The 68,511-nt window shown below is 45.2% G+C and overlaps 1 protein-coding gene across 4 annotated transcripts; it reads left to right on the top strand.

The window, feature by feature from the left end:
• The first annotated feature begins 8,318 nt into the window (after window positions 1-8,318).
• Window positions 8,319-39,535, top strand: BNIP3L (BCL2 interacting protein 3 like). Of its 4 annotated transcripts, none has more exons than XM_081093349.1 (6): window positions 8,319-8,522; window positions 20,518-20,701; window positions 26,026-26,098; window positions 34,574-34,677; window positions 34,797-34,946; window positions 36,831-39,535. In XM_081093349.1, exons 1-6 carry the CDS (start codon window positions 8,423-8,425, stop codon window positions 36,877-36,879), a joined length of 660 nt encoding a protein of 219 aa, XP_080949475.1. In that variant the 5' UTR covers window positions 8,319-8,422; the 3' UTR covers window positions 36,880-39,535. The 4 variants fall into 4 exon arrangements, with proteins under 4 accessions (XP_080949475.1, XP_080949476.1, XP_080949477.1 ...); XM_081093350.1 differs by having other exon boundaries at window positions 8,328-8,522; window positions 34,797-34,896; XM_081093351.1 differs by lacking the exon at window positions 8,319-8,522 and adding an exon at window positions 18,799-19,795.
• Window positions 39,536-68,511: the final 28,976 nt, after the last annotated feature.

Here is a 68,511-nt window from a genome sequence, read left to right as displayed (position 1 = left end):
TATATTTAAAAAAAAATGCGGAGACAAAGAAACAGGACGCAAATGTCAGAAATGGAAGATATAGAGCTCAAAACCACACTTTTAAGGTCTCTCAAGAACTGTCTACAAGCTGCCGATAAACTTAGTAAGGCCCTCGAAAAGACTGGTGAGACCTCCGATAAATGTAGTGAGATCCTCAAGAAGTCTAATGAGACCCTCGATGTTGTGATAAAGAACCAACCAGAAATTAAGCATACACTGACTGAAATAAAGAATATTATACAGACACCCAACAGCAGACCAGAGGAGCGCAAGAATCAAGTCAAAGATTTGTAACGTGAAGAAGCAAAAAACACCCAACTGGAAAAGCAAAATGAAAAAAGAATCCGAAAATACGAAGATAGAGTAAGGAGCCTCTGGGACAGCTTCAAGCGTACCAACATTAGAATTATAGGGGTGCCAGAAGATGAGAGAGAGCAAGATATTGAAAACCTATTTGAAGAAATAATGACAGAAAACTTCCCCCACCTGGTGAAAGAAATAGACTTACAGGTCCAGGAAGCGCAGAGAACCCCAAACAAAAGGAATCCAAAGAGGACCACACCAAGACACATCATAATTAAAATGCCAAGAGCAAAAGACAAAGAGAGAATCTTAAAAGCAGCAAGAGAAAGAAACTCAGTTACCTACAAGGGAATACCCATACGACTGTCAGCTGATTTCTCAACAGAAACTTTGCAGGCCAGAAGGGAGCGGCAAGAAATATTCAAAGTGATGAATACTAAGAACCTACAACCAAGATTACTTTATCCAGCAAAGCTATCATTCAGAAGTGAAGGTCAGATAAAGAGCTTCACAGATAAGGAAAAGCTAAAGGAGTTCATCACCACCAAACCAGTATTATATGAAATGCTGAAAGGTATCCTTTAAGAAGAGGAAGAAGAAGAAAAAGGTAAAGATACTAATTATGAACAACAAATATGCATCTATCAACAAGTGAATCTAAGAATCAAGTGAATAAATAATCTGGTGATCATAATAGAATCAGGGACATAGAAAGGGAATGGACTGACTATTCTTGGTGGGGAAAGGGGTGTGGGAGATGCAGGAAGAGACTGGACAAAAATCGTGCACCTATGGATGAGGACCGTGGGTGGGGAGTGAGGGTGGAGGGTGGGGCGGGAACTGGGAGGAGGGGAGTTATGGGGGGAAAAAAGAGGAACAAATGTAATAATCTGAACAATAAAGATTTAATAAAATAAATAAATAAATAAATATATATTTTTAATTGATTTTAGAGAGGAAGGGAGAGGGAGAGATAGAAACGTCAGTGAAAGAGAATCATTGATCGGTTGTCTCCTGCATGCCCCATACTGGGGATTGAGCCTGCAACCCAGGTACATTCCCTGACCAGGAATTGAACTGTGACCTCCTGGTTCATAGGTCAACACTCAACCACTGAGCCATGCTGGCCAGGCTGATATTGGCATTTTTAATGATGATGTAATATTTTGTAATACAGTCATTAAAGGAAATTTTCACTGCAAGTAAATTCTAGGTTGACTTTTATACTTTTAGCAATTGAGAGATACCAGTATTTTCTGTCTTCTATCGTTTCCAGTAAGAAGTCTGCTGTATTCTTATCTTTGCCTATAAATTACATTGTTTTTTGTTGTAGCCTTTGTTTTTCTCTATATCATTGTCACCCCTCTCCATTTGGCAATGATACATCTGATAAAGGGTTAATATCCAAAATATATAAGGAACTCATACATCTTAACAAAAGGAACACAGTCCAATAAAAAAATGGGCAAAGGACCTAAATAGACACTTCTCCAAAGTGGACATAGAGGCATATGAAAAAATGCTCAAAGTTACTGATCATCAGAGAGGTGCAAATTAAAATGACAATGAGGCATCACCTCACACCTGTCAGAATGGCTACCATCAACAAATCAACAAATGACAAGTGCTGGCGAGGATGTGGTGAAAAGGGAACCCTAGTACACTGCTGGTGGGAATGCAGACTGGTGCAGCCACTGTGGAAAACAGTATGGAGTTTCCTCAAAATATTAAATATGGATCTGCCATTTGATCCAGTGATCCCACTTCTAGGAATATATCCTAAAAAACCCTAAACACCAATAAGAAAAAATATATGCACCTCTATGTGCATTAGCAGCATTATTTATAATAGCTAAGATCTGGAAACAGCCCAAGTGCCCATCAGTAGATGAGTGGATAAAAAAGCTGTGGTACATCTACACAATGGAATACTATGCAGCAGTAAAAAAGAAGAATCTCTTACCCTTTGAGACAGCATGGAAGGCCCTGGAGAGTATTATGCTGATCAAAATAAGCCAGTGAGAGAAAGACAAGTATCACATGATCTCTCATATATGGAATCTAAGTAACAAAATAAACTGATGAACAGAAAGGATCCAGAGTCATGGAAGCATGAAACACAGTGTGGAATCTCGGAGAGAAGGTGGAGGAGGTTGGGTGGATGGGAGGTGATCAACCAAAGAACTTGTGTGTGTGTGTGTGTGTGTGTGTGTGTGTGCATAACCCATGGACACAGATCTGGGGCGGGGAGTTGGGGCAGACCTAAGGTAGGGGGTACAGGGGCTGGCTTGAGGAGGTTGATGGGGGAAAAAGTATATGTAATACTTTCAACAATATAGATATTAAAAAAAATCCCAAACAAGAGAATGACTACATACTTTAGTGGAAATTCTAGACAATGACAATAAAATTTGTAGTATGTTAACAACAGAATGTAAAGGAAGAAATATCTAATAAGAGGCATTAGTTCAAAAGTTGTAAACTCATTCATTTCTTATATCTAATCAATGTACCATTTTGATCTCTTAATTTAAAAGTAAATTATATTAAAGAAGGATATATAATAAATTCATCTTCTATTGCTTCCAAGCAAATCACCACAAACTTAGAGGGTTAAAAGAACACAAACTTATTATTTCACAGTTCTGTAGGTCAGAAGTCTAGTGGTCTTGGCTGGTTTCTCTCCTTCTAATTTCACAATGATGAAATCAAAATCATTGATCATCTGGGAAAGAAAGGGTGGGGCAAAAGGGAGAAATTAAAAAGGGCACTAGGGCCCTGACTGGTTTGGCTCAATGGATAGAGCGTCGGCCTGCAGACTCAAGGGTCCCAGGTTCGATTCTGGTCAAGGGCATGTACCTTGGTTGCGGGCACATCCCCCAGTAGGGAGTGTGCAGGAGGCAGCTGATCAATGTTTCTCTTTCATCAATGTTTCTAACTCTCTATATCCCTCTCCCTTCCTCTCTGTAAAAAAATCAATAAAATATATAAAAAGGGCACTAGGGAAATGTTGGTGATGATGGATATGTTCACTATCTTGATTGTGGTGGTGGTTTCACAATGTACACACATAGTCCAAGGTTGTCAAATTGTGTATTTAGAAATATGTGGTTTGTTGTATGTCAATTATTGTGGGGGGAAAGGATGTTTCAAGTAAAAATTCCACAGCCAACAGGCCAATCTTCCAACAGGCCAACCTTTTAGAAATGCATTATCTTAGGAATGCTATCCTCCGAAAAGTTCAGCTAGCCAGAATAATTGCATAAATTGTGGCAATGGGACCATAATGAGCAGTGAATATATAACTACAGAATTGAAACTAAAACAATGATGTAATGTTGTAGATTACTTTATTGTTCCCAATTTTTCATCCTCCCAGAATCTATTCTTTTTGCAAATTCACTTTGCAGGTGTCTATCTGACTTGCTTTGGCCAATAGAATGTGCATGAAATGATAGCTCAGAGCTGCATTTACTCATTCTTTTCAAGCTTCTTTCACCACAGTGAGAGGAACATGCTCTGATCAACCCATGGTCCAAACAGGATGACCGACAGTGGAGCAGAACTGGACCACCTTTCACTTTGAAACTAAATACATCTGAGCAAAGTCTATATTAACTATCCTTCAGATGCATGAGAGAGAATTAGTGTTTCTTGTTTAAGGCAATGAGTTGGGGTGGTTTGCTATGCAGCATGCTTGTGGCAATTGTTATAGGATACATACATTATGATATATAAACTCTAATAATGTTGAAATTAATAATTAACAAAAGTTGGTTATGGTGGGGAAAAGGGAGAAAAGAGACAGGGCAAGATATGCTATCTTATGTAAACTCATCAAATTTATCATATTAAGTTGATGAGTCAAGTGACAGATATACAACTCTATCTAAAACTACAAAAGTAAATATTGAGTATGATCAACTAAAAATTAGGTAGGTAGTTGTGGGAAAGGTGGAAGAAGAGGACTTATACTAATTTCATTATTGCTCCTTTCTGGGCATTAAAAGAAACTGTCTAAAGAAATACAGATCAGTCCTAGCCAGTTTTGCTCAGTGGATAGAGCGTCAGCCTATGGACTGAAGGGTCCCAGGTTCAATTCCAGTCAAGAGCATGTACCTGGGTTGCAGGCTCCATCCCTGGCCGTTGTTGGGGCACTTGCAGGAGGCAACCAGTCAATGTGTCTCTCTCACATCGATGTTTCTCTCTCTCTGTCTCTCCCCGTTCCTTCCACTCTCTTGAAAACTCAATGGAAAAATATCCTCGGGTGAGGATTAATAAAAAACAAAACAAAGAAATAGAAATTAGCCCTAACCAGTTTCTCAGTGGTTAGAACATAGTCCTGTGGACTGAAAGGTCCTGGGGTCGATTCTGGTCAAGAGCATGTACCTGAGGCCCTAGCTCAGTTGTCAGCAAACTCATTAGTCAACAGAGCCAAATATCAACAGTACAACAATTGAAATTTCTTTTGAGAGCCAATTTTTTTAAACTTAAACTATATAGGTAGGTACATTGTTATTAACTTAATTAGGGTACTCCTAAGGCTTAGGAAGAGCCACATTCAAGGGGCCAAAGAGCCTCATGTGGCTTGTGAGCCGCAGTTTGCCGACCATGGCCCTACCTGGTTTGGCTCAGTGGATAGAGTGTTGGCCTCTGGACTGAAGGGTCCCAGGTTCAATTCTGGTCAAGGACACATGCCCAGGTTGTGGGCTCAATCCCCAGTAGTGGGTGTGCAAGAGGCAGCTAGCTGATCAATGATTCTCTCTCATCATTGAAGTTTCTATCTCTCTCCCTCTCTCTTCCTCTCTGAAATCAATATATATCAAGCCTGATACCCTGAACATAGAAGCTATATACCTTCTTTTCAAATACTCTTGGCACATTCCCCCAAAGGAACCATATATTAGTCCTCAGAGAAAAAGTAAGAATCTCTAAACCAGAAATAATACAAAAATACAATATGGCCAGGGAAAATTCTTCCCCCCCCCCCCCAGGGAAAATTCTTAAATCCTATCTAATAAAGAGGGAATATGCTAATTGACCCTCATGCCATCACAAAGATGGTGGCGCCCACAGCCAATAGGAGGGAATATGCTAATTGGCTGCCCTTCAAAGATGGCAGCACCCACAGCCACAAGATGGCCGGCAGGGGAGGGCAGTTGGGGCAACCGGGTCGGCAGGGGAGCAGCTAGGCGTCGATCAGGCTGGCAGGGGAGTGGTTAGGGGACGATCAGGCAGGCAAGCAGAAGCAGTTAGGGGCAGGCAGGCAGGCGAGTGGTTGGGAGACAGCAGTCCCAGATTGTGAGAGGGATGTCCGGCAGGGATCGGGCCTAAACCTACAATTAGACATCCCCCAAGGGGTCCCAGATTGGAGAAGGTGCAGGCTGGGCTGAGGGATACCCCCCTCCCCCAGTGCATGATTTCATGCACTGGGCCTCTAGTGTCCAAATAATTAAAGAAAGAATGAAAAAAGCATCAAATATAAGAAGTTAGGAAAAGATGAGGAGTGACGGCTAATGAGAAAAGGGTTTATTTTTTGGGTGACAAAAGTGTTCCAAAATTAGATTGTGCTGATAGCTTAATGACTCTGAATATAATAAAAGCACTGAATTGTGATTAATTTTATAGTAGGTGAATTATATCTCAATGAAGCTGTTAAAAAGAGTTAAGAATAATACAGTTAGGAAGAAGCAATCAGATTTGAGTCAATATAATAGATAAACCATTAGGTAATATAATCAAGAAAAAAATGGAGGACAAATAACACAAAATAAGACATAAAGGTAACATCCTACAGAAACAAAACTAACCTCCCTAAAAACACTAGGTCTGTATGTTTCCTTAGGGGAACCAATCCTTAAAATGTAATTTTAATTTAACTTCATCTACTTAAGACTATAGAAAAGGAAACTTTCTAATATTTTTAATAAAGTGACCATAAGATTATACAAAACTCAAAAAAATCTAAGAAATGTTTTTGCCCCAGCTGGTTTGGCTCAGTGGATAGAGCACTGGCCTGTGGACTGTAGGGTCCCAGGTTCGATTCCAGGTCAGGGCACATACCTGGGTTTCCAGCTGGATCCCCAGTAGGGGGCGTGCAGGAGGCAGCCAATCAATGATTCTCTCTCATCATTGATGTTTCTATTGCTCTCTCCCTCTCCCTTCCTCTCTAAAATCAATAAAATATATTTTAAAAAAAGAAACGTTTAAGACATTTTTCAAAAAGCAACTTTTTAAAAAAATATATATTTTATTGATTTTTTACAGAGAGGAAGGGAGAGGGATAGAGAGTTAGAAACATCAATGGGAGAGAAACATCGATCAGTCGTCTCCTGCACATCTCCCACTGGGGATGTGCCTGCAACCCAGGTACATGCCCTTGACCGGAATCGACCTGGGACCCCTCAGTCCGCAGGCCGACGCTCTATCCACTGAGCCAAACCGGTTTCGGCTCAAAAAGCAACTTTTAAAAGAAAAACAGTAAAAGGATATCATAGTCTGAATGGGAAAACATCTTTGTAAATATGTCAGTTATTCCCCTGATTAATCTACTAATTGAAAACATTTCCAACCAAAATCTTAAAAGAATTTGCAATGAGATTTGACAAATCAGTCCTCTTTAAAAATGTTTTAGTATGACGTTTTTCAAATATATACAAAAATAGTAAGACTAGTTTAATATATTCATCACCTAGCTTCAATAATTACCAACATATGGTAAATCTTGGACAAGTCCATTTTAAAGTTGCAAAGTAATTAGGAAAATTTTCAAAAAGACAAATGAGAAGACACTTGCTCTAGTATTTATCTAACAAAACTATTGTAGAGAGTCCTTGAACAGACTCACATTTTTGTGGGAATTTAGAAGGCTATAAAACCCAATTTCATCGGTGTGGAAAAGGATGATTAAAAATTAATATTATTGGATCAACTGATTACTCAATTAGGAAGACTGAAGTTAATTTACAACACAACAAAAAAAAATTTCAAAATTGAGTTAAGGTCGAAGTAGAAAAATTAAACCTCTAAGAAAATTAGAAAAACGTACAAGCAATAAATTCACAATCTCGGTGTGAGGTTACTTCCAAGTCATATACAAATAATCGAGTTGATCACGTGAAGTTTTTAAACGCCTGCAGAGTAATACAAAGTAAAAAAGTGACCGCCGGAGAGGAACGCGAGCCACGCGTAAACCAGAGCGAGGGCAGGGCAGGCGCAGCGGCCGGCGACGGTGGGGGGCAGCGGGGTGAGGGTGGGGGGGAGGGGGGGGGAGGGTGGGAGGGTAGGGGGGAGGGGGGGGAGGGTAGGGGGGCAGGGGGGAGGGTGGGGGGCAGGGGGGAGGGGGGTGAGGGTGGGGGGCGCCTCATTTGCCCAGGGGAGCGGGCCCGCGCCCGGGGACAGGCTTTCCGTGTCAAGTCCCAGAAGTGAGTTTGGCGACGGGATCTGGGTGATTATTTTCTTCTCGATGTTTCCCTGAAATTTTCCATTTCTTTTTTCACAATGATCGCGTGTAAGGTTTGTAATTAAAACTGTTGAAACTCTTGAACAACTGCAAGTCTGGTCTGCCTGATGCTGCTCAGGTTTTACCAGCTTTATTTCAGGTTGATGACAGGGAGGCACTGGTCTTTTCTCCCTTTGTCAGGAGCATCAACTCTGACAGAAGTGAGGCCGCCGACGTGAACACGGAAATGAACGCTCACGGATGGATAAAACAATGTTGATCCGTGGGTGTGGGAGACGTGGGAGCCGGCACAGGAGCACCTCGCGCTTCCTCATTGCACGCTTCCACCGCATCCCGGTTCCAGCCGCGTAACTCACCGCCCGCCGCCGCCAGACTCGCAGGAACGCATTCCCGGTGCGCGCATCAGCGTGCCTCCGGGTCTCCACGTCCGCGTCCGCCGGGAACGCCCCGCGCCGCCCCGCCCCGCGCCGCCCCTGCTGGAGGTGTTGTCGTCACGTGGCCGGGCGGGCTCTGACGTCAAGGGCGGGGAGGGACTGCGCAGGAGCAGAAAAGGGGGCGGGGGACTCGGCTTGTTGTGTTGCTGTCCGAGAGCCGGAGGCAGTCCGCTGCGGCCACCGCTCCTCCAGCCGCCCGACAATGTCGTCTCATTTAGTAGAGCAGCCACCGCCCCTGCACAACAACAACAACAACTGCGAGGAAGGGGAGTCGCCTGTGCCCCCGCCAGCCGGCCTCAACAGTAAGCGCCGGGCGGGCGGGCTGCCTCAGGAGATGGGGGAGGAGGAGCCGCGCCGGCCCGCGGGGGGGTGGGGGGAGGCGGGAGGAGAAGGCAGCCCATTGGTCCAGGTCGAGCCAGTGCGGGTGACTGACAGCTCCCGTCACCTGTCAGGATGAGGGGCTGCTGCCTTCCTCTGGACCGGGTCTTCCCTTTTTCCTGGGTCTTGGGGTCGGGGGCTGCTGGGGTTCGCTGTTGGGGAGGACAAATGGGTGGGAAGAGTCGGGGGACGAGCCGGTTCCACCTGTGGTGGACCCTGAGCGGAGCCTGTCGGGGGGCATGGAGGGGCGGGCCTTGGGCGCCCGGCGGGTGGGCGGAGCGGGCGGCGGGGGGACGTGGGCCGGGATGGGGACGTGCGGCGGGGACGCCGGGGGATGGACGCGGGCCGCCGGCGGGGGGCGGAGGCGGCCGCGGGACGGTGGGAAGTCGGTGTGCTGCGGGCCTCGGCCGGGGGACCCCGCCTCGCTGGGGGGGACCCGCCTCGCTGGGGCGGCCTGCGTCCGGGGTTGGGAACGTGAGCCCTCCGGTTGCGTTCCTTTGTTACCACAGGCTGGTTAGGAAAATCATTTAGTAATTTAGTGGTTACTTGTATCACGTTGCGGGGGGAGGAAGCTATGCTACTTTTTTTTTTTTTTTAGATGTTTCAGAGTTGCTCAAGTGATACGTATTTTTTTAACGATAGGCTTGTGTGGCCTATAAACCTGTTTATGAACAGACACCCCCTTGAACCATACAGGATTGCACACATCACGGAGTCTGGGGCAATGAATTTTCAGAAACGGTTAAAAACAGATTGGCACACAGGGCGGTTGAAAGTTCATGGCAGATTGAATTGCGACCGGCGACAGTCGCTTCTCAGGACATCCTGGCGCTCAGGCAGCTGGTCCTGCGGCGATTCCCGGGTGCCTGTAAAGCTCGGGGTCTTGGGAGGTTTTGCCTCATCTTCCTGTAGTTCCTTTCCTAAAAGAGGCGGTCGGGACAGTTAGCATATGCCCGACGAAATGGTTTAGAAATCATTTGGATGCTCGAATGACATTTGAAAGCACTGCAGCATCTTTCATAAGAGGGCGGTGTACCCGTGTGGCCTGAAAATTATTTTAGGGAAGAGAGTTCCTGTCCTCCCAAGATGGGGACAGAACTTGAGTATTTTGAAATGTTTTCATTGCTTATTGCTGCTGCTTCATCTTTTTGTGGACAAATTCCTTAAATGTTGACTTTTAAAAACGTTTAACTGTCTTATGGTCTGGAATATAAGACATCATTTCCTACAGTAAATTAGTATTAATTTAAGAGTCCATAAGTGTTATTTGCTTTACATATTAATATGCATTTTAAAATTATTTACCCGTGTTTAGCATACTCTTAGAAGCATGGGATTTTAGAATGGGAAGAGGTTTTATTTTAAAATTTTTCTTTTTCTTTTTTTTATTTTTTATCTTTATTGTTGAAAGTATTACAGATGCCTCCCTTTCCCCCCCATTAACTCCCCCCCCCACCACCCCTTCATCACACTATTGTCTGTGTCCATGAATGCATGTAAGTTCTTTGGTTAATCTCTCCCCACCCAACTCCTAAAGTTTTATTTTTCAATTACAATTTACATTTAATATTATTTTGTATTAGTTCCAGGTTTACAGTATAGGAGTTAACAATCATATACTTTACGAAGTGTGGGAGGAAGCTTTAGAGATGACTGTCACTGTTATTTACTAGGAAAGAAATCCGTCTAGAGCAGTGTGTTGTCCCAGTTCACACCCGGCTAGGACCTAGAGCTGAAGTGTTTACTTTCATCCCATCTAGTGCTCGTTTCAGGACACTTCTTTTCAGTGGCCCAGATGGTATGCTTCTTATTCTCTCAGTACGTTATTCCATCTAATATAATGTACGGAGGTGACCTGACCATCTCGTCTCTCTTTAGTATCTGTTTTTAGTTGTACTCTGTTTTCCTATAATGGCTTTATTAGCTGTTTGGCTAGTATGTGTACATGATTTCACAGGAAGCAAAGGAATTGTAATTTTCCTTTGACCATTTAACAAAAATAAAAATTTAAAAAATGGGGTTGAGCTATATGTGATTGTTTATCCCTGTGTCGGACAGACCTATGAGATATTTGATGATGTTGGCCAAGCAGTTGCTGCTACGTTTATGTTAGCTGTTAAGAAATGGAAGAACACGCAGCCTGTGTTTGATATCAGAATGTTGCATTGGGAAAGCTGCTAGATAGAAAGCATTTTATTTGGGGTAGGGTGAGCTTTTAAATTACTGAAAAGCTTTTAGGCAGTGCCATATTTAATTACTCCCCTCTTGCCTTTTACTCTGTTTTTTAGCTCATTATACAATACTGAACGGAGCAAAACAAGAAGCCTTATTGAGTCCTTCAAATGATTTTGGGCACTGGGCAAAGCAACTTATCCAGACATCTAATATGTACTATCCAAATCGCTGATAAGTTGAAGTTCTTTGTCGGGTAAAGTTGCACAACTATGAAAAACAGGAGATGAACTCATGGTACAGATTATCTCTGGCTTGGGATTTTATCTTTAGTTCAGGGGGTCAAAGCAGAGTTTTAATAGCAAATTATTGAAATACCAGAGGCCCAGTGCACTGGTAGGGTCCCTAGTGGCTGCCGGCGGGGCCTCCCTCCCTTCCTCTGGCTGTCCCCACCCCTGGTCGAACTCCAGGACAACTCCCGGTCGAGGGGACAATTTGCGTACTACACTTTTATTATATAGGATTTGAAATAATGAAACATTTCTCTGATATATATTTTTTAGTTTACCACCATAGGAAGACTGTTCACTTTCACTACATATTAGTGGACAAATATCTGAACAGTTTTCAAAGTTAAAAGATTCTTTTCCCATTTCTAGTTGTTAGTTTTATTCTTAAGAAAACTACTAAGTTACTTAAGAATATTTGTATAGGGCATTTATGTCATAGAAATCAGGAGGTAATAAAAGGAAAATCAAGCCCAGGCCGGTTTGGGTCAGTGGATAGAGAATCAGCCTGTGGACTGAAGGGTCCCGGGTTCAATTCTGGTCAGGGGCACGTCCCTGGGTTGTGGGCTCGGTCCCCAGTAGGGGGCGTGCAGGAGGCAGCTGATCAGTGGTTCTCTCTCATCATTGATGTTTCTATCGCTCTTTCCCTCTCCCTTCCTCTCTGAAATCAATAACGATATATTTTTTTTTAAAAAAAGGAAACTTGAGATAGCAGTATAATTCTTATTGTTTAATGTAGGAAGTACAGCCCCCCCCCCTTTTTTTTTCTTTTTAAACATTTTCAGCCATAATGTTCTTCCTTCCCCAGTATTGCAAGAAAGCTTTGTGAAACTTCACTGCCTCGTAATACTGTTTTGAATACAAAAGTAACTAGTGTGTAAGTACCTCCTTACATACTAGTTACTGACTTTCTGTTTCATAAGAATATCAGTGATTATTCATGATCTGAATTCTAGCATCAGGTACTTGAAATAAAATAAAGGCTTTAAGGAAAGAGGATAAGACGTAATGAAATGGGTCACACCCCTGTTTAGGGTCAGGGTGGAGTCTTGAAAACTTGAGGGAAAATTTAGAAATAGTACTCTTCTTCCTTCTCTCTCCTCTCCCTCACCCCTAACTCTTCCACTTCCCTCTTGCTTGAGGATTGAACTGGTGATTATATATAAAAAGCTAATATGCTAAGTGTCCGTCCGACCGGTAGCTATGACGCGCACTGACCACCAGGGGGCAGACGCTCAATGCAGGAGCTGCCGTGGCACGCACTGGCCATTTACAGAGAAATGGCACTTGGACCTGGCGCCCATAAAGCAACACTCAGCTTACCCCAGGGGGATCACAGGTGCCACCACCACCATGGAGCAACACCCCACCAAATCTCAGCCGACGCTGCCGAGACCCCCAAATGTATGTGAAGCGTTTTCCCATGCCTCATCTCATCTGATCCTCACAGAAGTCCTGGAGTGGGTAGATAGGAGACTCAGTGGAATCCTATTTTTTTTGCATTAGCCGGAAAAGAGACTTAGAAAGCTTAGAAACTTGACTCGACTGAAAAGAAGTTAGAAATGGTGGACCTTGAAAATGACTTCAGGTTTTCTCACTGCACAGAATGTAGTCAGACACTGCTGCAGTTAAATATTTAACCCTTTGTTCTCCCTGCGTGATCTACAATAATAATCTGCTTTGTGTTGATATTTACTGCTATGTTGCTGACAATTACCTGAAAGAGAAGTTGGGGTACTTCACTGGGCTGGAAAAAGCTTAGCCAAATCAGAAAGCAGGTCTAATTAAGCAAGTTTATTCTATAACTATAAAAGGCTAAGTTGACTCGCCCATGTGTGATACATATAAAGCTCTCGCTGGTACCAGTCGCATGCGTGTGTTTCAGTCTGTCATTGTTGATTGTGAATTTGGTTGACATTTCTATTATAGAGAAAGGGTGAATAGTGACCTACTAGTCCTATCTAATAAAGAGGGAATCTGCTAATTGACCCTCACGCTGTCGCAAAGATGGCGGCGCCCACAGCCAATAAGGAGGGAATATGCTAATTGACTGCCTCACCCTCAAAGGTGGTGGTGCCCACAGCGACAAGATGGTGGTGCCCAGTCCCCTCAGCCCCAGTGGGGCAGCAGGCATGTGGCAAGGCTGGGCCCGCTCCCAGGTGGGCCCGGTCACTCTGTGTGCCTGCCTCCAGAGTCCCCCAGTCCCCTCAGCCTCCAGGGCTAGCCCGAGGGGTAGGCAAGCCTCGGATGGCGGCTGCCCAGCTGCCCAGGGCCACCCGAGGCTTAGGTAACCAGGCTGGCTGAGGCTTGCGCTGCCGGCAGTGGCAGCAGCAGAGGTGTGATGGGGCGTCGCCTTCCCCTGATCACCTGGTTGCCTCCCACCCCTGAGGGCTTCCGGACTGTGAGAGTGGGCAGGCCGGGTTGAGGGACCCACCCCCCCAGTGCATGAATTTTCATGTACCAGGCTTCTAGTCTATATTTATATATCTATCTATCTATATCTATCTATATCTATATATATAAAAGCCTAAGTGACTGTTACGACCAGTCAACCGAATGAACAGTTGACCAGTCGCTATGACATGCACTGACCACCAAGGGACAGACGCTTCTGCAGGAGCTGCCCTCTGGTGGTCAGTGTGCTTCCATAGCCAACCTCCTGCAGCTGGCCAACCTTCTGCAGTCCCTCTCTCCAGCCAGCCCTGATCGGCTGATCGCCGGCCAGGCCGAGGGACCCCACCCATGCACGAATTCGTGCACTGGGCCTCTAATATACAAATAAAGGTGTAATATGCAAATGAGGTTGGGACTCTGTAACGGTCACGATCAGCTCAGGAGGAGGGGCTGGGTGCGGCCCCGAGCCCAAGAGAACAACACGCAGGCGCGGCCTAGAGACTGAGAGAACAACACAGAGGGGCGCCTGCTCTGAGCCTCCGCAGCGCGGCTGGGGGCAGGCCCCCAGCAGACACACACACACAGGGTGCCTGCTCCGAGCCTCTGACGCAGCTGGGGGCAGGCCCCCAGTGGATGCACACACACACGGGGCGCCTGCTCTGAGCCTCCTCAGTGCAGCTGGGGGCAGGTCCCCAGCAGACTCACACACACACACACACTCACAGGGTGCCTGCTCCGAGCCTCCACAGCCAGACTGCGGCTTAGGCCCACAGGGAGCGGGCCTAAGCCGTCAGTACATCATCCCCTGAGTGCTCCCGGACTGTGAGAGGGGGCAGGCTGGGCTGAGGGACCCCACCTCCCAGTGCACGAATTTTGTGCACCGGGCCTCTAGTATATATATAAAAGGCTAATATGCAAAGTATCCCCTCGGGAGTTTGACCGGGAGTTCAGTCGCTTGCTATGATATGTGCTCACCACTGGGGGCGTGGCACGGAACGAAGGAAGGCCCCAGCCAGCAGCCAGGGAAGGAAGGCACCAGCTTGCAGCCGGGGAAGGAAGGCTCCTGCCAGCAGCCAGAAGGCTCTGATTGGCCCTGATCACCGGCCAGGCTTAGGTACCCTACCCATGCATGAATTTCGTGTACCGGCCCTCTAGTATTAATATATTTCTTCTAATTAATTTCCTTTCGATACGCATGAATTTGTGCAGCAGGCCACTAGTAAAACTATAAAGAGTATATACAGCATACAGTTGTGAATGTAATCACAATAACTGGACCAGCCTTCATGATGTACTGTATTAGAGAATGTAGAAGCATGCTTCTCTGAATTTCTTAGCCATTCTCAAGAACTTAAAATAGAAAAAATTCATTGTATTATGTATATGTACAATCTGGCATAAGAGAACAGTTTTCAATTTGTAAATAGGATTTTCATGTAACAGCCTGCAGTTTTTAAGTTTAAAGATTATTAGGAAGAGAATTCACTCAGATTTTTTTCTGCTTTCTATTGCTTGGACAGCACAGTCCTCATATCTTGCCTTGTTTCCTTTCTAGGTAAAAAGGGACTTAGTGAGGATTGGTAGAGTTAGAACATGAAGAAACTCTGAGCTGTAAATCAGAAATGAACCAGATGATGAGAAAAAGACGTGTAGTTCATCTGTTGAGAAAGATAAATTTGCTTTTTCCCCATTTTTCTCAAATGATGAAGCTGATATGTAGCCTCTTAATGAATATCTGTGTGCATAACTTTCTCTGCAGTACTGATTTTTTTTTTTCCATAGATGATATTTCTGGAAGAGAATTATTGAGTTAAAGATCATCTACCATTTTAAGGCCCTTAATATATATTGCCAGATTACCCTCCATGAAGCCTTGGTTTTAATAACAATATTGGAAACAATACTTTGGGTAATGGTTGACCATTGCCATTTAGAGAAGTATGGTGTATCTTTATGATGGGATGTAAAGCAGTTGTTTAAAAGAATGAAAGGTAATATACATTGACATTGAAAGACATCAGCAAGTTGTTAGGTAGCAAATGCTACTTTCAGAAAAATATGCATAGTATGATTCCATATATAAAATTCTGGAAGTTTACATAGGAATGTTTTAAAACTGGTTTCCTTTGGGATAGGGATGTGAGATCGGGATGAGAGGTATTAATTTTTACTTTATGTACTGATGTTTGCATTTTCAAAAAACATTTTGTAATAAATATTTTTTAAAAGATAAAGTATAATTATAATATTACTTAACACTTACTACGTACCAGTAACCTTTCCTATTTTTTAATGTATTTTATTCATTTCATCCCCCTAATGATATTATGAGGTAGATACAATTATTATCCCTGTTTTACAGATGAGAAAACTGGCAAGTGTTGGGTTTAACAGCTGTACTAGTAAGTGATAGAGTTGGAGTCTGGCTTCAGTCTGTGCTCTTAACCACTATATTAATATATGTCAAGGAAATATTGTGTTCCTTAAGTAGAAATGCTTTCAGTTATGCTGAGTGTTAAGGCAATTAGAGAGATTACTAAGTTTTTCTAGGTATGTCTCCCCAAGTTCCTAGATTATGATTGCTTACATATTTTTAATATAGGAAGTAGAATTTAGATATTGGTGTGGAAATCCTTCAAAAAAGTAAGGTCCAGAAAACCTGATATTGTTACACCGTTTTTTCTCTTTGATCAGCTACTTCAAATGAACATTAATTGTATTTTAGGGAACACTGGCTTCCACAGAGACCCATCTGGAACTCCTGGTTATTTAGTTTTGCCTCTGCCAGAGCAGCTCCGGCCTTTTATTTGTTTTTGTTAATTGTACACATTGGGATTCTGTACAAGAACTGATTCTAAAATAAGTTTGAAAATCCCAGAAAAAGTGAAAGCAGAAAAATAACAACACAAAAAACAACCAACAGTTTATCATATACCTCTCTCTTTCTCTGCCTCTCTTTCCAGTTAAAATATTTTGCCGAACTCTAAATTTAGTGATGCATTTGGCATATTTCTTAACTCCAGAGGCATTCCAAATATTTAGTTAAATATTTAGTTAAATATTCAGTGTTAAATCTGCCTTAGCTTTGCTAGTTGAATTTGTTAACCCATGTTGAGTTCTATCTAGTCTGTGTACATTTTTATGCACACATAGAATAAGACCATGGAGACGCCATGTAACTGTGTTGCTTGGCAATATAGTCCCAAAGAATTAGTAATAATTATGGAACTGTTACAACCCTAGGACTGCCTCAGAGGGAAAGGAAGGAAAAGATCACTTCTTTTATTTTTTTTTAACATATATTTTATTGATTTTTTTACAGAGAGGAAGGGAGAGGGATGGAGTTAGAAACATCAATGAGAAAGAAACATCGGTCAGCTGCCTCCTGCACGCCCCCTTCTGGGGATGTGCCTGCAACCAAGGTACATGCCCTTGACCGGAATCGAACCTGGGACCGCTCAATCCACAGGCCGATGCTCCATCCACTGAACCAAACCAGTTAGGGCAAGATCACTTCTTTTTTTATTTAGCAAACACTGTTCTAAGTAATTTACAAGTGTAAACTCTTCTTTATTGATTTCAGGTAGAGAGAGAGAAACATTGATATGTTGTTCCACTTATTTATGCATGCAATGGTTGATTCTTGTATGTGCCCTGACTAGGATTGAACCCATAATCTTGGTGTATAGGGATGACTGAGCTACCAGCCTAGGGACAAATATAAACTCTTTTAACTAGTGTGTAACTGAGCAGCTACTGTTTATTAGACACTTTACCTATCCTATCTAATAAAAGAGAAACATGGTAATTAGCGTACGACCGCTACCCTTCCCATTGGCTAATCAGGGCGATATGCAAATTAACTGCCAGCCAAGATGGTGGCCGGCAGCCAGGCAGCTTAAAGTGAACATGAGGCTTGCTTGCTTCAGTGACGGAGGACTCCAACGTTCCCTGCCTGTCGCTGCCAGCCTCTGAGCTGCAACTCTAAGAACTATGTTACAAATATAGAAGCTAAACAAAACCCCAGAAACCTGCTTTAGTCCATCAGGCTTCAGCCAGCAGGATCGCAACGTCATTTCAAATACAGAAGATAAACAAAGGCCAGAAACCTGCTTTCAGCAGCGGAGGCCTAAGAGCTGGAGCCAAGCCTCAAAGGTAAAGCTGGCCCCGAATAAAAAAAAAAAAAAAAGGAGCGGTTAGGAGCTTCAGTCACTCGCCAGCCTGAAAACAGCTCTCAGCCCCTCACCGAGACTGGCCAGGCACCCCAGTGGGGACCCCCACCCTGAAGGGTGTGTGACCAGCTGCAAACAGCCATCATCCACTCACCCAGGCTGGCCAGGCACCCCAGTGGGGACCCCCACTCTGATCCAGGACACCCTTCAGGGCAAACTAGCCGGCCCCAACCCGTGCACCAGGCCTCTATCCTATATAGTAAAAGGGTAATATGCCTCCCAGCACCGGGATCAGCGGAGCCGAGAGGCCTCCCGGCACCGGGATCAGTGTGACAGGGGGCAGCGCCCAAACCCCCCAATCGTCCTGTGGCTCTGTGTGTGACAGGGTTTGGGGCCACAACCTCCCTATCCCCTCTGCTCTGTTTGTGACAGGGGAAGGCGCCCCAACCCCCTGATCAGCCCTGCTCTGTGCCTGATAGGGGGAGCTCCCCAGCCCCCTGATCGCCCTGCAGCTCTGTGTGTGACAGGGTGCGGTCCCCCAACCCCCCAGTCGGCCCTACCCTGAGCGTGACTGAGGATGGCATCGCAACCTCCCAATCCGCCCTGCTCTGTGCATGACGGGGCGTTGCCCCAACTCCCCAATCGGCCCTGCTCTGAGCCTGACCAGGGGCTGCACCTAGGGATTGGGCCTGCCCTCTGCCACCCGGGAGCGGGCCTAAGCCAGCAGGTCGTTATCTCCCGATGGGGCCCAGACTGCAAGAGGGCACAGCCCGGGCTGAGGGACCCCTCCTCCCCCCCGAGTGCACAAATTTTTGTGCACCGGGCCTCTAGTCCTAATATATAAAAAGCCAGGGGCTGTTACAACCAGACTGATGACCGAACAGCAGGCTGCATGGACGACAAGGCCGGCAGGGGGGTTAGTGAGGGACGACCAAACGACTGAACAGCAGGCTGTGTGGGGTGACCAGGTTGGCAGGGGGAACAGTTGAGGGCGACCAGGCCAGCTGGGAGGCAGTTGGGGGCGACCAGGCCGGCGGGGGAGGGGGCAGTTGGGAGTGAACAGGCGGCAAGGGGAGGCAGTTAGGGGCAATCAGGCTGGCAGGCAGAGGCAGTTAGGGGTGATCAGGCTGGCAGGGGCAGCAGTTGGGGGTGATCAGGCAGGCAGATGAGTAGTTAGGAGCCAGTGATCCCACATCGTGAGAGGGATGTCCCGGATTGGAGAGGGTGCAGGCTAGGCTGAGGGGACCCCCCCCCCCATGCACGAATTTTGTGTACTGGGCCTCTAGTCTATAATAATAAAAGTGTAATATGCTAATTATACCGGACGACCTTCTGGACAAAGCTGGGATTGCGAGGGAAGCCCGGGTCCCGGGTGCCAGAGGGAAGCTGGTGCCGGCAGCTGGAGGAAGGAAGGCCTACTCTTGCATGAATTTCATGCATCGGGCCTCTAGTGTTTCTATATTTCATCATCACAGTAGCCCTGGGAGGTAGATACTATGTTATTATCATCTCTGTTTTACAAATGAGGAAATTTAAGGTCAGACAGTCAGATACTAGTAGATAGTAAGGGGTGGAGTCATATTTCTAATCAGGTATGCCTTTGAGCTTTCCCTTCACATCAGGATGATGTTGAGTGCACTTCTAGATCTGGAATAGTCTTCACCTCATTTAGAGTGCCTTTAGGGTTTGAACCTTATTTGGGTGATTATTCTGATTTGCTGATAGAATACTGTTTAGCCACAGAACTCTCTCTAATGCTTTTGCTGGGAGTTTAAAGCAATGGCCCCATCAACCTGCGTCGTGATGATTTCCAAAACAAAATTTATTGTAAGGAATGGAAATTACAGGAGAAAAAATACATTACTATCTCTTTTTTTGTGAAGTTAGCTTATTGGCTACTGTTGTCAATTCTTGTTAAAATTAAAACACCTTAATGTGTTCAGCAAACTGATTAAGCCAAGAAATATTTTTAGGCCTATCTACATTACCAAGGCCACGTATATCCCCTTTTCTGTGGCTCCGCCCCCTTCGACTGTTCCCCTGAGAAAACTTTTCAGTGTTGCCTGTAGCAGATGAACAGTTATTTCTCCCCCCTAACCAGTGAGGCTTAGTGAAAAATCTAGAAGGTAGTAACTCGTGCAAGAGAAGAGAGAAGAGACAAGTTCTTACAAGGTATGTTTAGTGCATAAAGGAGAAAGAATAGAAGGTATGAGATACAAAGGAAAAAAAGAAACTAATTTGTGGGATAGAGGGACAGCTTTTTTTCACATTTTGTTAGCACTATCGCCTGATTTAGTTAGAGCTAGCTGCATTAATTTTGTGCTCCCGATCTCTACACAAGCTGAGACTTTTATGATTGCATTTAAGTTGCTTCTCTAGGAGCTTCTCAATTGTTTGTGCTAATTAGGACATAGTTGTTAACTTATTTACTAGATGATCTTTATGAAACTGTCATATATTGATGTTATTTGTGGAGAGGATACAACTAAATAGCTGAGGTTGACTATGGAAAAGATGTAAACTAAAATATTAAAGGTAAATAGCCTGTCTAGATATAAAGTAGCTATTTTTTAAAAAAGCAACCTAAAAATTTCCAGTAGTGTTTATTGTATATAAACAGCTTTCACCAGAAAGAAAATTGGCTGAAGGACACATTTACTAGTTTTAGAGGTCAACTTTTCTAATTTGGTTGATTGCATGAGCTGCTTCAAGAACAAAACTATATAGATTTCTAAACTTTTATTGCTCCTTGTTTAGCTGTCTCAGAATATGTTTTGCGTTTGGTTTGAGGCAAATAAGACTTCTTATCTGAATTCAGCATATTCACATCTGTGTGCACATGACAGATTTCAGTTCTGCTTTGCTTAATTTAAGTTATCTGACTTGTCCAACAGGTTCTTGGGTGGAGTTACCCATGAACAGCAGCAATGGTAATGATAATGGCAATGGGAAAAATGGGGGACTGGAGCACGTCCCTTCCTCATCCTCTATCCACAATGGAGACATGGAGAAGATTCTTTTGGATGCACAACATGAATCAGGACAGAGTAGTTCAAGAGGCAGTTCTCACTGTGACAGGTAAGTGAGATCCTTGTTTTGGTAGAATTCAGAAAACAGATGGGTTACAAAGTTAATTCCCATTAGGAAAAAATAAATGGGAAAATATGACAGCCGATTTATTACAGCATGTGTATTTAAAATCAGACAGCTAATTGACAGGTGCCCACTGTTTTTCCCTATATTAAGGCAGTTCCTTATCAGACTGTATCATATTTAGATGATTATCATTTTAAAAGTCAGTGGCATACCCTGGCCGGTGTGGCTTAATTGGTTGGGCATCATCCCATGTACTGAGAGGTTGCCGGTTCGATTCCCGGTCAGGACACATGCCTGGGTTGTGGGCTTGATCCTTGGGGGTGGGGGTGGGGGGTGATGCAGGAGGTGGCCGATTGATGTTTCTCTCTCTCTCTCCCCCTTTCTTCTCTCTCTGGAAATTAGTTTAAAAAGTCTTTTTAAAAAAGTCAGTGGCATAAATGTTTACTTATAAAATTAATCTAACTTTCTCCCATTTTCTTTTATCTTTTGTGTCCCTGTCTCACAGATCACATTCTGCCTTGACTCTGGTTATCTCTGTGTATATCTGTCCTCCCTTCTAGATTGGAGGCTCCAGAGGCTGGGGTCGTGTTCCATCTCCTTTGTTCTTTCACAGTGACGGTGCTGGCGTGTAGCAGACACTTAGTAAAGGTTTGCGTCACAGGAACTGCAAGGTGGTTCAAGTTAGAACAGTATTTGCACGGTGGGAGCACCGGCCAAGTCTGTAAAGACAGTTAATTTTGAAGGCCATTCTGTTTATCTGAGGAAATTTTATTTTAGATCTCATTTTTCTCTAAGTTAGAGAAATTAATTCCACGGATTAAGGACTTTTTATGGTGAAACAAGAATATAGAGGAAGGTATATGTAGAATGAAACTGAGCTGTTAGTGTATTTTCAGTATAAGCATCTCTGTTTTTCAGAGGAACTAGATAATTCAGTGACACACTGGTATCATGTAACAGTTCTTAGATCAGTGACAGCCATACTTATAGCACTGTGGGGCACTGGATGATCTTCTGGTTAATGAACTGGTATCAGCAATGTAGAAAATGCAAATGCCCAGCAAAAGATTAAAGAACATTTAAAAATGTAAACAGTGGGCCCTAGGTAGGTAGTTCAGTTGGTTAGAACATTGTCCTTATACGCTCAGGTTGCAGGGTCAATCCCTAGTCAGGGCACATACAGGAATCACCAATGAATGCATAAATAGAACAAGTCGATGTTTCTCTCTCTCTCTCTCTCTCTCCCAGTCTCTCTCCAAAAAGAAAGAAATAAAAAATCTAAAAAATATATAAACAATGATTATCTTTAGGGGATGGAATTACAGATTTTTCTTCTTCTGAATATATTTGTACTTTGTAAAAATTGTGTGTCTAACAGGTATTATTACTTATTAAAAAAAGTATAAAAGGATTAATTGAGGTAAATCATGTTTTGAAGTTCCTGTGTGTCTTATGATCCACTGATGTTACCAAGGCAGCAGAGGATTGGTTTGCTGTCTCTGTGGCACAGTGTGCACCCCCACCACCCTGTCTCATCTCTGACTTGACCCTGTGCTTTTAAAGAGCCTGGGATGGCTCTAGTCAGGAAGCAACAGGAGAGCAGAGAGCTCTTTTCTGAGCAGCTTGCCTTTGATTCCAGTCGCGACAGCATTAGTGTGTCTTTCAGAATGAAGTTTATATTATACAGGCATACCTTAGAGCTATTGCAGGTTTGGTTCCAGATCATCGCAATAAAGCTAGTATCTCAATAAAGCCAGTCGTACTAGTAATTCTTTTGCTAGTGGAGGGTCTAGCACAAAAAATAAAATATAAATGTATTACATGCATCTCATGGAACTCCCTGATAGTTTCTGTAGTTCCTGCTTATTGTGGCCCTGTCGATAGGCTTTAGTATCTATCCATCAAGGGGGTGACCCTTGGTCATTGGCACCAGTGTGTCCCTTCATCTGTTGTTCACTGTGCTGTCATTGAGCAGAAAACAGGTCACCTGCTTGCCTCTCTGGTCATCTTATTTCATTTACTAGAGGCCCGGTGCATGAAATTCATGCATGAGTAGGGTCCCTAGGCCTGGCCAGTGATCAGGGCTGATCTGCAGGGCGACTGGTGGGGTGATTGGAAGGCCTCTGCTGGCACCCACCTTGGCTGGCCTGGCGCCCCCCATTTACATTTACCAGCCCTGCTCCCTGCCACCGACGCTGGGGGCAGCTCCTGCGTTGAGCATCTGCCCCCTGGTGGTCAGTACGCATCATAGCGACCGGTCATTCTGCCCATCATTCTGCTGATCAGTCGATTTGCATATTAGGCTTTTATTATATAGGATGATTGCAGTTATACTTGTGATTAAATATGAAGCCACCTTTGCATGATTGTGTTTCACTTGGGTTTCTAAACATGTGAAGTGAGGGGTGGCAAATGCTTTTTAACACTTTTCTGTCCCTCAGCTTATGTATCTACAGGCTCTGGGTTACTGGCCATCTTTCAGAGGAGGCCTGGAACTCTAGCTCAGTAATACTTTTGGGATATCTGACTAACACCCTTTAACATTTAAAAGAGTCTTCATAATTCATGTCATTTGAATTGTCATGCATCTCTCCATTTGAAGTTGTTAAGGAATATTTCTTTTTTTTCTTCTTTTTTTTAAATATATTTTATTGATTTTTTACAGAGAGGAAGGGAGAGAGATAGAGAGTTAGAAACATCGATGAGAGAGAAACATCGATCAGCTGCCTCCTGCACATCTCCTACTGGGGATGTGCCTGCAACCCAGGTACATGCCCTTGACCGGAATCGAACCTGGGACCTCTCAGTCTGCAGGCCGACGCTCCATCCATTGAGCCAAACCGGTTTCGGCAGGAATATTTCTTATAGGTGGGAAAGTTTTAGGATTTTTGGGTATTGGTACCAAAGCTAATTTATATATACTTTGAGTTTTAAAATGATTCCATAGATATGTTTTGTCACTGTGGTGGTTGTTAGAAGATAACCCCTATGTGTTTTGCTTTGTGTTCCACCCTGTTGTAGGAGTTTTCAACCTACATGCTAGATTCACCCAGGGAGCTTTTAAAAATACCAGTGCACAGACCTGGAGGTTCTCATCCTGTTGCCAGGGCAGGGATAGAAACATAAGAACGTTTTAAAGTCTCTCCAGCTAATCTTAACAGGAGCCAGGATTGAAGCTCTAATGCATTCCAAATTGTTAGGAGTGGTAAGCAGCTCGTCAGTGAAATGTTTAGTATTTTTTGAGTGAGATGGGGCCAACAGTAAAGAAGAGCATGGAAGTAGAGCAGGGCTTCTGTCGAATTCTCGACTGTCATGCGCTGCCTCGACCTAGTGATGGCTGTGTAAAGCTGGCCCTTAACTTGGCCTTTGGCTGTGAACCCAACAGAGTTATGAGCATTATGACAGTAACGGGAGACAACAAGAGCACCTTGCTGTCCTCGATTCCTGTGCAGTAGCTTGAGATTTCTACTTCAAGGCAAACATTTCTAAATACATTAATACGTTTGTTTGATACAGATGCAGCTTTTTTCTTATTTTCATTTAAGAATCTCCTGTGTCTAGGCTTAATCAGTCTGGTATATTTCTGGTGATCTTACTTATTTTTGAGTCAGTCTAACCAACAACTCTATATATTAACATTGTACACATGCTCATGACAACTTTAATAGTTAATATTTATTCCTTTGTGCAAGTTAAGCCCAGAGCATTTTTCATCCCTATGTGAATTTAGATTTGGGGACAAGGTATTGTAGTGAAAGACCGAGAGACTTGCTATGGAATTGCACAAGGGATCGTGGATAAAGCTAAGAATAGAACTTAGTACCTTATATTCACCCATTGTACGAGGTATAATTCATGATCACGTGTTTTTGTCTAAAAATTCATCTGTAAATTTTTGTAGTTCTGGGACTAAATTTTGTATTTTTCATTAAAGGTTATATATTCATATGTATACATATATATGACTACATATATGCTTATCTAATGAATATGCTTACCTAATTCACTGAACTATCTCAAAGCAAATATTTCTGAAATAAGTAGAATAGTAATTCTCCTTTTTAAAAATATATTTTTATTGATTTCAGAGAGGAAGGGAGATGGGGGCAGATAGAAAGAGAAATGATGAGAGGGAATTGTTGATCAGCTGCCTCCTGCATGCCCCCTCCTGGGGATCAAGCCAGCAGCCTGGACATGTGCCTGACTGGGAATTGAACCATGACCTCCAGGTTCATAGGTCGGACACTCAACCACTGAGTCACATCATTTGTCTCTGTGCTTCTTTACATTCATAAATATTATTAGGGACCTCAAAGCTTTTGTTTATGTGGGCATTATATTTTGGTATTTACTATATTAGAAATTAAAACTGAGAAAAAATGTATTCATTCAATAATAATAAACCATTATATTTTAACATAATTAACTTTTTAAAATGGAAAGTAACTATTTTCCATAAGCAAAAAAATTAGGACTAGTGGCACTGTTTTACATTTTTGCAAATCTCTCTAATACATGACTTAAAAGAAAGCAATTGGATTCTCATCTGCTTTTGCATTCTATCTGTTATAATATCACACACGAGGTCTTTGGAAAATTTCACTATACATTCATGAGAGAATGAGAATGAAAATGGCAAATTAATCTAATAGTATTATGAAAGCAGTTTTAACCTCAAATACCCTTTGAATAAGTCTTTGAAAACTGTTTTCACACTTTGAGAACTGCTGCTTATGAAATATTTAATGATGAAGGAACGTTGAGAAAAAGAATTCAAATGAGGTCTCTGAATTTAAAGATCATTTTACCTTTATTGGGAAAAAAGTAAAAATAAAATGTGACAGTCTTGTGTCTGTACGTAATTTCCTTTGCAAAGTTATCATTGTAAAGAAATGTATCACCACTGAAAAATTCCAGAACATTTTGGAAGTAAAAGTGCTCAATTTCATGTTTTCTTTTATGGGATTACTGGTAGTCCTGCGCACGAATCCATGCGCCAGCAGAATGCTTGCCTTGTTCTGGGAGTGACGACGCAAGCGTTCCTCCACCCCCCCCCCCCCACCCCCGGGGACTCCGGTGGGGCTGAGAGGACTGGGCGCTGCCATCATGTGGCTATGGGCACAACCATCTTTGTGACAGAGTGACTTAATTTGCATATTACCTTTTATTAGATAGGATTGTATACTCCTGATTTGCTGCTTTTCAAAGCCATACTACTGTAACTTTCAATTTTCTAATTTCCAGTAGAGGCTAATTTATTTGACAAAATGGAATGAAAACTAATGGCTCAATTCTTTTTCTTCTAGCCCTTCCCCACAAGAAGATGGGCAAATTATGTTTGATGTGGAAATGCACACCAGCAGGGACCATAGCTCTCAGGTGTGTATGTGTGTTTGTGTGGGTGTGATAATTTATTTTTATGATTTACAAGAAATAACTAGGGAAAATACAAGCCTCTAAATATGTTGAGCTAAAATATTTTAAAGAATAAGCAGACTTGCCCTAGCTGGTTTGGCTCAGTGGATAGAGCGTCGGCCTGTGGTCTGAAGGGTCCCGGGTTCAATTCCAGTCAAGGGTACATGCCCGAGTTGCGGGCTCGATTCCCAGTAGGCAGGAGGCAGCCAATCAATAATTCTGTCTCATCATTGATGTTTCTATCTCTCCCCTCTCTCCCTTCTTCTCTGAAATCAATAAAAATATATTTAAAAAAAAATAAGACTTTAAAAAAATAGTTTGAAGCTGTTTTAAGTTACTCAGTTTTCTGATTTTAGAATTCACTGAAGATGATAAAGACCTTGTTGTGCTCCTTTACAACTGAAACTTTGGGGACAACACCCTAAAAGACTTGGAAAATTCTTGTCTATGATGTATCATTTCAGTATTCCAGGCTAGTTTCTGGAATTTATAAATAGAAAACCAAGCTATATCTTATTTAAGGTCACAAAATAAATAAAAAGAAAGGTTATTGTAGAACCAGGTATTCTGTGTCCAAAATGAAAGCAATGACTTTTAAGGTGAATTTCAACAGCTAGGGAAAACTTGATCTAAATTACGTAGGTTCCTTAAGTTAAAGAAGATAAATGCAGTTCAGTAGGAGTTGACATTGTTGGAAATATAGATGGATATAGTATTGGAAGCTTATAAAGGTTTACATTATAAAATTTATGATCTATAATAATCCTATATAATGAAAGCCTAATATGCTAAGTGTCTGATCGTCCATTCAACCAATCAAAGCGTAATATGCTAATGATATGCTAAAACCACTCAGCTGTTCGCTATGACGTGCACTGACCACCAGGGGGCAGATGTTCCGACCAGTAGGTTAGCTTGCTGCTGGGGTTCGGCCGATTGGGACTGAGCAAGACAGGATGGACACGCCCTGGAGCCCTCTCTCGGCCCCTCCCCCTGGCTGGCCCCAACACCCTGATTGGGGGCGGGGCCAGCCAGCCAACTGCCTGTGGCCCCTTTCTCCGGCTGGCCCCACCCCTGATGGACCCTCATCGGGGTGAGCCAACCGGACCTCACCTGTGCAAAATTCATGCATCGGGCCTCTGGTAAAAGTATATGCTAATTAGACCAGACGTCCCTTCCGGACGACCTTCTGGACAAAGCTGGGGCTGCGAGGGAAGCCCGGCTCCTGGGTGCCTGCTGGTGGCTGGAAGGAAGGCTGGGTTCCGGGTGCCGGAGGGAAGCCGGTGCTGGCAGCCGGGGGAAGGGAGGCCTACTCTTGCACGAATTTCATGCATTGGGCCTCTAGTAACTAAATAATTGTTAGCAATTTAGAATGTTCATAGCCAACCCTAACTTAATTGATACGTCAAGTCACCTAAAAGTGTCGTTTAAATTTTTAGGAAGGAATCATTATCCTTTTCTCTTGTGTTAAGGTGTCTGAAGAATATATGTTAAATGAATGTTTAAATAAAGTCTAGTAAGAACTTTGTGCGGTTCTCACTGTACAGTGTCTTAAACCTTTGCACTAGAAATGTTTGCATGCTGTCTGGGATCCACCTAGCATTCTTTGTGAAAGAAGACTGCACGGTTTCTTCCTTCCTTGACTATGCTATATTTGTGCTGTTCTCTGAAACTTAGGAAACCTCTGGAATTGGATACAAATTTATGATGAACTCTATTCTGCAGAGAAGCGTATGTAGAAGCAAGGCTTTCATATAGGAAGATGTCTGATTGGACTTGTTGAATTGCTGGCTTTTGTATGTCTGTTGGCCATATGCAGTAAACTATAACAATGAAGAGGAAAGTCTGTGAAGTTTCCACGGCAGACATGTGCTAAGAAATCCCAAGATAGAGAAATGAAGTTAATTCTTTGCTGTAGTCTGTTGCTAGGAAATGTTTTCCATCCATAATGTCTTTTGTACAGATACGTTGAAAACTAGATTAGCATTTTCCAAATGTGTTTTGCGGAACATTTGCTCAATGGAAAGCTCCATAAGGTAGTTCTGAAGTCAAGTAAGTGGAAAATAATGCAGACCTGGGCTTCCTCACCCTCACACACCATTAGTCACAGCAGGTGGTAACATATAAAAGGCTCTGACAGTTCCTGCAGTAAAGAAATCTGTATTTCCCAATTATTTAGTTGCCCTTAGATCTCCCTCACCCTCCACATACACTTTTTTCCCTCTAATAATCTACCTAACAACCTAATGGAACACTGTGATAAGTGCTCTCTTGCTTGGCTCATGGAGTAGCTGGTGTACACTTAGGCTTAACTAACAATTGAATTTAAGTGGACTCTAGAGTTGAAAATGTAAGACTTTTGGCCTCTGTGTCAGGTTATCATAGCATTGCTAGTGTGATCCCTGTTCAGAAACAAGGACCTAAAAGAACTTCGGTTCTCATCAAGCCCTGGGTAAGCAATATTACTAATCAGATCAGTCAGTTTAAACAGAGTATCTTTTAGAGTAAGACTTTTAGTGAGGGAAATATCAATGGTACTATTTATTTAAACTTTCAAAAGGCCATTTAAACTTTTTTAAAAAATATATTTTTATTAATTTCAGAGAAGAAGGGAGAGGGAGAGAGAGATAGAAACATCAGTAATGAGAGAGAATCATTGATTGACTGTCTCTTGCGTGCCACTCATTGGGGGTCAACAGGGGCATGTGCCGTGACTGGGAATTGAACAGTGACCTCCTGGTTCATAGGTCGATGCTCAGCCACTGAGTCACTCTGGCCGGGCTAAGTTTTTTTCTTGAATTGCAGAAGTGATAATTTAAAATTAATCACTTTAGGGCTTGGGAGGGTGGATTTTTTTTTTTCATGAATGAGAAGCAAGTTTAGGGTTAGGAAACAGTTAAAAACAGTTAACAGAAGACTATTATGGTACTTGCTCTTACTAAATATTTTTATATGTCTATATGAGGAATATGACATTTTTAGCCTTTTCTCAGGAGAAAGGAAAGGTATATTAGATATATTATTGGTGCTAAATTTATTTTTTTTAATTTTTCCCCACATTTAATGTTCTCAGTGCAGTGAAAGAGGTGCTATTGTATCCATGAACAAATGGGAAAGGTGAGGCTTTGTCTTAATTAAGCTACTTATCTAAGATTATAAAGCAAGTAAGTGATAGAGCCAGATTGAAACCAGGGCTGCCTGAGCCTCTGACCCCTGTTTCTTCTACTACAATAAGTCAATGAATGGGATTGATTTCAGGAGAGCGCACAAGGTCTTGAGAATGAGCTAAAACATGTCTGGTGACTTATAGTATGAGGAAGCCCAAGGTGTAATGCTTTTAGGCAAAAGGTCATTCAAACTATACTTTTAGGATGATAATCCTTAAGAGTCTCACTTTTGTAGCAGAAAATGGACCATAGATTATCTCTTGAAGGCATTTTTGGAGTGTGTTTCTGGGACCAAAGAGGCCTACCCAGTGTTGGGTATCTTTGGAATATGATAGAAACTGAAATTGTCTTCCCTTTTCCCTTTTGTAAACTGATTTACTTGAACATGGACCCCACAGTATGCAGTTTACTATCCATGCTTAGAGACCTAAAAACTTGAGGTGAGCCAGAGAAGGACAATGTAAGTGAATAGAAGGGAAGGGCCTTCCACCTGAGGACAGGCCAACATGATCATAATCTGCTACTTGAATAGGTGTAGAGAGAGGGTAATTGATTCGGTTGAAAGCATGACTTTTATTTAATTAGAATAAGTGCATTTTTACCATATTCTGGAATTCTCAGAGTTGGAAGACAAAATCTAAAACTGGAAAGTTTAAGATGAATAGAAGGAAGCACAGGTCTGGTACTAAGTGAGGAGAGCTGGATGGAGAGCTTAGGATCCCGATTTTGAACTCATCTGAGAGAAAAGTACATCTTCTTTTTAAAAAGTAGAACAAAACACTTTATTACATTTTCATTGTCCCAGAAAGGATGAAATACTACTTCGTTTACAAATTTAAGCCTAAAACCTTTAAAAATATATTTTATTGATTTTTACGGAGAGGGATAGAGAATTAGAAACATTGATGAGAGAGAAACACTGATCAGCTGCCTCCTGCACACCTCCTACTGGGGATGTGCCTGCAATTAAGGTACATGCCCTTGACCAAAATCGAACCTGGGACCTTTCAGTCTGCAGGCTGACGCTCTATCCACTGAGCCAAACCAGTTAGGGCTAAGCCTAAAACCTTTGAGCAGTTTTAGAGAGACATGTGAGATCAAAGTTGGAAAGGTAACAGGAAAGACCTGCAGTGTGTTGAATATAGTCAGACATTGTGTGTACATGAACTGATCTATAAATAAATTGTAACAATTTATGTTTTTTTATTTGTAATTTTTTAGATTTACTCTAAAGAGCCAACTCATGATTCTGAGTAATCTCAGTACCCAGTGGAAAAGCTTAGTCCTAAAGGCTACATTGTGTTATCCAGTGGAATTTGCTATCTGGCTGAACAAAATAAGAATGATACTACAGAGTAGCAAAGCTCCACAGGGATTTTTGGCTTGATAATGAAAGGGACTATCTGTGTCTAGAGAGTATCTGAAGCTACCTTCCCCAGGCAGCTATTCCACAGAGAACTACACCTGTCAAAAAGAATCACAGCGCCCTCACTGGTTTGCCTCAGCGGATAGAGCGTCGGCCTGCGGACTGAAGGGTCCCAGGTTCGATTCTGGTCAAGGGCATGTACCTTGGTTGTGGGCACATCCCCAGTGGGGAGTGTGCAGGAGGCAGCTGGTCGATGTTTCTCTCTCATCGGTGTTTCTAACTCTCTATCCCTCTTCCCTCCTCTCTGTAAAAAATCAATCAAATATATTAAGAAGAAAAAAAAGAATCACAGGGATATGTCATGTTGTGCATTGCATAACTGCTGATGGATAAGACTGAAAGATTTGGTCAAAGACAACCCCGTTTAAACAAAATAGCAAATCAAAAACAATCCTTAGCTTTGAGATCCTTTGGTTTGAGGTCATAGCATCACATTCCCTAAAAGTGACCAAATAGTGCTGTGTCATTTTTAGGAATGTCTCATTCCTGTGGGTTCTGATGAAAGAAGCTTTTGGAAAATTTGATTGCTCTTGGCCAGAAAAATTTAGATTATTATTAAAGAGAAAAGAGTTTTCTTTTTCATTTTTTTATATGAAAGATGGCAAATTCTGACTCAGTATAAAATAACGTATTCCAAAAAAACTTCTAGCTTAAGTAGTTGAATAAACCTGGGTAAGTGTTTGGATCGTGACTTGTCTAGAAAAGTATAATCTTCAGGGAGTGAAATCTAATGCTGAGGAGTGGAGGCTCTAGAGACATTTTGCCTGGGTCTGGATTCTGGACCTGCTGCTTATTGCTTAGGAACCTTAGGCAGTTACTGAACTTATATCTCAGTTTCCTCATGTATAAAAATGGAATATTAATAGTTCCTATTTTTATAGGTTGTTGCAAGGTAAAAGTTAATACATGGAAAGTGCTTAGAATCACTTGTCTCTCAATATATGCTTAATATATACTACTACTAGAGGCCCAGTGCACGAAATTTGTGCACGGAGTGTGGGGAGGTCCCTCAGCCCGGCCTGCACCCTCTCCAATCCAGGACCCCTTGGGGGATGATCAACTGCCTCTCACAATCCGGGACCACTGGTTCCTAACCTCTCACCTGCCTGCCTGATCACTTCTAACCTCTCTGCCTGCCTTCCTGATCGTCCCTAACACCTCTGCCTGCCTGCCTGATCTCCCCTAACTGCTCCCCTACCGGCCTGATCACCCCTAACTGCTTCCCTGCTGGCCTGATCACCCCTAACTGCCTCTGCCTCACCCTGCACCCAGGACCCAGGCTTCCCTCCCTCAGGCCAGCCACAGGCACCCAGGACGGCTTCGCCCGGGCTGGCTGCAGACGCAGGCGCTGGCACCCAGGACCGTGGGGTGGGCGGCTTGTCCCACTGCCAGGCCGCAGCCTGGCTGGTCCTCATTCCTCTCTAGAAAGCTCTTTTGTGCCTGGCCGGTCCCATTCCTCTCTCCCCAGTGTTTAGTGTCTGAGCTGTTACGGCGTGAGGGTGTGAGGGTGTGATGACCATTTGCATATTAGCTCTTTATTATATAGGACTAGAGGCCCGGTGCACAAAAATTTGTGCACTTGGGGGGGAAGGGGGGTGCCTCAGCCCGGCCTGTGCCCTCTCACAGTCTGGGACCCCTCGGGAGATAACAACCTGCTGGCTTAGGCCTGCTCCCGGGTGGCAGAGGGCAGGCCCAATCCCTAGGTCCAGCCCCTGGTCGGACTCAGAGCAGGGCCGATTGGGGAGTTGGGGCACCGCCCCCTGTCATGCACAGAGCAGGGCGGATTGGGAGGTTGCGATGCCACCCTCAGTCACGCTCAGGGTAGGGCTGATTGGGGGGTTGGGGCACTGCCCTCTGTCACACTCAAGGCAGGGTCGATGGGGAGGTTGCAGCACCACCCCCTGTCACGCACAGAGCAGGGCCCATCAGGGGTTGGGGAGCTCCCCCCTGTCATGAACAGAGCAGGGCCCATCAGGGGGTTGGGGAGCTCCCCGCTGTCACGCACAGAGCAGGGCCGATCAGGGGGTTGAGGAGCTCCCCCCTGTCACTCACAGAGTAGGGCTGATAGGGGAGTTGGGGCACTGCCCCCTGTCACACACAGAGCAGGGCGGATCAAGGAGTTGGGGCGCCGCACCCTGTCACACTCAGGGCAGGGCCGATGGGGAGGTTATGGCTCTACCCCATCACACACAGAGCAGGGCCCGTGGGGGGCGGTTGGGGCGCCGACCTCTATCACCCACAGAGCAGGGCCGATCAGGGGGTTGGGGTGCTGCCATTGTCACACACAGGGCAGGGCCGATGGGGAGGTTATGGCTCTACCCCGTCACACACAGAGCAGGGCCCGTGGGGTGGGGTTGGGGTGCCGCACCCTGTCACACAGAGGGGCCGATCAGGGGGTTGGGGCGCCGCACCCTGTCACACACAGAGCCGCAGGACGATCAGGGGGCTGGGAGCTCCCCCTATCAGGCACAGAGCAGGGCTGATCAGGGGGTTGGGGCGCCTTCCCCTGTCACGAACAGAGCAGGGCAGATAGGGAGGTTGTCGCCCCGCCCCCTGTCACACACAGAGCTGAAGGGCGATCAGGGGGTTTGGGCGCTTCCCCCTGTCACTCTGATCCCGGTGCCGGGAGGCCTCGCGGCTTCGCTGATCCCGGTGCTGGGAGGCATATTACCCTTTTACTATATAGGATAGAGGCCTGGTGCACGGGTGGGGGCCAGCTGGTTTGCCCTGAAGGGTGTCCTGGATCAGGGTGGGGGTCCCGCTTGGGTGCCTGGCCAGCCTGGGTGAGGGGCTGATGGCTGTTTGCAGCTGGTCACACACCCTTCAGTGTGGGGGTCCCCACTGGGGTGCCTGGCCAGTCTGGGTGAGGGGCTGAGGGCTGTTTTCAGGCTGGCAGGTGACTGAAGCTCCCAACCGCTCCTTTTTTTCTTTTTTTTTTTTTATTCTGGGCCAGCTTTAGCTTTGAGGCTTGGCTCCAGCTCTTAGGCTTGGCTCCAGCTCTTAGGCCTCCACTGCTGAAAGCAGGTATCTGGTTTGTTTGGGTTCTATAATCGAAACACTGTTTCAACTCCAGCTCTGAGATCCCAGCTGGCTGAAAGCAGGTTTCTGGAGTTTGTTTAGATTCTATATTTGTAACAATGTTTCAAACTGTAAGCTCAGAGGCCGGCAGCGGCAGGCGGGGAACGTTGGCTTCCTCCGTCACTGAAGCAAGCAAGCCTCATGTTCGCTGCAATCTGCCTGGCTGCCGGCCACCGTCTTGGCTGGCAGTTAATTTGCATATCGCCCTGATTAGCCAATGGGAAGGGTAGCGGAGGTACGGCTAATTACCATGTTTCTCATTTATTAGATAGGATTATTTGTTTCCTTATCAAGTCTCCAAGTTATTTATTTTCTCATCACTTAATATTTGTTAGCATGTACTTTTTGATATGTTCCCTTTTATTTTTAATTATGAAAAGTTTTAAACACATACAAAAGTAAAGTGGGTACATTGGACCTTCATATAAGCATCACCCAGTTTCAATAATTATTAACATTTTCCACACTTTAGATAGCATATCCTCAAATATGCTTTTTTCAGTTTCACTTTTTATTGAGGCTTCATTGATGTTTCAGGTTCATGTTTTATGCTTAGATATAAAAAACAGTGAAACTCACTCAAGTTCTTTTTAAGACATTAAATACTCTGATTTTCGATTATTTTGTCAGGCTTTTTAGAAAAATGGCATGTTTCTTACATAAAAAGACTGATTTATAGCCTTATGATTTTCTGTCTAGATTTGTCTTTTGTTGGAAGAACCGGTCTTTCTTTTTGTCTTTTTTTAAAGTTTGAATTCTCCTTTACAGTCAGAAGAAGAAGTTGTAGAAGGCGATAGAGAAGTTGATGCTTTGAAGAAAAGTGTAGACTGGGTGTCCGACTGGTCCAGTAGGCCTGAAAATATTCCCCCGAAGTAAGTTCTCACATGTTTTTCAGTGGATACAGTGCCTGTATATGCAGTGGACCTGCTAGTTCCCAAGGTACTTTTAGCAAATGCATTTCTGATCCCTACTTCTGCATTTCTTCCCCCAGGGAGTTCCACTTCAGGCACCCTAAACGTTCTGTTTCTTTAAGCATGAGGAAAAGTGGAGCCATGAAGAAGGGGGGCATTTTCTCTGCGGAATTTCTTAAGGTGTTCATTCCATCTCTCTTCCTTTCTCATGTTTTGGCTTTGGGGCTAGGGTAAGTACTGGTCAATTCATAACAGTTTGGAGTTTTTTTTCCCTGCTCATTTTATCCTCATATTTTATTTCCAGATGAAAGAAATACATGTGAAAGTTGTTTGTATTGTTTTGCTTTTAAAGTTTTAGTGCAAATAGGGTGTGAGTTTAAAAGAATTACTAAGGTTGGTATACTTATAAGCATTTTTTCTTATTTGAAAAATAGGTTCATATTAATTTCCAAAGTGATCATTTTTAAAAAATATATTTGTATTGATTTCAGAGAGGAAGGGAGAGGGAAAGAGAGATAGAAACATCAGTGATGAGAGTGAATCATTGATCAGCTGCCTCCTGCATGCCCCACACTGGGATCGAGCCCACAACCCGGGCATGTGCCTTTGACTGGAATCGAACCCGGGGCCCTTCAGTCTGTGGGCTGACGCTATATCCACTGAGCCAAACGGGTTAAGGCCAAAGTGATCATTTTAAGTGTTCTCATCTATGACTGATTTTTTCTTTTTTGGGTTTTGTTGTTGTTGCTTATAAATTACTCAAGATGATTTAAATCTTAAACTAATCTTCAGTGTGTAAATTTGGGGGCTGATGGGAACTTTTTTCATCCCAGCTGGGACAATACACCATTTTATTGTATAGTCCTTGAGTAAAACTGGTAAGTTGTTTGAGGATATTGTTGTTGTTTTTTCTTTTTGTAGCATTTTTATTTATTATTCTAAAATTAATCCCACATTTACCTATAATTCATTAATTTTTCAGGCATGTCTTTTAAATTCTTTTTTTTTCTTGATTTGAATAATTGAGGAAATAGATTTTGAAAGATTTTAGGAGTTAAACACTAGCTGTTAATTATTTTCCAAGACATAACTTTTATTCTCTTTAAGCGTGTCCAGTGGGTCACTTTCTCTTTATAATAATCAAAAGGCACATCATCCCTTAGGTCCCCTTTAAGGAGCTCAGCATACCAGAGAGATGTTCATAGTCATGACCATGGAAACGTGCATGGCTTTTCCACACACCCTTTTGTCTTTCTGAGTGCATGGTCTGCTTTTGAGGACAGTGATCACATCAGCACAGGAAGGTGTTTGTGGAGGAAGGGAGTGTGTGAATGTTTTATGGGATTGGTGTGGGGGCAGGGGTTGATGAGTTGAAATTCCCCCACAGCATTGACTGCGCAGTAGTTCATTTGCCTTCAAGGGGTTGGTTTTTGTACCCTGTAGTATCTCTTCCTTTCATGAACCCAGACTATTTCTCTTGCTGGCCTAAGTGTAACTGTTGTTATAGGTGAATGTAGAAAAAAGAATTTTAAATAGTTGGCAGTGCCCGGCGGGGGGCGGTGGGGACTAATTCCATATTTTCTTTAACTTCCCTTCTCCTTATGTTATTTAAGGGCAAAATATTTGCTCTGTATAGAAAAGTAATATTAGGCTCTTAAGCCTTAAGAGTTAAACTGTTAGTAAGAGCCCTCTTAAAGTAAAGCACTGGCAGCTTTATAATTTGATATATTACTATATTTTGTATCTGAAGGGTCAATCTATAAAAAAAGTGGAATTTTTTTGTCTCCACGAAGGAATAATCCAAAGGAGGTTGGCTCTGCTTTGCTCTGTGATGGGCCTGTTCCCTCAGCTCTCCTTTGTCTGGTCACTGCCCCTGTGCTGGCCAGGCCTGCCTAATGGGTTAAAACGTAATCGTATTAAACCAGGTTGGCTGGCAGGCGACTAGTTTTAGTAAGTCAGTGAGGATTTCAGGGAGGGCGCTAGGGAACTGGGCACTTAGACTTTTTGAGCCTTTTATAAGGACTGAAAGGTTGGTGGTTACTAGAGTTGAGCCTGTGGAAGCGCTGGTGCAGAGCTGCCGCAACCCGTGAACATGTGCGCTTGTTTCCTTTCAGCATCTATATTGGAAAGCGACTGAGCACATCTTCTGCCAGCACCTACTGAAGGCCAGGAGCCCCGGGAACGCGTGTGCCCTGTGAAGTGGTGTATTGTCACAGTAGTTTATTTGAACTTGAGACCCTTGTAAGCATGACCCAACCTACAGTCCTATTTTTACATATCCAAGCTCCAGTAACTCTCAAATTCAGTATTTTATTCAAACTCTGTTGAGGCATTTTACTAACCTCATTCTCTTTGGGCCTGTAAGACTTTAGAATTTCCTAACAGAGTTTACTGTTGTTTAGAAATTTGCAAGGGCTTCTTTTCCGCAAATGCCACCAGCAGATAATAATTTTGTCAATAATGCTATTGTCTCCTTTTAGTGCCACCAGACTTAGACCAGAATCACTCATGGTATAAATTTTACTCTCTCAAGATGACTACCATCTCGCTCATAAAACAAGATAAGACTAGCAAATGATGTAAAAGCTTTGTTGTTTTGTTTTTCAAGAAAAAGGCAAGCTTCCTTAAGCTTGAGTTTATAGTTATTAAAAAAGGAAACAAGTAAAACAAACAAACACGCAAGACACAAGAAAAAAATACCTTGGGCAATAAAAATTTATTTTAAACCAGCTTTGTCTAAACCTCCTAATGGCACCTTTTAATTTGTAGGACACGGTCTATGGGTATGAAATAGAATAAGAACTAAAATACATCAGCAGATTTTAATACTAGTAGGTTGTAATGCTGTCTTTTCTATGGTGTAGAATCTTTATTTCTGATAAGGAACGTCTCAGGCCTAGAAATATGAAATTGCTTTTGGGATTTGTGTGTGTTTTGGGTATTTTTGTGTTTATTAGCTGCATGTGAATTTTTCATGACTTTGTTTAAATTTAAAAAAAAAAGTTTTTTTTCTAAGAAGAGACTTTGGAATGAGGTCCAGTTTGCGGTATAAATATCTGCATATTGTTTCAGGAAGATCACGCACACTCGGAAGCCTTTAAACTCCACAGGTAATTGTTTCCGAGTTATTCCAAGCACTTGTGCAGCTTTGAAAACAGACTTGGTTTGTGGGAACATTTGACACAGTTCTGAAAAGATGCCATTTGTTTTTTTCTGACCTCTCCTTTTTAATGTTTACTGTATCATCTTCCCACGGTGATTCCTGTGATCCTGCAGGCACTGGTCATTCTCTCTTGTAGTCATCTTTTCAGATACATTAAACTCCTCACGTTCCAGAACTCTCAACAACTTCCTTCAATGACATACTTTGTGTGTGTTTCTAAAATGTGAAGCTTTAGGACCAAATTGTTAGAAAGCATCAGGATTACCAATTATTTCAAGTAGATTTATTGGGTTTCAAAACACATAGCATGACTCTGAAGGATACTATTATATGTTTTATATATAAATAATTACTGTTTATGATATAGACATTACTATTGAATATTTAGAGACCATTGTTAATTTTAAAACTAGCAACATACTCATTAAATAAAGTACATCAGGTTGACTTGAATAAAAACACTTTGACAACCAGGTTTGCCAGTTTGCAGAAACTAACTCTTCTCTCTCATATCAAGTTTTTAAAAATTTGTGTTGTAGTGGAAAATAACGTACCGAGTAACAAAAAAATAATTTCTATCTTTTTTTTCAGGAATATAGCTAGCTATCTTTAAGAAAGAGATGATATATACAAAATAGTTTTCTGAATTATTTTACTTTATGTTTCTTTCTAGCAATGTATGCTAAATAATTTTGGACATCTTTTTATTATACCTTGTTTCTATGTTATTCTTAAACCTGGTAACACTTGATTTGTCTTCTGTAACCTATTTATTTCAAGTGTTCATATTTAAATTTCTTTGGGAAGAACAAAAATTTGATGATCCACTGATTTTGAAAGCCTGAATAAAATTGGAAAAGCTGGTAAAATTAAGAGAACTAAATAATTAAACTGCTATAATATACAATTTGGCATTATGGGAGGGAAAAGCAAAATTATTATTAAAATAAGACCAACTTTGTACAGGCACTGCATCGCTCTCTTTTGAAATTCAGTAACAGTTCTATCAGTATGATTGAACTTGGTATATTAATGATATTTTTTCAACATTGAAAATAAATTTAGTTTTGCCCTTTTTCTTAAAAATACCAGTGGAATTTTGTCCTGTTTATTACATGGTCACAGTAGAACTTCTATAAGGTGGAATCATGCAGTGTTTATTGGTAGCACTAGCTTACGGGACAGATATTTATGCTCCTCCCCAGATTTGTGTTGAACAGAAACAGATTATGTGATTGGAAAGGAGAATCCAACAATTAAGAGTTGACACTTTAAGAGTAATGTTTAAAAAGCTTTACACCTGTTTACAGCTTGGAGATGAAAAGGCAGGCTTCGTTTTTCTACTGTGTGATAAAAACTGGCTTAAAATATTTATAAATAGAGTCAAGAGTGAAACTGTACAAACTTGCACATTGAAAAGTGCAACAAGTTACTTTGATTGCAGTACAAATATTTACTGTTCTAAAAATTGAAGACTTAGCCAGGCAGATGAATTTTTAAGTGAACCAGTTGTTGAAATTATTGGAATTAACTGAGCCAAAGTGATTCTGCATTCTTCATCTATTTAGTTAGCACTTTGTATCGTTATATACCGTTTACAATACATGTATAACTTGTAGCTATAATCATTTGTGCCATTAAAGCTCTCACAAAACCGTTTCTGTTTGTGTACCATTTCTGTCATGTGTGTTGCCTGGGAGTTAGCGGAGATGGGAACAGTTATACCATTGAATTCCTCAAGTCCTGGAGCCTGACTGTCCGAGCAAGCACTGCGGGAGGGAAGGCACTCCTGCCTGGGAGAGGCCTGCGCTTCGGAGCGGGCACCACACAGTGTGATGGTTGGAGAAGGGCATGAAGTGCGATGTGACCGGCATTCAGAGCTCTTATTCTGCCAGGGAGTGTCAGGACCTTATTTGTACAGGAGGTGACATATTGAGAGACAAATAAGTGCCCAACAGGTGCAAAAGGGAATGGAGAGCATAGCATGCCTGTGAAGGGAACTGCAGGGACTGGCATGTGAAAATACGTCCCAGAAATAGCATAGAGTTCAGTGTGGCTGGAAACACTGTGGAGAGGAGACTGAAAGTGTAATTTACTGCTGAACCAAATTGAAATGTATGTGGCCTCTAGAGTTGAGCTTACTTGTGTGTAGTCAGTGGAATGCCTTCGAGGGGCTTACTGAAAGCAGAGAATTGGTTAAAGACTTAAGTTTTAGACAGTTATGAAAGCGCGAAGGAAAGTGCAGAGGCAAGAGCCTTCCGTTCTGTAGGGAACGAAGAAGGGGCTGTGACCCTAGCGCGGGTATGTAGGCATGAGGTGCGAAGCTAAGGGCAGTGGTGGGAAGATGGCTAAGAGAGGAAGAAGGCATGTGTGCTCTTTTATGGTGGTGGGCGTTGGAGGAGAGCCTGAGCCATTATCGATGCCATTAACTGAGAAAGGACCGGAGAAGGAATCCTATCTAATAAAGAGGGATATGCTAATTGACTGCCCTGCCCTCAAAGATGGCGGTGCCCACAGCCAATAAGAAGGGAATATGCTAATTGCCCTGCCCTTAAAGATGGCGGCACCCACAGCCAATAAGGAGGGAATATGCTAATTGCCCTGCCCTCAAAAATGGCGGCACCCACAGCCAATAAGGAGGGAATATGCTAATTGACTGCCACGCCCTCAAAGATGGCAGCCAATAAGGAGGGAATATGCTAATTGACTGCCCCACCCTCAAAGATGGAGGCACCCACAGCCAATAAGGAGGGAATATGCTAATTGACTACCACACCCTCAAAGATGGCGGCACTCACAGCCACAAGATGGTGACGCCCAGTCCCCTCAGCCCCACCAGTGTGCCTGCCTCCAGAGTCCCCCAGTCCCCTCAGCTCCCCAGGGCCGCCTGAGGCTCAGGTCCAGGCCCAGCTGAGGCTTGCGCTGCTGGCAGTGGCAGCAGCAGAGGTGTGATGGGGCATCTCCTTCCCCTGATTGCCAGGTCGCCTCCCGCCCCTGAGGGCTCCCGGACTGTGAGGGGGGCAGGCCGGGCTGAGGGACCCCCTCCAGTGCATGGATTTTCATGCACCGGCCTCTAGTAGAGTGATAAGGAGAGAGAGTGAGTTTCTGTTTTGAATGCATTGAGCTGGTCTGAACAGAACCACTTCTTGTATAGAACCAGAACTCGGGAGAAAGGTCTGGAGTGGAAGTGAAACACTGAGACACATGCGTATATATTATACAGTATTTAAAGATTTAAACACGAGGAAAGAAGAAAGTTCAAATAGCAGTGAAGTGTTTAACATTTGAAGATAGAGCAGAGGAGAAGCAAAAAAAAAGTGAGTATTTTAGGAGAGCCCCCCAAAGAGGAGGCAGCAATCAGTCCTGTCAAAGTTAGAGGTTAAGGGAAGTTTTTTAACTTGACAGTCGAATCACTGCCCATCTTTACAAGAGCATTTTCTGAGGGGACCTGGAGAAGATTGTAAGTAGGTTAATGAATGAGTAGCAAGTGAGCAAGTGTTGGCTTTTCTCAGTATAGAGACAAAGAAAGTGAGGGAGAGGATTTTAAAGAGAGATGGTAGGATCATTTGCTTATCTACACTAATAAAAGAGAAATATGTAAATTAAGAATCACTTTGCGACACCCACCAGCCAATCAGGAGTGAGTATGCAAATTAGTGGGACAAAGATGGCAGAAGCCATAGAGCCAACTGGAGTGGGTGAGAGGCTTGGGTTGCCCTTGGCGATGGAGGAAGCCAAGCTTCCTGCCCGCCCTGGCGGGCTGCTGAAGGAGGGACCTGTGGGTGGTGGCTACAGAGCCGGCCCAAGCGCATGGGAGGCTTGGGTCGCTGGGGGCGACCCAAGCTTCCCACCCACCCTGGCCTGCCGCTGAAGGAGGGGCCTGCAAACGGCCCTCAGCCCCTCACCCAGGTTGGCCATGCCACCATTGGAGTGAAGGTTCCTGCTGGGGAGCATGGCCAGCCTGAAAACAGCCCTCAGCCCCTTACCCAGGCTGGCCCAACCCCTCGCCCAGGCTGGCACCATCCCCAGTGGGGACCTCCACCCCAATGGGGGTGTGGCCAGCCTGCAAACCACCACAGGCCACTTGCCCAGGCTGCCCAGTAATCTGAGGGGTCCCAGATTGGAGAGGGTGCAGGCTGGGCTGAGGGACACCCCCCCGAATTTTGTACACCGGGCCTCTAATGTTGGGATAAGAGGAAGGAGTAAGTTTGTAGGCTAAGGAGAGAGTGCAAAGAAAATGTTAAAGGTATGCAGAACAGATAAATAATGGAATGAGATTCTGGCAGGAGTAAGGTGTATTATGGACTCAGGGGGGACATTAATGTTGGAAAGGGGGAGAAGGACTTTTGGAGTCATTAAAAGTTAAAACCCAAACATTTATGGTAGGAAATGAAGCATCTAGGGTTTCTAAGTTTTTCTGAAATAATTCTGAAGTGTCAATTTATATCCTGAAAATCACAGCTTCTAACTTCTACAATAATTAGTATTCTTGAAAATACTTGTCAACCATTCTCATGGTAGATCTGGCAAATAATGGAATCAGATCAGACACAGGCAGTGTTGTCAGTGTGCATGTTCTGTTACATTTGGCAACACTGATAACCCTTGTGTGAAGATAGATTTAAGCTTCAAGCTATCCATTGGGGCATCACTAACTTCAGCATCACGAATAAATCTGAAAAAGAAAATCCATACACTTCAACCATTTCTGAACGCTAATTTTTATATCTGCTTTTATAAATACTATAATGTTCCTGCCAAAGAATCCATATTTTGGGGGGTGTAATTCAAGTTCAAAATAGCATGAAAAAACTCAGTACCAGTGGTTTCTTAAACTTTGCTGTTTTAGCCGTGTAATTTAATAAATCACTGTTTTAGATGAGGAGCAAGGCGGAAAAGGAATATGGAAACATTTGGCATGGACCAGACATTGACTTCTGCTCTCTCACATTCTTTAGTTCTCACAGCAATTCATCTGAGGTAGTTGCTTTTTTGGTTTTACGGAAGAGAAAATCTAAGTTTAGTAAATGAATGAGGAAGGTCTCGCCTTCATTCTTCCTCCTAGAACAGCTTCTGAATCCTTTGGATTTTAGTCAAACGTCCTTAACAGAATGCATGCTCCCTGGTGGCTGAGTCAACTTTTATTCTTTGATGGATGTGACTTTTTTTCTGGTGGGGAAAAAAATTGCGCATTAATGCAGTGAACACAATTTTAAAGGAATTTCCAATATCAACTAATGCAGTGTTTTCCAAACTTCAGTTTGACATTTGTGGTTTTTGCCATTTAAATGCCAGGTGGATGCAAGTTTTAAAAGTTATTCTGTGTAAGAATAAGGGATCTTCATTCCACAAAAGCACATGTGCCCCTTTTGTTTCATGCATTCTTCTAATCAGCAAACATTCACTGTGTACGTGCAGCATGCCAGGGACTCTTCCCGCACCCGCGAGGGTAGCTGGTGTAGGCTGACCCTGATGCGCGTGGGGTCTATTAAAAAGCTGGTTACAAGTGACAGTCATGAAGAGGGCTGAGAGCCACTGCAGAACTGAGGGAAACTGCTGATCACCAGACAGTGCAATTTTCAGTTTTCCGAGGACCTCACTTGGCAGCCAGCACCAAAGCTGCTTCTGCCCCAGGAGCTCACCCACCCTGCAGCCGCCGCCACCACTTCTGCCCGAAGGAGAGGAGTGCGTCCCAACCTTTTCCTTCTGTGTTGCCAGTTCTTGCATCAAAATCTTCCCACAATGTGCCGATTGGGGGATTGCTCATGTCCTCCCTACAAGAGAGGCTGGGAGTGAGGGGGGCGCGGTCTGCCCCTTCCTGCCCCTCCCAGCAGGATTCATAAAGTGGTTAATTCTGCCAGCATAGAAAGTTCAAGTGCTGTGTCGCCAGAAGGAAAGATAAATATCTGCGACTGAACAAACGGAACTTTCCGTCTAGCAGGGAAAGTAAACAGGATTGCACAGATTATTACGATACGTGTTAAGAGTAAAGAAAATTTGGGTAGCCTGTCGCATGGGGGTTTCAGTGTGAGGCAGCACAGGAAGTGGCCTTGGACCCAGCCCTGAGAGCGGAGAGGCAGGAAGCTGCAAGGGGAAAGGGTGGAGAACACTCTAGGCACGGGGAGCAGCATCTGCTCAGAAGGTGAAAAAGAAAAACGTGCGAGGAGCTGAAAGCAGATCCGAGTGACGAGACAGAGCTGGGGAGAAGCTGGACAGGCAGGCAGCAAACACTGGGCTGGCCTTGGAGGCCAAGCTAACGATTATGGGCTTCATTCCAAGAGTTTGGGAAAGTTACTGAAGAATTTTAAACAGAGGGCCAACAGGCATAATTTAAAAAAAAATTTTTTTATTGATTTCATAGAGGCAGAGAGAGGGAACAAGAGATAGAAACATCAATGATAAGACTCATTGATCAGCTGCCTCTTGGAGGCCCCACACTGGGGATTGAACCCACAACCCGGGCATGTGCCCTGACGGAGTCAAACCGTGACCTTCTGGTTCACAGGTCTATGCTCAACCACTGAGCCACGCCAGTGGGGCAGGCATCTCTCTTTTAAACTCAAAAATCCGAGAAGGGCAAGAATGAAAGAGGAATGACCCATCAAGTTTGTGGTTGTGGAGATGGGGGGAAATCGGGATTTGAGAAATATCCAGGAAGTAACATCAGTAGGGTTAAATAAATGACGGGGTATGTCACCAAATGTGAAAAGGGTCACCCCTCGGTGGTTACAGGATGATGGTTCCGTTTCCTGACGGTGGCCTGTCTAGTGGTCCAGAATGAGATTACCAGGTAGACGTCAGACAAGGCCACTGGATAGATGAGTCTGGAACTCAGAGGAAAGAGCTGGGCTCCAGATAACAGATTTTGGTCTTAATCAGCAAAAGTACGGTGGATGAAGCGGTGGAATGGAGGAGGTGGTGTAGAGGGAGAGAGTGAAAGGGAAGGGAGTAGTCTAGGGAGAAGCCTAGAGAACCACACGGAAAGATGTGGACAGAGGAGAAGCTAAAAGGGGGTGGACAGGGAGAGCCAGAGGGGAGGAGAGCCACGCATGGGGACTCTTCAGGGCCAGGTGTTATTTCAACACGTTTTGTCTTCCTTTCTGTTTAGCCTGTGATATCCGATTTCACCAATATGCTGGCCGCAGGAGACTGACAAGGTCCAAACGGAAAGTATAGTGTCAGTCACCGATGACTGACATGGCGCTTCACATGTTAAGGTCCATTTAAATGAGCATTACAGAGCATTGGCTGCTTTCATCAACATAGAAATTACTGACCAGAACAAAAGCCCGTTTAGAAGATTGTGGGGCCAGGGCCAGGAAAGTGCTTTTGGAGTGAGAAGAGGAAGAACAGGGGCAGCCCTTACTAGATACTGTGGCCATGAAGGACAGGAATGACAGGATGATACCTGGGGGCAGAGTGGGGTGGGGATTTCTTCTAAAAGATGGAACAGATTTTGAGCATGTTTAAAAACTTAAGAGAAGGATCTAGTAGAGAAGTTGGAGGTAAAGGAGGGCTGCAGGGTCGCAGTTCTGTTCCGTTCTTGTTCTGACATGCTAGTTCTTGTCACTTTTCAGGAGGTCTCACCGGCATCCTTGGCCTCCACACCCCTGATGCTCTGTGAGGCCGATGGATACTGCCTGCCGGACAGTTGTTCTGCGCATCATGATGTGTTTACTTTCAACACCATTAAACCAATAAATATTACTTGCAGAGTGATGTTTAAAGGCATGTTTGCAGCTACATCCAACACTTGGCAATTACTCCTGGCATGTGATTTGAGGGCACAGGCAGAGAGGTAAACGGGTCCTCATAATCCAGGGAGAAGCATTTGGGGTCCGTGTAGGTTCCTAAGGGACAAGAGTGGAGAAGTGGACAGAAGCCACGGGAACTCTTTAGCTGAGAAGGATTTGGAATGTAAATCTCTTCTTCCCAAACCAAATCTCCAGTAAAATCTGCCTTGTTTGTCTCAAAGACTAAGTGGATTATTTTGGGGGCACTTGAAGAGATGAATTTTACAACTGGGTCAAATCTGCAATTCAACTCATTTGGGTAAATACAAAGCAAAATACCAAATAACTTATTTTTCCATTAAAAAATAGGCTTAAATGACATAAAATAAAACTTTTTAGTATACAGTTCTGGAAGTTTTTGGTGTGTTTTTTTAATCCTCATCTGAGGATATTTTTCCATTGACTTTTAAAGAGACAGGAAGGGAGAGGGAGAGTCAGAGAAAAATTGATGTGAGAGACACATTGATTGGTTGCCTCCTGTTTGTGCCCCAACCAGGGCTGGAGATCGAGCCTGCATCTGAGGTACGTGCCCTTGACTGGAATTGAACCCAGTCCACAGGCCGATGCTCTATCCACTGAGTCAAACAGGCCAGACCCAGTTCTGGGAGTTTTGGCAAATGTATACAGTTGTACAATCACCACCAAGAGCAAGATACAGAACAGTTTGAGCACCTGTCCCCCAAATTCCCACAATTTCATATTATTCATATTATTTTTTATATTAAGAACAAAATACTGAGGAAGACTGGAAACAGCCTCAATCAGAGACAGTTTAAGATGCTTAAGCCATCACCTGACAACATTGTTTAAACATTTTTTTTAAATGGTGTGGCATTGTAATTACAAATGTTGGACGTACTCGCAAACATGCTTTTATAAAAAAAAACACTTTAAAGGCAATATTTATTGGCTTAAATGGTGGTGTAAGAAACTTGCTCCAACCTGTTTTAAGCAAATCAAATATTTTAAGTTTGATTAGTCTCTTTGAGACCAGAGGAGTGGGTTTTTTTAAATTGTAGTAAAACACATAACATAAAATCTACCATCTTAACCACTTTTTAAAATACTATTTTTAGTAGACTTTATTTTTTAGAACAATTTTAGGGTCACAGCAGAATTGAGTGGAGGTAGAGAGATTTCCCGCATACCCCCCACCCCTGCACATGCATACTCTCCTCACTGCCAACACCTCCACCAGAGTAGAATATTTGTTACAGTTGATGAACCGATATTGACATATCATCACCCTAAGTCCATAGTTTACATAAGGGTCACTGTTGGTGTCATTCTATGAGTTTGGGCAAATGTATAATGATGTATCCACCATTATAATATCATTCAGAGTATTTCCACTGCCTTAATAATGCTGTTTTTCACTTATTCATCCTTCCCTCCCTCCAATCCTTGACAACTGCTGACCTTTTTTTTTTAATTAAAAAAAAAAAGTTATTACATTTTTGAGAGAGAGAGAGAGAGAGAGAGAGAGAGAGATCGACTGCCTCCCACATGCACCACGACAGGGAATCAAATCTGAAACCTGGGTATATGCCCTGACTGGGAATCCAACTTGCCACCTTTCGGTGTATGCGGTGACGCTCCAACCGAGGCACACTGTCCAGGCCCTGCTGATCTTACTGCCTTTTCCAGAATGTCATAACTGGAGTCATTCTGTGGATAGCATTTTTCAGATGGGCTTCTTTCACTTAGTAATATGCATTTAAGTTTCCTCCATGTCTTCTCATGGCTTCATAGCTCATTTTTTTCAATTGCTGAATGATATTTCATTTTCTAGATGTACCAGTTTATTTTACCTACTGAAGGAATCTGCCAAGTTGTGACAATTATGAATAAAGCTGCTATTTTTTAAAAAAAGAAAATAATAAAGCTGCTATAAATATCTGTGTGCATGTTTTTGTGTGGAACTAAATTTTTTAACTCATCTGGGTAAATACCAAGGAGTGAAATTGCTGGATCACATGATAAAAGTGTGCTTAGTTGTAGGAAACTGTCACACTGTCTTCCAAAGTGGCTGCGCTGTTTTGCATTCCCACCAGCACTGAGTGACAGTTCCTGTTGTTCCACATTCTTGTCAGCATTTGCTGATGCCAGTGTTCTGGATTTTAGCCACTCTGATAGGTATATACTGGTATCTTGTTGTTTTAATTTGTATTTCTGTGATGACATATGATATAGATCTTCTCATATGCCTATTTGCTATCTGTATCTCCTCTAGTGAGATGTCTATTAAGGTCTTTGGCCCATTTTTTAACCAGGTTTGTTTTCTTATTGTTGAATTTTAAGGGTTCTTTGAGTATTTTGGATAATAGTCCTTGATCAGATGAGCCTTTTGCAAATATTTGCTCCCAGTCTCTGGCTTATCTTTTCATTCTTTTGACATTGTCTTTCATAGAGCAGAAATTTTTAATTTTAATGAAGTCCACCTTATTAATTCTTTCTTTCAAGGATCATACCTATCTAAAAAGGCATCACCAGCCTGGCTGGTGTGGCTCAGTGGTTGAGTGTCGACCTATGAACCAGGAGGTCACCATTTGATTCCCAATCAGGACACATGCCCAGGTTGCGGGCTTGATCCTTAGTAGGGGGCGTGCAGGAGGCAGCCAATCAATGATGCTCATCATTGATGTTTCTATCTCTCTCTCCCTTCCTCTCTAAAATCAATCAAATATATTTTAAAAAATTTTTTAAAAAAAGAAATGGAGGTGTTATCATATTAAGGAGGAGAATGAATCATTTAGGTAAGGATTCAGTTGTGCAACAAGTAAGTAATGGAGCCTGGATTTGAAGGAAGAGCGGGATACTCGAAGCCATGGGCATTGGATCCCTCTTGCACTCAATACTCTGCCTTTAAAATGAAAGTTAATTTCAACTGTGAATGCTTGGCTGCCATGGTAGCAGGGAGGTGGCAAGAGTTCATCTCTGGTAAGGACATAGCCTTTGGAAGGAGAGAGAGAGACCATAAAACAATGAAACATACTGCCTTGGGATGTCCAGAGTTTTATCCCTACTGTCTTTCTCCCTTTAAAAATAAATGAATCACACTCCTGAATGTTTGTTTGTTTAACAAATCCCTGTTTCAGTGTCTTTGATTAATGGACATGCAGTAGTTGTTTATTAGTGAGAGTTCTCCAGAGGAAACAGAACCAGTAGTAGATCTATCTACCTACCTACCTACCTACCTACCTACCTACCTACCATCTATCTACCTACCTATCTAATCTTCCTTGCTACAAGGAATTGGCTCATGTGATTATGGAAGCTGAGAATTCCCATGATCCGCCATCTGCAGGCTGGAACCCAGCAGAGTGGGTGGTGAATCTTCAGTCTGAGGGCAGAAGACCAACGTACCAGCTTGAACACAGTCCAGCAGAGAGAGTAAATTCTCCCTTCTTCCACCTTTTTGTTCTATTCAGGCCCTGATGGGTTGGACAAGAGCCACCCACATTGGGGAGGGCAGTCTGCTTTCCTCAGTCTACCTACTCATGTTAATCTCATACACAAATGCCCTACAGACACACCAGAATCCTCTAACCAAATATCTGGGCACCCAGTAGCCTGATGAAGTTGAAACAAAATTACCCATCACAAGTCTTGTATGGATAAATGAAGAAAGTGTCCGGTTACAATTACAGTTCAGGGCCTGGAACTGGAAGCATACTGAGCTCAAAGTTGACATTAGCAGGTATTGACTCACTAGTTTTAGTTCCGGAAATGGCTTTAAAGGCAGGGCTTCCTACTGAACCTTGAGTTTAAGAGCTGGAAGTGCTTAAGTGTTGTGCTCAGATACATACAGCACTTATGGTGGTGGCCCAAGTGCCCTCGAACGAGCAGTTATGCACTATGCTAACAGTAAATTAACCTGTATTGATCCTCTCCATGTGCCGAACACATCTCAGCTCATTCCCTGTATCAATGCCTTTAATAACACGTGAGCCCCTAATTTGACAGATAAGGACAACACTGAGGCAGGTCCACGCAGACATCAAGAGGCAGAGCCAGGAATAAAACGTGTGCATGTTGGTCCCGAATGTGTGCTGTTAACCACCATGCTCCGGCCTCTGATTGACGTGCCTGAGAGCAGTGCATGGGCCCAAGAGGGCTTCGTGTCAGGCAGGACTTTCCCCAGGTCACCCCAGTTGGGACTCGAGAGGCCACTGTGGGCTGGGCGACTGGCTGGTGCTGGCCTCTATAGCCTTTTCAAATTGGACTCTCAACAGACCAGCCTAGTCTCTAAAAGGAAAAGGATCACATTCACTCTTGGAGTTTCATTGAAGGGGCTCCTGTATGAGTCAGGTGAGCCACTGGCTGGTGCTGTTCAAGAAAACGCAACAGATCCTTACTTTGGAAGCTCTCACCCCGCGATGCTTGGGAAATGAATCAGGAAAACTGGGGTTTTAATACCAGGAAAAGACTCAGTTTACTCCCCTCCAGGGACAAACAGGAAGCTGGCCTTTCTGTACTTCCTTCCCCCACAGATTGACTGTGGAAGCCTTTCTATTTTCTTTTTTCAGAATGAATCTGGGCATTTACTTCCCGTACTCCCATATATGTTTGGCCCCATCCATGGTTTACCCATCCATGGCATTTTCCTTTCATTTGTTAAAGTCACACTGGGGGTTTTGTTTGTTTGTTTGTTTGTTTCTGACCAAGGGACTAACTTTAGCGAAAGAAGAAACTGGCTGTCAGATTTGCTAGCTCTGTTGTGGACCCCAATAACCAGAGTGGCCGGCTTTATGAAACAGTGGAGTGGCCATGGAATACACAGCTCCTGAGCCAGCTGGAAGACGGCAGCTTGAGAGCTTGGATTCCATTTATACTTACATCCAGCGATCCTGTCAATATCCTTCTTGTGAGTTTCTTTTCTGTTTAAACGAGCCAGTCAGTTTCTGTTGCTTGCAATTAAAAACACCAAGAATACAAAAATACCTCGTGTCATCTACCATGTATATTACAGATGTATATATATTTTCTTTGTGTAAATTGGCCTCCGACACCAATAGCTTATGACTCTTAAGGCTGCCACCATTTCTAATATTTTTCCTATAGTACACAGGACTGTACTTTACACAGTGCAGGATACAGGTTGCAAACTTACAGATTCTGGATTATATCTGAACTGCATTTATTTTGAGCAATCAAAGTGTTTTTTAAAAATTGACTTAGTTGCCAACATTTAAAAATCGTAAGATTTCATATGCAATGCCCATTGGCACCTTCTCTTGAAAAACTTGAAGATCTAGCCATCTTAACCCCATATTCTGACAGTTTCCCTCTTATTTTTAATCCTCACCTGAGGACATTTTTATTGATTTTAGAGAAAGAGAAACTTCGATTTGACTGGGAATTGAACCTACAACCTTTTGTGTATGGATACGCTCCTACCAACTAAGCCACATGTGCCAGGACCCACAGCTTCCTTCTTTAAACAACACAGCCACTTCCATGTGACAAAGTCCTCACCTTGCCCACTCTACTTACTTTCATTACTTAACCGGACCCTGAAGGCATGCTTGTCACCCTTGGTGCTTAACTGAACGATACTGAATAAATTAAATTGGCAATTAATGCTTGTGTTTTACATTTTTCTTTCTTTTTTTTTTATTTTTCAGGTTAGTATTTATTTTTAATTAAAGTATTACAAAGAGTATTACACATGTCTCCTTTTTTCCCCCCCTTGACATTCCCCCAGCTTCCCCCACCCCGCACTGGGGGTGTCCATTAGTTATTCTCATATGCATGCATATAAGTCCTTCGGTTGATCTCCTACACACCCCCCAACCCTCCCCAGGGTTCCCACTGTAGCTTGACAGTCTGCTCAATGCTGCTCTGCCTCTGTATCCATTTTTGTTCATCAGTCTATAATGGTCCTTATTATCCATAAATGAGTGAGTTCATGTGGTATTTTTCTCAGTTTCCCAGGGGCCATCCCAGCCTCACAGGGGCTGTCCCAGCCTCACAGGGGCCGCCTCAACCTCACCGGGGCCGTCGCAACCTCACCGGGGCTGTCTCAGCTTCACTGGGGCCGTTTCAGCCTCACCAGGCCCATTTCAACCTCACCGGGCCCAATTTCAACCTCACCGGGGCCATCTCAACCCCACTGGGGCCGTCCCACCCCCACCAGGGCCGTCCCAGCCTCTCCGGGGCTGCCTCTGCCTCACCGGGGGCCGTCCTGGCCCCACGGGGGCCGTCTCAGCCTCACAGGGGCTGTCTCAGCAACACGAAGTTCGGCATTCTGTCCTTTGTTGGGCGTCTCCTTGCTGGACAAAATCTTCAGGCGTTCCTGGTGGCTGAATATCTGGTATGCTTGCTTGGATTTCGTTTTCTACTAAGTGCACAGATTGCCTGTCTGCCGTCTCCCAGCGTCCCATGTGAGACTGGATCTGGTGGACCTGCCTGTGCATTTGCTGGTACAGTGGTTCCACGTCGCCGGCCCAGCCGGGTCCAGCTCCAGCTTCCTCCAAATCTGCTTCTGCTTCTTGAGTGTGTCCCTTATGTATGCGAGGAGTTGAAATCTGCATTCTGCTGGGCTGGGCTGCAAAAACACCAGTGGTTCTCTTTGTTTCACTAGCACAGCTTGGGTGAGGATGTAAATTGAGTAGGGCGGGGTCACCGGGAATCACCAGGGCGGAGCAAGGGGCAATGGCATCTCCGCGACTCCGCATCTCGCGTCCCTGAGTGCCGGCAAGCAGCACTGCGAGACAGCCACTCTCGCTCTCCAGCCCATTGCAAAGCCGTCCCACCTTCTCCCCGTAGGGGTCTGGGACCTCAGGATCCCACCCCAAACCAGCTCAGTGGATTTGAGAGTCTGCATCCCCTTCTGATTGAAAAAAACCGCGCATCCAATTGCAGCCAGCCTGGCGTGCGACTCCGCATCTCTGTTCTTGGCGAATCACCAGGGCGGGGCCAAGGGCAATGGCGTCTCCATGACTCCTCGCCTCTCCGCGATTCCTCACCTCTCCGCAACTCCAGGTCCCTGTGTCCCTGAGTGCCGGCGGGCAGCACCATGAGACAGCCACTCTTGCTCTCCGGCTCGTTGCAAGGCCATTCTGCCTCTCCCCGTAGGAGTCTGGGAACTCAGAATTCTGCCCCAAACAAGCTCAGTGGATTCGAGAGTCTACAACCCCTTCCGATTGGAAAAAAAACGCACATCCAGTTGCAGCCCGCCTGGTGCGCCACTCCGTACCTCCGTTCTTGGAGCCTCTGCACAACCTACTCAGTCTCAATGCTCTTCTTTCTTTCCTTCCAGTTGTAGAGCTTCCACTGGGCCAGCTTTCCCATGGTTCTGAAGGATAACTGTTTGTTTTATAGTTGGTAGTCTCGATGTTGTTGTGGGAGGCAGCACGCACAGGTCTGTACCTTACGCTGCCATCTTGGTTCTCCCCATTTTCTTTCTTTTTAAAAAATATATTTTTATTGATTTCAGAGAAGAAGGGAGACAGAGAGAGACGGAAACATCAATGATGAAAGAGAATCATTGATTGGCTGCCTCCTGCACGCCCCCTACTGGGGATCGAGTCTGTAACCATGTGCCCTGACCTGGAATCAAATCAGGACCTCCTGGTTCATAGGTTGATGCTCAACCACTGAGCCAAGCTGGCTGGGCATTTCCTTTCTTTTTATTATTTTAAAAAATATTTATTGTTGGAAGTATTACAGATGTCCCTTCTCCTCCCCTTCCCCCATTGACCCCTTCTAGCCCATGCCCACATCCTGCTCCGGGCCTTCAACGCACTAAAGGCACACTGTTTTAGATCAAGTCCTTGGAAGCAGGACCAGAGGCAGATGTTCTTGTGAAAGTGACTTAAGACTGTTCTTCAGGAAAAAGCTGGAAGGGAGAGGGGAGCAGGACAGAGAGGAGGAAGGGCTGGGGCTGAGCAAGGATGTAGTCTCAGATAAAGTTTAGGAGAAGTTTTGGAACATAAACCACACTGCAGAGCTGAACCACCTCTAGGCAAGGGGTCAGCTTTGTATACTGTACCAATCAGTTCATGACTGGGGGCTCCCATCATGAGGTTCCTTCTCCAGAATGAGCGGCCGTGGGCAGCCTCCCACACGTGGCCTGGCAGTGGTTTGAGAGAGCGCCACAGCTGCCACTTCACATGACTCAAGGTGACTATCAGAGTCTGACACCACTTCCTGACGTTTCTATTCCTCCCGTGCAGCACCATGCCAAACTCGTGGGCCGCTCCCCCTGGCAGGACTCTTCCACCCAACTAAGCAGTGTGGATAGAAGCAGCATCATGAAAGGGTTGGCGAGATGAGAGGTGGAGGCCTTCTTGCTTTTGTCCTGGCACATTGCACACCTGGCCTGATACTCAGCACACTTGTGTGGAAGATCAGAAGAGAGCAGGAGGAGAGCCTGGAAAACAGCTGGCATGCAGGTGGGCAGAGTGACAGACCCGTGGGCACCATACCCAACAATGGCAGTGAATTCGTGATGAAACCAGGACTGGAATTTAGGTCTTGTGACTCCAGGCCAGGCTCTTCTACCTGCCTCCTCAGGGTGTTCTTGGTGTCTGCCCCTGGAGCTTATTGGTGCTAGATGGTGGTCATGGAGGGAGCCCATTGGTGAGGCTCTGTAGAGTGGAATGAGCCAGGGGAGGTGGGGCCTATGCTGGTCTTGTGCCAGGACTGACCAGCAGACCCTGAATGATGGATGAATGGATTACTCTGACACACATTTCTGTGAAAGAGAGGGCTAAGGGACTGCCTGGCTAAAGGAACCAGACAGCCCTGTTCACCTGCCTCCTTAGGCTTTTATTGTAGCAATAGCTTGAACTAAAATTAACCTCTAGATCAGCCGTGGGCAAACTACGGCCCGCAGGCCGGATCTGGCCCGTTTGAAATGAATAAAACTAAAAAAAAAAAAAGACCATACCCTTTTATGTAATGATGTTTACTTTGAATTTATATTAGTTCACACAAACACTCCATCCATGCTTTTGTTCCGGCCTTCTGGTCCAGTTTAAGAACCCATTGTGGCCCTTGAGTCAAAAAGTTTGCCCACCCCTGCTCTAGATACTATTAGCACGGTAAGTATCCTTGAGAAAGCACATGCTTCTACAAGGTCATGTCTAAAGACTAAGCATAGAGATTCCAGTAAAACACCTGGGGGCTCGGACTTGTTTGGAAAAGTCAAGGCAGGGGCTGCCGCCTCCGGCAAGGTTCCCCTAAAGGCCCCTGACCTTTCGGAGAATCCTCCTTACAGACTTTCCAACCAAGTCCCATGCTTCCCCACAGTCCTGGACTGGGAAGGACAGGAAAGTAGATGCTGATCACATCATCTTCCTTTCAGAGAGAAGATAAAGGAAGCCAGAAAATTATGTTTTCATTTAATTGATATGGAACCGCTGCTAACAAATTAATAAGCCCTGTTTTTTTCTCATGGGCATCTTGGCATTGGGCATCTTCAGCCCAACTGCCGGGATCCACCTCCCCACTTCAATCAGCTGGAGCTGTGGTGGGAGGGATTCCCCCTGCAGCCACTGGGGCCATCTGGTTAGGGCACTGGTTGGTTGACACCCACCACTCGGTGGGGTTCAAACCTGTCCCTGCTGCCATGACCCCCAGGCTCAGGTGAGCCTTAGCTGCTCACATGCCTCAGAGGTACTACCTGGTTCTACTGCCAGCTGTGATGGTCCCATCATCCCACCTATGTTCTGCTTGGTACTTCAGTTCTGGTCTGGACCTGACACCATGCTGAGCTCTTGAACCATGCCCCCTGGCCAGGACTCTTCTATCCAACTAAGCAATTGAGATTGCTGTATCATTGTCCCCGTGCCCTTTAGCACATCTGCCATCTGGAGCCTCCCGCAGTGTGCCAGGTGGAGGCCTCCCCACCTTCCCAAGTTTGGACCTTTTTGCCCACTAGCTAGCTTACATCAATTCCTGGTGGCTCACCACAGCCCTAGCAGTGTACTGTGTTGTACTGTTTCTAATCCATACATGAGGCCAGCCCTACACTAGTATTTTCTTTCTGCTCTGACTGAGCCTGACCCTCTCTTCCATTTCACAACCATCCCGTGCCCTGCCACTGCGCCTATCTGAATTATGTAGAAGTAACCTTACCTTGTTGCGGGACTCCTCCTTTGTATAAACCTTTCTTTCTTTTTGTAAAAATTAAATCTTTATTGATCAGATTGTTACAGTTGTTCCTCTTTTCCCCCCCCATAGCTCCTCTCCACTCGGTTCCCACCCAACCCTCCGCCGACAACCCCCCCGCCCCTCCATAGGTGCACGATTATTGTCCAGTCTCTTCCTGCATCCCCCACACCCCTTTCCCCCCAAGAATAGTCAGTCCACTCCCTTTCTATGCCCCTGATTCTATTATAATCACCAGTTCATTCTGTTCATCAGATTATTTATTCACTTGATTTTTAGATTCACTTGTTGATAGATGTGTATTTGTTGTTCATAATTTGTATCTTTACCTTTTTCTTCTTCTTCCTCTTCTTAAAGGATACCTTTCAGCATTTCATATAATACTGGTTTGGTGGTGATGAACTCCTTTAGCTTTTCCTTATCTGTGAAGCTCTTTATCTGAGCTTCAATTCTGAATGATAGCTTTTCTGGATAAAGTAATCTTGGTTGTAGGTTCTTGGTATTCATCACTTTGAATATTTCTTGCCACTCCCTTCTGGCCTGCAAAATTTCTGTTCAGAAATCAGCTGACAGTCGTATGGGTACTCCCTTGTAGGTAGCTAACTGTCTTTCTCTTGCTGATTTTCAGATTCTCTCTTTGTCTTTTGCTCTTGGCATTTTAATTATGATGTGTCTTGGTGTGGTCCTCTTTGGGTTCCTTTTGTTTGGGGTTCTCTGCGCTTCCTGGACTTGTAAGTCTATTTCTTTCACCAGGTAGGGGAAGTTTTCTGTCATTATTTCTTCAAATAGGTTTTCAATATCTTGCCCTCTCTCTTCTTCTGCCACCCCTATAATTCGGATGTTTGTGCGCTTGAAGCTGTCTCAGAGGCTCCTTACACTATCTTCGTGTTTTGGATTCTTTTTTCATTTTGCTTTTCCGGTTGGGTGTTTTTTGCTTCTTCGTATTTCAAATCTTTGACTTGATTCTTGCGATCCTCTAGTCTGCTGTTGGAACTCTGCATAATATCCTTTATTTCAGTCAGTGTATGCTTAATTTCTAGTTGGTCCTTTTTCATATCCTCGAGGGTCTCACTAGATTTCTTGAGGGTCTCACTGTACTGATTGGCGGTCTCACCAGACTTTTTGAGGGTCTTACTAAGTTTATCGGCAGTTTCTAGAAAGTTCTTGAAAAACCTTAAAAGTGTGGTTTTGAACTCTATATCCAGTAGTTTGCTTTCCTCCATTTCTGTCATTTGTGACCTGTTTCTTTGTCTTCACATTTTGGTTGCTTTGTGTTGGTAGAGTGGCTTTGTGTGCTAGGTGTCCTATAGGGCCCAGTGGCTCAGCTCCCCAATTATCTGAGGTGGACACTCTTGGTGCACCCCTTTGTAGGCTTTGTGCACAGTCTTGTTGTAGTTAAGCCTTGATTGTTGTAGGTATCACTGGGAGGAATTGACCTCCAGGCCAATTGGCTGTGAGAATCAGCTGTGTCTACAGTGGGAGAACTTCTGTGCTGAAGACACCGTTCTGGGGCAAGACTTGCTTCAGTGGGGCTTTAATGCTCACTGAGTCTGCCCCCTGCATGTGTTCCTTATGGATCTGAGGAGTTGTAATCTGGATGGTCCCACTCTGACCACTGGGTACACTGGCTCCTGGATCTCTAAGGAGGTGCTAATTTTGCCTCTGCCTGAGGCTACCCAGCAGGAGCTACAGAGAGATCTGCAGATTCCCCTTCCTTGTTTGGGGTTTGGAGGTGCTCAAGTGAGGCCCAGCTGTGAAGCAATGCAAGCTGCTGTGGGTCCTTGGGCCTTCTCTTGGAAGTTCTGGGTCTGTCTGGCCCAGTTGCAGTTTGTTAGGTAATGTTCAGATTGCAAAGGGCCAGGGCATTCATATGCAAGAGCCTCTGCAGCAGCTTGGGTGGGGCGGGGTCTTAGGGGATCAACAGGGCGGAGCAAGCAGCTATGTATGATCCTCAGCCCTGCCCTAAGGGGCCCCGCATCTCAGTGTCCTGGTAATTGCTGCAAGCACCTCCGAGAGAAGGCTGCCCTCGAGTTCGGAGTTCTGCCCGCTGCCAGACCATCCAGTCTCTCCCTGCACGAGTCCGGGTCCCCAGAGACGTTCCGAAACCGGAGTTCAGAGCAGTTGGGGACTTGTGACTCCCTCCCGATTCAAAAAGACATCCACGTCCTCAGTCGCCAGCCCTTGCCGCGTGCGCCTCCGTACCTCTGCACTCCACCTCTGCAGCTCCTCTGAGTCTCAGTGTGCTTTTCTCTTTCCTTCTAGTTGTAGAATTTCCACTCAGCCAACCTTCCTGTGGTTCTGGATGATGTCCGTTTTGTCTTTTAGTTGTATTTTTGATTTTGTTGTGGGAGGCAGCAATTTCTGGTGTTTATGTATGCCGCCATCTTGGTTTCTCTAAACCTTTCTTGAGAACCTGAAAGGCGCCAGGCACTATGACTTACTACGATAGGCAGTAGGGAGAAAAGGTTGAAAGAAACCTGATTGCTAATAATAAGGAATTCCAAACAAACCTAGGATTCTGTTAGAAACTTCATTGAGGTCTGAATATGTCAACTGGGCAAGACCTTTAAGTTCAGGTTGTGGGAAGAAAGGTTAACCTGGGAGAACCTCAGGTCTGAAGACAGCCTTACTGGTGGCTGCTTTAGCTTGAGTACAATTATCTTAAGAGACTGTATCATTATTTAATAATTTAGATAGTTTATATACCTCCTGCACATGGAGTTATCTGCTCAAGTTTCTCTTTGATCATGCTACTTTCTTAGCATAAAATCACCAGTAACTTGCCGTATCCTTGCCTTCAGGTGATCTAAACTTCTTGTCATGGCATTCGAGGCCCTTCCCAGATAAGCCCACTTATATTTCCAGCTGAATCTCCCTGTACTAAACTATTAGAGCCTTCCCCTACTAGCCTGGTTGATTGGCTGACAGCCAGACTGACATTTCATTCCTGCTGCTATACTGAGCTTTCCTTACTCCTACTCCGTGTGTCCAAATGTCCCCTGTACATCAAGGCTAACCCATAAGTCACATCCTAGAAGCCTTCCCAGACCACACCAATCCTCTTTTCAATGAGTGATTCTCACCCTGGCCGGTTTCTCAGTGGTTAGAGCATTGGCCCATAGACCCAGGGATCGAGGGTTTGATTCCTGGTCAAGGGCACGTACCTGGGTTTCAGGCTCAATCCCCAGCCCTGGGTGGGAGGCAACCAGTCGATGTGTCTCTCTCACATTAATATTATTCTCTCTCTCTTTCTCCCCCTCCTCCCTCCCTTCCACTCTCTCTAAAAATCAATAGAAAAAATATCCTTGGGTGAGGCTTAAAAAAAAAAAGAAAAAATTCCTGATTATGTGTTAGGATCACTTACAGAGCTTTAAAAAATTAGATGGGTGAAAAAAATTAAATGGGCGGATGGGGAATGGGGGTGGGCAACAGACCAATTTATTTTATTTTAATTTTTTTAAATTTTCTTTTATTCGTTTCAGAGAGGAAGGGAGAGTGAGAGAGAAATAGAAACAACAATGATGAGAGAGAATCATTGATCAGCTGCCTCCTACATGCCCCACATCGGAGACTGAGCCCAAAACCTGGGCATGTGTCCCGACTGGGAATCAAACCATGACCTCCTGGTTCATAGGTCGATGTTCAATCACTGAGCCATGCCAGCTGGGCTGGGCACCAGACCAATTTAATCAGACTCTCCAGGGATAGCACTTGGCACTTATTAAAAGTTCCCAGGTCATTCTAACATGTAGCCAGGGTCAAGACCTTCTGTTGCAAACAAACATGTATTTTTTTTTACCCCTTTAGCTATATTTTAAGTTTGTTGGAGGATGAACCAAGATGGAAAAAGATGTCAATTTATCGCCACCCAGACATGATATGATGAGGGCCTACACTAAGATTTCATTTGGCATAGTTGCTGGAGGAGGAAGTAGGCAGGATAGCAAGAGGCCATGGAGCTGATGAAAACAACACTGAAGCCAAAACTTCATCTTTGGGGAAAAGATGGCGGACCACTGCTACCACTGCTACCACTTCGTAAAAGTCTCTTGCACGTGTTCCTTGGAAGAAAGAGGTAGGAAGTGATACTATGATCAACACCATCTGTTAGGGCTTGTGTTGTATTCGTTTCCTAGGTCTGTTATAAAAAATTTCCACAAAATGGATGGCTTGAAACCAGAGAAATTTATTCTCTCAGTTCTGGAAGCTAGAAGTCCAAAATCCAGGTATCAGCAGGATTGGTCCCTTCTGGAGGTTCTGAGAAAGAATCTGAGGGGATTCCCATGCCTCTCTCCTAGCTCCTGGCGGCTCCCAACCATCCTTGGTGCTCCCTGGAGTGTAGACGCATCACTCCATCTCTGCCTCCATCTTCATATGGCCTTCTCCCTTGTGTGTGATCAAATTTCCTTTGTCTTATAAGGCCCACCCGAACCCAGTATGGCCTCATCTTAGCTTGCTCACATCTGCAGACTCTAATTCCAAATAAGGTCCCATTCACAGGTACCAGAGGTTAAGACTTGAACATATCTTTTGGGGACACAATTCCACCCGCCCCAGGTGTGTTAGGGCTGCTCTAGTTAAAGGTGCTGGGTAACCTCTGGCTTAAGGGGAAGAAAGAAGTAGATAAACTTATCTACCTGCATAACTCGAAGCGCTGTCCTAAGTGTTGCTTAACTCTCAGAAAGGATCTTTCCCCAGGATGGCTAAGATGACCCTCCCTGCTCTGATTCCAACCAGGTTTACAGAGCTAGTCACAGAAAAAAGATCTCCCCCCAAGTCTGTGGCAGCCCCCCAATGGGAGTCGCATGCCCACCCTTCGAAGCATAGAGGCAGCTGCCCAAATCCTGACAACAGGAGAGGATTCTCCTGGAATGGGGGGGGGGGGGACTCTCCAAAGTGCAGCCAGGCAATGTGTGTTCTCTGCCCCACCCACATGAGGGCAGGGAGAGACAGGCTCCCTGGAAACACCAGCCTCTGCCGGGCCATCCTGTCCGTGGGCCATGCGCACAATGGACAGCTTTGACTTACTGTTCATGTGGTTTTGATGGAAGCCTATCTGTTGAGCCCTTATTTTATTCTCGTCAGGAACCTGGTTTTGCCCCCATGTTCTCACCTGCCCACAGGAGACAGGAGCTAGTAAACAAGGCCGCCCAAGTGAAGGAGCTGGGCTTGGTACCTATGATTTCTCTGCTGCTCTGTGCCTCCGGGGCTGTGACACTGAGGCTGCAGGGTTGCAGACCTGCCTGCCTGCTCCGACCTCTCCCAGCGCAGGCAAACAAGACGCTAAAGTCATCTTGAGTCCCTACCTGGGTCACGACTCCATAAACATCCCACTGCCATCACTCTCAGCATGTGACTTGGGAAACTGCCCCACTTCCCTCCAGTTGGCCTCCCTTCTGTGTTGCGTACCCTGAGTTCCCTGGCCATGGGCCAGCAGAGCTAGCAAAAACCTCCGGACTGCTAGTCCAGGCCTGTCCTGTATAGGAGGAGAGACCTTCACTTTTACCCTCGTTCACCTGTGAGCGATGCTGGGGGCGGTGGGAGCCCAGCTGGGTAACTGGGCTGCCCTGCCGGATGCCTTTCTTCCCTGTGTCACAGGTGAGCATGGCCCCGGGCTTGGCACTTGGTTTTCCACCCACGTTTCCCTCTGCAGGACCTCCCATTGGGTGAAACAAAATATTAATATTCTCATTAACAGTATCATCAACAACAAAATAGCAATAACAACCATCCCGATGTGCCAGGCTCTGTATTTAGTTCTTTCTGATTGGTAGCTCATTTACTCCTTCTCTCTGAAGAGTAGGTAGCCTCCCCGCTACTCAGATGAGCACACTGAAGTTCAGAGAGGGGTTGAGTAACTTGCCCATGTTCACACACCTGGTATGTGACAGGACTATCAAATCTGAACTCTGGGGCAGCCTCAGGCTGCGGGGGGGTGGGGGGGAGGGGGGCAGCAGGAAAGACGAACATTCCTTTTCTTCCTTTACTCACTCCTCCTTGGCACCGTCTGCACTTCTCCCCCAATTCCTGGCCACCCATATCCATTTTTCTTAAATAGAAAAGAAACTTGGGTGTTTTATTTGTTCACTTCTCTTTTTATTTCTAGTAAATTAATTTCCCCCTTATCCTCATTAATGTCTTCCTTTAGATTTTCTTCAGCTTATTGTCCACAGGTGAATGTTCTCAGTGTTACTTTCTAACCAATCTATCACTTCAGCCTTGAGTTTCTCTTTGTCCCAAGAGTTAAGGAGAGGGTTCTAAGATTTCCAAGTGGTTAACCTTTTGTTATTAATTACTGGCTTGTTTGTTTGTTTTGCTGGTGGGGTAGAGGGTGGGTGGGAAGATGTGTGTGTGTGTGTGTGTGTGTAGGAGAAACTTGTTTATTTGACTGGTGTTGATTGACACCAGCTATGCAAGGACATTATGTTGAATTCCACAAATTCTATTGAGATAGAATTGACATATACCATTGCATTAGTTTTAGTGTACAACATGATTTGATATATGTATATATTGGGAAATGATCACCCCAGTAAGTTTAGTTAACATCTATCACCACACATGATTATAATGTTTTTCTTATAATGAGAACTTTAAAAATCTATTCTCTTAGCAAGTTTCAAATATACAATTACTAATATGTTAATTACTAGTTTTTATTATATTACAGAGAAAACATTTTATTACAGAGAAAACATTTGCAAGTCACATTTCTGATAAGGGATTATATCTAGAATATGTAACAAACTCCTACAACTCAACAACAAAAGCAAAACAACTGAAAAGTAGTCAACGGACTTGAATAAAAGAAGACATACAAATGGCCAATAAGCACATGAAAACATGCTCAACATCACTAATTATTAGGGAAATGCAAATCGAAACCGCAATGAGATCCCACTTTCCACCCAATACATGGCTGTTATAAAAACAATAAAGACAGAAAATAATAAGGGCAGACAAGGATGTAGCTAAATTGGAATCCCTGTCCATTGCTGGCAGGAATATAAAATGGTACAGCTGCTGTAGAAAACAGTATGGTGGCTCCTCAAAAAATTAAAGAAGGAATGGTCCATATGATCTAGAATCCCACTTTTGGGTATGTATATGTATACCCAGAGGAAGTGAAAGCAGGGACGAGAGGAGGTACTTGCACACCCATGTTCACAGCAACATTATTTAAAATAGCCAAGGGGGCCCTCGCTGGTTTGGCTCAGTGGTTGGAGTGTCGGTCTGCAGGCTGAGCTCCGGGTTCGATTGCGGCAAGGGCACATGCCTTGGTTGCAGGCTCGTTCCTGGCCCCAGTCAGCACGTGCGAGAGGCACCCAGTTGCTGTGTCTCTCTACCTGTCTTGCCCCCTCAGTGGACCCACTCAGTGGATCCAAACCTGTCCCTGCTGCCATGACCCCGAGGCTCAGGTGAGCCTTAGCTGCCCACATGCCTCAGCGCTGCCACCTGGCTCTCCTGCCAGCTGTGATGGTCCCACAATCCCACCGATGTTCTGTTTGGCATGTCCGTTCTGGTCTGGAAGGAAATTCTAACACATGCCTCAACATGTGTACGAGCCTTGAAACCATTATGCTGTATGAAATAAACCAGTTACAAAAAGACAAATATTGTATGATTCCATTTACATGGGGTGCCCAGAGTAGTGAAATTCGGAGTCAGAAATTAGGATGGTGGTTGCCAGGGGCTGGTGGTTGAGAGAAATGGGTAATTACTGTTTAAGGGGCATGGCGTTTTCAGTTTGGGAAGACAAAATGTTCTGGAGATGGATGGTGGTGATGGTTGTACAACAATGTGAACATACTTAATGTCACTGAACCATACATTTAAAAATGGCTAAAATGCTAAGTTTTATGCTTATATGTATTTTACTACAATGAAGAGGTAGATGCAGAGCTCTTAACTCAAGTTACTAGTTACTTTATACAAGTCTTCTAGATCATCTTTTGCCTAATAAGTGTGACTGAGAGAGGGAGTTTAACTTTCCAAAATCGACGTAAGCCCTGGCACATGCCCGGGTTGTGGGCTCCATCCCTGGTAGGGGGTGTGCTGATCGATGTTATGCTCTCACACCGATGTTTCTCTCTTCTCTCTTCCTCTCTCTCTAAAAATCAATAAACTGTTCTTGAAAAAATAAGTAAAATAAATGTTTGCTGTTTTCTGTCTTGTGTTGACAGTTCTTACTTTAAATAACTTGATATCAGACTATTCCAGACCCAACATTTTGTGACTGTTGCCCTCCCCCCTTCCTTTTAAAATAATACAAAATAAACCTTTGCTCCATTTAGTTTTCACCTTGAGTTTTACTTTGTATGGCATTGGATTTATCACTTCTGCTTTACTTTTGGCTTGTATTTCATTTACTTCTTCCTTCAGTAAGTAATCGTGCGGCCCTATTGTGTGCCAGGCACCGTTCTAGGTGCCGAGGATGTAGTAGGAACAAAAACAGACCAACTCTTTGCCGTCCTGGAACTTACCGTCTAGTGTGGGAGAAAAGAAGTAAAACAAGATAAAGGTGAGACACCCAGCGCCGTGTTTTAGATGCTTCCTAGCTGAACGCCTCCAGACCCACAGGCAGAGGCGCAGCAGCAGGACCTGGGCCCGTCTAGGAACTCGGGGGCCACCTGGACCACCTGAACGTGCATCTGTGTTTAAACCTAAAGGGACAGTCAGGTTGGAGACTCTGATGAGAGCGAGGGGGAAAAAGCAGGCTGTGAAAGTGTGAGGGGGCCTCACTAGGAAGTGTAACCAGACAACCAAGGGGTCCCGGCTGCCTGTCACTGCTTGAGCCAATTTCGCAGAGACAGGGTTGAATCCTATATGAGCGTTTATTCCAATAATGGGGCAGTACGGGAGAGCAGCATGTCATCCACAACTATCTGCTCTGCCTCTCCCCATACGCCAGCCTCTTATATTGGGTAGAAGGACAAAGATTAGTGGGAAAGTAGGCATTACAGGCCTGGGAAAGTAGGCACGGTATAATCATTACAGGCTACAAGCCATCGGTGCTGGGGAGTGTGGCAGAGGGCAGGCGCCTGGGCGGGGCACTGGGACCAGATTAGAGGCAATAGGGGCTGGGGGTTGTAAAGGGTGGGTGCCCCGGGGACTAGACTGTTTCAGCCACGAGGTTGTAAATCCTTCCATAATGACAGGCAGTTCTCGGGACAGGAGGACGGACTGCGCACCTGTGTTAGCTCCCACGGCCCAGGGCATACAACTCCCAGGCATGTTAGAATGTGCTTTCTCTAATCAGAACAGAACCATCACGGTTAACAGAGCATGACTCATATTTCTTCTTATTATAGCTGGTCCCCAATATTCTATTTCTGCCCCTAATAGAAGGAGGCCTTGAGTGGAGGAGGGGAGCTCCACCAATACCTGGAGGAACCAGCTGCAGCGCCTGGGCAGGTCCAGGGGGCTGGTCACCCGCGACGGAAGGTCCGGAGGAGGGGACCCGTCCTCACTAGGCGTTTACTTCAGGCCTCTGTTCGGGGTGTGCCCTGGCTGCACTGCTGGTTTCTGCGCTGTAATTTGAGCGGCACTTGCAAGACAGTGAGGCGAGGCGGCAGGGACGCACCGAGCGCCGGTGCCGGTTCCGTGCCGGTTCCGTGGGGACACGCACACAGAAGGCGCTGCCCGCCTAGGGTTTCTGCCGTTCATCGCAGCTCCCAAGGCTTTTCTCTCTTTGGCGTTCTTTTCAAAATGCAAATTCCTCCCTTAGAGCAGCCTCCCTTAGAGCAGAAGAGACCCCAAGGCAAACTTCTGGGTTTTTGCCTTTCTCTCGGCTTCTTCCACCGAAACATCCTCCCTCACCCCTGCCTCTCAGTTCAGCTATCGGAACTCTTGGAACGAGGGCGACCGAGAACAATCACCCGAGGTCAGCGTGCCCGGGTGCTGACGGCGGCAGCGGGTCGCGCCTGGCCCAGCCCTCGCCTCCCCCAGGCACGTCCTCTCCGCGGGCGCCCGGAACCACCGCTCACTGGGATGTGCTCGGGCCAAGCGACATCGTTTATGGGAAAGTCATGCAGAGCTAAGCGCACGCGACGAACGTCAACTCCCGGATTTCGGCTAAATGCCCGGTGTCTGGACCCGCCCGTCCTCTGGCTCCTTCCGCCCCGGGAGCGCCTTTCCGCGCGGCTAGAGCCCGTGACGCTCCGATTCCGCGCCTCGGGCCGCAGGTCCCGGGAGGACCGGCCGGGGTGCAGCCGGGACCGTGGGCTGGGAAGGAGGTGGGGCGGGTGGTGACGTGCGCCGCCCGAGACTGCGCCGCGGGGACGCGGGGTGCGGGGGTGCGGGGACGCGGCTGGGGCGGGGCAGGAAGGGGGCGCGGAATGGTGGGCAGGGGGAGGCTCGGGGGGGAGAGGCGAGAAAGGGTCGGAGAAGAGGAGGGGTTCGGTAGGGCGGGGCGGAGGACAGCAGCAGGGCGCGTGGGGAGGAGGAGAGGCGAGAGCGGGGTGGGCGGGGAGGAGTCCGGGTCGGGAGGAGATGGGCGGCGGGGCGGGCGCCCTCCTGCCGCGGGGGCCGAGGCCTGGCGGGCAGGGTTGGCCGCGACCCCGCGGTCCCGCGGCGAGTGCTGTGCCGGGCGAACCGGGCTGGGTCTTCCTGGGAGAAGACAGGGCCAGATTTGGGGACAGGGCCCGCGCTGGCAGGCTGGGCGCCTCGCAGTCCCCGGGCCCAGGAGGTTTCTGGGCACATCGGTTCTTCCCGGGCCCTCGCCTGCCGAACCGCGGGGGTCGGGTCGCGTCTGGGGCGCTGGGCGCTGGGCGGAGGGTGGAGAAGGCACTCGGCGACCCCTAGTGGGACCGCTGTGTGTTCTGTGCGGGGCGGGTGAGTGGGATGCGGAACAAGGCCACTGGAGGCCCCCGAGAGGGAGGCAGCTATAGGAGGGTCGTTGTGGGGTCAGTCGGCGGGGCTTACCAGCTCCAGGCCCGAGGAAAGATGGGAGCGATCTGCCCAGTGGATTGTGGGTACTCTAGGCCGAGAGGATGGTGAGACTGAGGCAGGAGGTAGGGGCTTGCTGGGATCCAGGCCTGGAGGAGTGGGAGGGGCGCCGGAAAGGTCCTGGGCCAGCCTGCAGCCCTGCATGGCCCGCCTGTGTGAGGGATGCTGAGGCTCTGTCCAAAGTGTGTAGCCTCGGTGTCCCCATCTGCAGGCGGAGCAGCACCTCGCTGTGGTGACAGTTTATAATACTACTAGAGGCTGGGTGCACGAAATTCGTGGGGTGGTGGGGGGGTAGGGGGGTGGGGGGTGGTGTTCTCTCAGCCTGGCCTGCACCATCTCCACTTTGGGACCCCTTGGGGGATGTCTGACTGTCCATCCCTGTGGGATTGGGCCTAAACCAGCAGTCGAACACCCCTCTCTCAATCAGGGACTGCTGGCTCCTAACTGCTCACCTGCCTGCCTGCCTGATTGCCCCTAACCGCCCTCCCCTGCTGGCCTGATCGCCCCTAACTGCCTCTGCTTTGGCCCCCACCACCTTGGCTTTGTCCAGAAAGAGGACCAGACTGGAAGATGTCTGGTTGACCCAGTCTAATTAGCATATTACCCTATTATTAGTATAGATATAACCTGTAGTGCCCCTCCCAGCACAAGTGCTTAATAGCCTTATTCCTTTACCCTCCGGGAAGAAAGAAATGTAGCTTGTGAGGCTCCCCTGGACACTGTACAAACACCGCTGAGAGCCAATTAGAGTCCAACAGGATATGTATCCAAGGGTCACACTGAACAGGCACCTGGCCTCGCTGGCCACCTGTGTCTGGCATGCATGCTCCTTAGAGATTGGGTCTGCGTTAGATTTATGGTCTTAGCTTGTTTATTCTTTGTTGGGGATTTTTACCTATCAGCAGAGGGAATGCACTGACACTGATGGATGGACCTACACAGATTCACACATTGGATGGTATCTCATCTCGTCATCCTATATAATAAAGAGCTAATATGCTAATTAGATCGAACAGCAGAACGACCGTCCAGAGGACCTTCTGGACAAAGCAGGCTGCGAGGGCTGCGCTCCTTCACAAATGTGTGCACCGGGCCTCCAGTACGTAGATAACCATCCATGTTATGTTGGGACATTAACAGGATCTGAGAGGCAGAATCCCAGAACCACAGCAGAGCCTTAGGCAAAGGTTCTGGCAGCAGCTAGACCCCATGTCAATGAGACAGTGAGAACAGAGCCGGGTGCCTGAGGTCACAGCTGTGGGCTGAACTTGGTGGGGCTGGGATGTCACTGAGTCACTGAAGTGTTTTGAATGCCCTGGTAGGTCAAGTCCATGACTCAGTTCTCCACCTGGAAATGGGAAGTAAGGATACTGACTGTTTAGCTTCCCTCAGGGGAGGTACAGTCCTAAATGGCTCCTCCCACGGTAAGGCGGTTGGTGGGTGGAACCATCCTGTTTTCGGGGTGGAATGGGAGCAGCCTCCTAGTGAGGTCAGCGCCCTGGCATGGCTGAAGCCACACCCAGGAGCCTGGCAGGGAGGAGGAAGGCTGGAAAGGTGTGGATTGGCAGAGAGACGTCATGACGGGTTTCCCCAGGGCAGAGCCTGGCTCTGGGAATGCCAAGGACGCTTCCCGGGCAGGTGATGCTTCTCTTTGTGCCAAGTGTGGGCGGTGGTTTAGGAAGTAGCTTGATGGATGGGACAGTCAGGGCTGAGCCACAGCATGTGGCCATACATGCAAACAGTGCCACAGTCAGCCAAGTCCCTGGAACCCGG

The sequence above is a fragment of the Myotis nattereri genome (assembly GCF_964212035.1).
Source record: "Myotis nattereri genome assembly, chromosome: 5".
NCBI classification, from domain to species: Eukaryota; Metazoa; Chordata; class Mammalia; order Chiroptera; family Vespertilionidae; genus Myotis; species Myotis nattereri.
This window is presented reverse-complemented; position numbering and strand designations above follow the sequence as displayed.

What these genes read in the sequence shown, in the direction of transcription:
- BNIP3L (XM_081093349.1), top strand. Translation starts at nt 8,423, where the DNA reads ATGTCGTCTCATTTAGTAGAGCAGCCACCGCCCCTGCACAACAACAAC. An exon ending in CCTGAAAATATTCCCCCGAA is followed by an intron (nt 34,678 to 34,796) that starts GTAAGTTCTCAC and finishes TTCTTCCCCCAG; the next exon opens with GGAGTTCCACTTCAGGCACC. An exon ending in GTTTTGGCTTTGGGGCTAGG is followed by an intron (nt 34,947 to 36,830) that starts GTAAGTACTGGT and finishes GTTTCCTTTCAG; the next exon opens with CATCTATATTGGAAAGCGAC.